Source organism: Melospiza georgiana, chromosome 2 (genome assembly GCF_028018845.1).
Source record: "Melospiza georgiana isolate bMelGeo1 chromosome 2, bMelGeo1.pri, whole genome shotgun sequence".
Taxonomy (NCBI): Eukaryota; Metazoa; Chordata; class Aves; order Passeriformes; family Passerellidae; genus Melospiza; species Melospiza georgiana.
In genome coordinates, this window is record NC_080431.1 from 40,618,104 (window position 1) to 40,690,192 (window position 72,089).

Sequence of the window (72,089 nt, forward strand, 5' to 3'; positions counted from 1 at the left end):
TCAGAACAGGTATCTGAGTCATGCTGTTTGGTTGTGAATTTGTGATATGAAAGTCTCTCAGGGTAATACATTCCTGTCATATTCAGAAGCTTTGAAGCAGGAGAGTTGGAGAAGTCAGAGGATTGCCTTGAGAAGAAATAGTATTCTGTGGCTGTGTCCTCCAGTAAAGTTCAAGTTCTTCTGTGGGGAGATTTCGATAGATGTGGTCAAGGCTTCAGAAAGTATATCAGGTATAACAGGAAGAGATATGCCAGCAGCAGAATTTAATGACAGGGTGATAAAAATATAATAATAATTTGAAAAGAATGAAGTAATCAAAAAACAATAACAAAAAGATCAGGAAAAAGCAAAGAAAGTAGCTGTGGAGAAGAATAAACAATGGAACAGAGATAGAGCTGGATCTTGAAGACTACATTTGTACCCCATGAGAACTAGGGGAAAATGAAGTGTGCACTGATATCCTGCCATAATAGGGTAGAATATCACTTGAAAAAAAAAATGAATGGCAGTAGCAGAAAGTGTCCAGCTTAAAAAAATTATGGAAATATTTTAAGGAGTTAATTTCTGACTGACATTGAGGGGAATCTGATTTCATTGGCCTGGAATCTTAACAGAAAGAGATGCAGGTACACTTCTCTAACAAAACGGAGAAAGGGTCATGAATGAGAGCTTGCAACAAAATGGTACCTAAAGGTCAAGGATGGGAGAGAGCTAAAAACAGGTTAGGGAGAACGTTTCCCTGGAGAAATCAAAATGTATTTTTGAGCAGGAAGTAGCTTTGGAGAGTTCCTCTTGAAACAAGAACACTCCATTTCCTGGAGATAAAAAATAGATTGCTGGTAGGAGCAAAGAAGTCCACTTCTGGGAATGGTGGCTTGGTCTAAGAGCAAATACATGGCCGGGCTTCTAGAGCATCTACAAAATGGTATTGTAGATCCGTGAACTGAGAAATAAGAGAGGCAATGCTCTGTTAAGGGCTGCAAGTGGATTGACTGAGCCACATTCACGTTTGTGCCGGCTCCTCAGCCCAAAACAGATACAGAGCAGCTGGAAAGTCAGCAGCAAAGAGACACAAAAATGATGACCTTCACAAGTCCTTTCCAACATCAGCCCTTATGTGATTCTGATGGTAGTGTCTGTGGCTACCAAACCTACTCAACTGAAGGACCAAAGGCAGCAGGAGAAAATGCCACACAGAACCACAGTAATTTTGAAATCAAAATGGATTCCAGAAAAATAGAACAAAACAACTCCAATGCACATGGGAAAAAAAGGACAGCAAACTAAGAGAAGAGTCCATCATGTAGCAACAGAGTGTTCAGTCTTTTATCGGGACTTTGCGGTTGGAAGTCAATACCTGTAAGGGTTATGTTAAAGGATTATTTTAATAGTGACCATACATCTAAACAAAAGGACCCTCTTAGGTCTTTCAGCCCAGATTCCTCAGTCTGTTAAAATAATGTGACTCACTTTTGTAAAGGAAGGAAAGTTTTTGAACCCAGAAAATCTTGGTGTGACCAATAAAAAGTCAGATGTTGAGGCTTCTTCCAGAAGCCACCTTCTACAAATTAAACAGCATCTAGAGACAGAATTCCTGTATTGCCTTGGCTGACAGCATACAATCTTCTAGCCCTAAATATAGATCTATGTAAAACTGGATATTAACAATTTGAGCCTTTACCATATAAAAGGAGAAGACATTACCCCATTACAACATTTTAAATGCTAGAAGCTAGATTTTGTTGCAAAATGTACAAGGCAACAATAATACATGCCTGTTTTCAATATATTAAGGGCTGTGTTAGTTAACGTCCTGAGAAGACATGCATCTGTAGTAAATACAGAATGTCTACATAGAATAAAATCCTTCCCAAAAGACTATGGAAAATGTAGTTAAAACAGCCATGTCATCAAGCAGCTGCACTGATTTGGAAGAGTGTGGTTCAATTCATTAGATCTGGGCCTCTCAAACACCTCCTGCCAAAAACATGGTTTCCAGCAGAACCAGCAGCGTTAGGAGCTTCCAGAAGATAATAGCCAGCATCAGCCTTTGTGACCTGCAGAAGCCAGTGCTCTGATGGTCTCTGAATTGAGAGCTGATGAGCTACAAAGACATTTCCATGGCCAACACCCAAAACTGAGAAAATGTCCAAGCACTATTTTCATTCTCAAGCCAACATTTGTTTGAAATAAAAGTGAAGAGTTTCTTCAGTAAGGACTTACACATGCGAGATCTTTTTATGTCCTATAAGAGAAAACCTTAGAACCTGAGGTCATGACAGAAATTGTAGAAAAACTTTTCAAGATCTCTGAGCATTTGAGTAGCTTCCAGTCAAGCACATAAACAGTACTTCTGCCTCTTGGACATTTGGAATCTAAACATCATCTCTTGCTTATTTCCCTGAATCTATCAGCGCAGTTTGGTGAAAGTTGCAGAATCATGGGATCACTTAGGTTGGAAAAGACCCTTAAGATCATTAAGTCCCCTCAAGGAAGCAGCTCTCACCTTAGAATAGGAAGTGTCTCCCTCTTCAGTGCAAACAGAGATCCCAGGGACTATTTTAGTTGTTAGGAAGTGCAGCCATGTTACTGCCTGGAAGGAAACCCAATGCCTTTTGGCAAGAACAGCTTCCATCACCACTTAGGGCTGGCCCCACAGTAACAGATTTGATTTTGTAGCTAGGTGGAACCATCCTGTGCAGAGCCAAGCATGAGGTAAACAAGAAGCCTGTGGACAGCCAGCTCTCTGGCACATGAAATCTGAATTTTAATTCACAGCATGGATTTCCTTGTTCTGAGGATTCTTAACTGAATGATTTTATTAGTGTGCAGCTTATCAGTACATTTTAAAGCCAGAATGTGGTGGCAGATTTTCTTTATCCAGATGAACACAGTGTTTGTATTACATGGCCACACTTGCAGAAAAGCATGGATGAGTGAATAACAGCACCTCTTGCTGAAGTCAGGCATTCTGTCTGGAAATGAATTTAATCCAGACTTGAAAAGCTTGCCTGGAATAATCTCTGTACAACATAAACAATGTATGGCCAGTTATCACCTCCCTTGAATAAATGCATACATACATTACACAGCAGATGAAACTTTTTTTTTATCAGTTATTTTTTTAATAACTGATTTTATCTAGGCATCCTGGGCAATTCTGATCCAAACTTATATTACAGCTGAAATTTAAAAGTAAACTTGTTCACCTTTATTCTATTGAAGTATTGTGGGGGAAAAAAAAAACAAATAAGCAAAAAAAGGTTTTAATAATTTCCATAAAATTCAGAAATGCTCTTCTTTCAAACCTGCAGCTACTTCCCCAAGCCCATTTCAGTAACTTTTCCCTTAATACACAATGATTCAGTGTGTTCTATACCTCAGTTTAATTACATGCTGCTATATCCATTTCAGAACTGTAATTTACCTCGTGATTTCCTTTGCTGCTGCTGAATAGAAAGAATGAGGGGAATAAATTTAATAAGTGGCATTTTGGTTTTAATTTTAGAGTTAGATGGGAAGAAAAACTTCAGCTATCAACCAGTCTGACTCAAAGGCTTGAACTTAATTTCATTTTTAAAATCCTCAAAATCTTATTAAAAAGACTATAAAAAACAGACGTTTTCTTCTTAGTACAAATTTTATTGTCTTTCATTGTTTTGATCTTGCAGTCATATACAATGTAATCTACATTAAAACAGGTATCTGCATCCAAACTTCATGTTTCATTGGTGCTATCTACTGGTAAGGTTTTATTGTAACTTTTTATGATAAATTTTTTTTAATTGTTTCAAGAATTAAGTATTATGTCAATACACTGCAATTGACAGCCAACACTATTATTTATGGAAATTGCTCAGCTTTGTAAAAAAAAACAAAGCATAGCTACACATAATGCTAAAAAGAATTCCATCTATTTGCATAAGTTTAGACTAAGAAAGAAAATCAAACAGATAATGTCCAGTACATGAACATATGAACAGTTACAAAAAACTGCAGTATCTTAATATCTTAATTTCTCAAAGTACTTTTTTTCTTTCAAAATTGCCATTGGTAATGTTTCTATAGTAACTTCTGTAACACAGAGGACTATTTTCTGACTTTAATTGAACTCATGCATCTAATGAGTGGCTCACACTGAGACAGCTATTCTTTCTATTCATCCCAGACTTGCCCCAGTTAGTGGGCAAATTTCCACCAGACTCCATAAAAAGAAAAGCAGGCCTGATGGGGCAGAATTCTGAAGCTGCTTTAGCTGCTGAACAACATAAACAGAAAGTTAATGGGATTTGCAAAAGTACCTGCAAAATCATAACAAAATTCTCATTGATTCAATAAAGTATCATACGAATTGAAACATAAAATCCTGCAGCGTGTCTCATAAGCTTATTAATTAAAGGACTTTTTGATGCCATAATTGTGACCACCTCTCATGATTTATCCCACATGTAAAATAATAGTCTTTAAAGTCTTTCAGTTGTTAAAAACCATCCTGATGATGGTTACAAGTTATCCAGCCTTTTTACTTTGTAAGTGGCATTCCAAATAAGAAAAGAAAAAATCCAAACATTATCAGTCATTGATGGAAATGTTACATCTGACTAATAATTAAAACAGTGACTGGCTAATTCATGTAATTGTTGATATCTGTTGGGATGAAATGGAGTGGAAGTGCAGAATACAATAAAATGAGTAATAGGCAGTCTGGAGGATTCATCTTTTCCTGCTTTGTACAAAAGTGAACTTTCCATAGGACAAGGAGTATTTCTGCTACCCAGGAAAAAAAAGGTCAGACACATTAGCAGCAGCTTACATAATCTTATATAATGTATTCCATACAGTTCAGTAAGGAATTTCTTTCATAGCTTAATTAGCAGAGGCCACTTAAAGGGCAGAAGTTTATTATATTTGCAGATGTTTTCTCTTGTTGCAGTCTAAATTAACCTTGGTAGTTGATCTTCATTCAAATTACAGTTAATTTGCCAAGATATCTGATACAGTCTTAGTATTTAATACAGTATTATCTTAATCTTCACATAAATTTATGTGAAAATGTGATTTCCTTTAATTTTCATTAATTAAAGCAGACTTATTCCACAGCATATGCTGGGTTTAATTCCTCAAATATCTGAAAAAATACCAGAAACAAAAAAGGGTGGTAAATTTAGCTAGTTGCAGCCGGAAGCAGCTTAGATTCTTTGTCACATGGACTCATTCTGTGCAATATTAAAGATTAATGTGCTTTGAGTATCAGCATCTGCCCGAAGTTCTGTATATACTGGGTTTGTAAATAGTAACATCAAACATTTCAGAAATTAAATTGCTGTTACTAAAACTTCTGGAGCTGGAGTAAGTGGTGGCAATGGAGATGCCACTAGTACCAAACATCTTATGGAGCTGTTTAAAATGGAGCAAACATATCTCATTGTAGTCACAATATATTTCTTGATCATCTGGATCAGCATAGAATCCTTTGAGACTTATCTGGAACCTTGCAAGCGAAAAAGCATTTTGAGATTAAAGTTAATGCTGTGTTAATTAGCAAGAGTTTCTGAATGAATATTGCATTTAGCAAAACATTGTTCACTTTTGGATTGCTGAATTGGAAATTGAGGAAATGCAAACTTGAAAACTGAAAAGACTGTTTAAATCCCCAGGGCTCAGAATGTAATCTTGAATTCAGTGTTCATGCTTTTATCTTTGGGAGACGAATCAGCCATGGTGTTTAAAAATGAATCATGTTGCACAATACAGTCTGGAAAAGTGTGAACTTGGAAAGAACTTCCAGCTGGAGTGCAATCAGCCTCCAGGTACCCTGGTACAGTTTAGAAGCGACTTTGATGGCTTTATTCCACAAATACTGTAACTTAAAATGGGAAAGAAAATCACTGTGACATAAATGAGGAAACTGACCAAGAATGATTGAATGGGAAAGGTGATTAATGGAGAAGTCTTTTAAACAAAGATGGAGATATGAAAAGGAAGTTAAACGAGGACAAGAAAAGGCTGTCTCCTTCAGTAGTGCAAGGGTATGTTAGCAGGAGATGCTGGAAAGATTAAATAAATCAGATCACCAATTTAGGGAAAAAAATCGTGGGTTTTAGTGTTTTCCCATATGGGTTTGTCAATAATGTAGGTGAGCAGGTTGTTTCGGTAACAAAGCATGTTTATATTCAAGATTTATCATCCAGAATGATTTAAGAAAAAAGAGCATCAGGGAGATGTACGCAGAGATGCTGACAAACAGTTTCAAATTCAACTCTCTTTAGTTAGACATGCAATTGTCTCCAGCCTGCAAAAGCTGTTCTTAGTCTCCACAAAATCCTGCACAAATCTCATTCCTCCTTTCCTTACGCTTCACTGAAGGGTGCAACGACTGGAACGAGTTCGCTGAGATCAGACGCCTTGCTAAGGCTGCCCAAAGCGGCAACCAACCAGACAACCGAACTGCAATTTCAGGCAGCCAAAATACTATTTCTGATGTAAGAAAGGTTTTGTGAAGCGCTTTAAAACGTGGCACTAAACTCGTAGATGTTGTACAGGCGGCTTCCTCAGCCTGCGCGCCCCTCGGGCTGTGCAAGGGGGATTTTGCAGCGGGGAGAATCTCGTACCCAGCTACAGAGAGTGAGCCTCGGACAGGACAGCGGGGCAGCGCCTTCTTCTTCCCAACTGTCCCCCAGCAATGCCCATACCTCTTGTAACAACCCTCCTGAAAAATTGTTTCAAAGCCCGCCAAGTCAGCCTGGTACAAGACAAGGGCGAGTCGCAGGGCACTTTGCCGGCTCGGTGCCGAGGCTGGGAGCCCTTGGGCCGGGGGCAGTCCTGGCAGCGGGGATGGGAGAGGCTGCGCGGGGCCGGCGGGCGGGCGGGGGGGCTGGGCCGGGCTGCGCTGGGGGCGGAGGACGCGGGTGGGGTCTGGCTGTGACTGATGGGCCAGATGCGCTTCAATGTTTTAGAAAAGGGGGGGCCCCGCAACGCCGGCGCGACTTTGGCCACGGCGTCTGGTGCGCGGCTGACGGACACCGGGCTGTGCCCCAGCGCCCGTCCCTGCCACCTTCCCGAGCGGAGCGCCCATCGCCGGCCAGCGGCAGCGATTCCGGGCGGGACGCGCAGCCGGGGCGCGGAGCGCGGCCACAGCCACAGCCAGCGGAGCGCGTCTGCCTTGCCTTGCCTGGCCGGCGGCGGGGAGGATCCGCTCGGCTCCGCTCGCCGAGGTGAGGGGGAGACACCGAGCAGGTCCGGCCGGAGGGGCTGCTGGCCGCGGCCGCCGCCGCGCAGCTTTTCGCCCCGGAGCCGCCCGCACCGCCCGGGACAGGCAGCGCCCCGGCCCCGGCGCTGCGAGCGGCGGGCGCGCTGTCCCGCAGCTGACGCCCTGTCCCCTCTCTCCGCGCAGGTCGGCGCTGACGGCGGCGGGGGGCGATCCGCCGTGCCGCGCAGCCATGCCCGCCCTCCTCCTGCTCCTGCTGCTCCTCAGCTGCCGCGCCGCCGCCGCCGCCGAGGAGGAGGACGGCTCCCTGCTCCGGCCCGGCCCGGGCAGGCAGAGCGCCGCCGCCGCGCCCCCGACGGCCGCCGCCGCCGAGCACAACGCGTCCCGCCCGGCCGCGCTCCCCAAGGGCCCGGGGGCGGCTGCGGGGCGGCCGCGCTCCGCCTCGCCCCCCATGTGCACGGGGCAGACGGAGATCAAGGAGACTTTCAAGTACATCAACACGGTCGTGTCCTGCCTGGTGTTCGTCCTGGGCATCATCGGCAACTCCACGCTGCTGCGGATCATCTACAAGAACAAGTGCATGAGGAACGGCCCCAACATTCTCATCGCCAGCTTGGCCTTGGGCGACCTGCTCCACATCATCATCGACATCCCCATCAATGTCTACAAGGTGAGGAGGGGCCGGGGATGGATTCGGGAGCGGGCGCGGGGCGCGGCGGTCGCCGCTCGGTGCTCCTTGCCGGCCCCCGGCCCCGCCGCGGGGAGACGCGTCCCGTCCTGGCTGGGACACACCTGTGGGCTTCACCTCGCGACAAAACCCGGCCGGAGGGTGGGATTCTGGTCAGATGTGGTGCCTCCGCAGGCGGCACCCTCTCTGTGCCTCAGTCCCATCCCTCTCAGCGTCCAGGCTGGGAATGGGGCAGAATGGAGGTGACCAAGCTCTGAAAATCACCTGGAAACAGGTGCGGTCGTAGGGATAAAAGAATGCAATGGATAAATGTTCAGTGGGCTGGTCGAGGAATGGAGGGGGGACACAGACGACCCTCTCCTGTGGGTACCACTTGGTCCCTTGATTTTACGTGGGTCTGTGCAGTCCCCTTCGGCGCGGGGGCTTTTCTAGGAAGAGCCAAGATCGTTCAACCAAGCGGTTTTGTACATCTCTTGGTTGGGAGGCAGGATGCTTTCCTGAGCTGAGAACCCTTTCACCCCTTGCCAGTGTTGCAGCATGGGCAGCTGAGCGGGAATGAGCCGCACCTGCTCCTCTTGCACCTTCAGTAGTCTGTGCTTTGACTTGATAAGACTTGCCATTGAGGGATGACAACCCCCGCCTTCTCTACCCAGTTTGTGCAATCCTACGGGATTAGTTGGGCAGTTGCATCCAGCCTCTACTTGTAATCTAGCACTCTTTGAAGGTATACTGATAATAATAGAGCTCCTTCTGCTCTTAAAGTTTACAGTCTGGATCCCTGAGCACCCATCAGTGGCTTCATAAAGTGAACAGAATAGCGTTCACCTATCACCTTCTCTTCACTTTGTATGCATGATTGTACACTGGGGGTTGTTACTTGTACTTCCAGAAAGCCACATTGAAGGGACTTAGATTTTGATATATTTTCCTTATAGTTATCCCAGAAGCTGCTGAGAGGAATATCCTCTCTTTATCATTTTAAAGTATTTAAGTATTACAAAGTAGGGAATGTCATCATTGTGTTAAATTCATGATCCAGTTAATTTGGATTACATATTAGTTCTCAGATTTCAAGTTTCAGTAGTTTTTATACTATTTACACTCTCTTAATTCTTGTGAGAGGCATGTGGTCTTTTGAATGACGGTGGAATTTAGAAAACAAAATAACTGCTTTAAAAATGTGTTTTTGCAAAAAAAATATGCTGAACAAAAAGATTCTTTTCAGAAAAATCAAAAAGATTAAATCAATAACAGCTGTTCAGTATGAGACTTTGCAATGTCAGTGATAATTTCAAAATTAATGTTAATATGCAGTAATATACTTCAGTTCTTATCTTGATTGAATGTCACCAAGTGTATACTCATGAGTAGGTTGGAGCAGGAGGAGTAAAGGGTCAGACTGCTAACGAATAAATATTATTCCAGCTGCAATCTGGGATTTTTATTGTGCTATTGATAATGCTAGGAGCTGTGCAATAGCTCTCAGGTGCTAAATCTCCCTCACTACTACTCATCTTACTGAAGAGCCCATAATCTCTTTATATTATCCCTTATAATAATGAGTGAAATATTTGCTATTTTAAAACAGAATTTCTGAATAAATGCAAGTTAAAAAACAAGGAAAAAACACCTCTTAGATACTATGTTTATTTAATCAAACATTTGAGGGCAGTTTGAATTGATAACTTTTTATCAACTCTACATCCCATTTCATTCCAGAGCAACAGGGAGAATACATACAGTAATGCAATAAAAAACTGGCTTTGATCACTCAGCAGTAAAGCAGAGAAGCAAAGGCTCCCTCAGTAAATCAAATGTATTTAGCAATTGTAACTTGCAGTTTGAAACAATTTAAGACTGCATTAAACTGATCCAGATTCAGAATTTGCTGCCACATTGTCAGTAAGGCAGCTGCATGAAACAGTGTGAGAGAATTTCTCATGTTAATAAAATGGAGCAGTTCTTTCCTCTACACTTGCCCTAGAAAGTGTGAAAGTGTCTGTGAATGCTCTCCAGACAGACACATAGGAGACAATCCAAAAGCTGCACTAGAAGAAGTTTATATTAGGTATTAAAATGGAAAACTGCAAAAGATGTCCCCTGTGACTACTTAAGTGAACACATAAGTAGCTGAAAAAGTGCACAAATGAAAATTGACATCTCCTAAACTGAGGGTATCGAAAGAAAAACAGGTGTTACCTGGATAGGGAGGCAAATGCACTCCAATGCATAGGATGCTAATTAGTCCATTGCATTCCTAAATTTGAATATAATGCAATATGTTCAGTGGGAAATGGATAATATCAGAATCTCTCACACAGTCAGGAAACTGGCTATGAAATGAAGGCTTGAAGGGTGTTCAGTTCCAGCATGTAGAACCTGGCAGATCTTTTTGGCATTCTGGGTCCTGGTAAATGGTCTGGCTTTGCCTGGATCTTGAGCTGCAGAATGGGAAGCAAAGTCTGAGACAGTCATTCTGCAGTATGTAATGTTTTGGCAATGTAGAAAATTTGCAAAACTGCTACTAATTGGATGTGCAGGTGATTCTATGCAGCTCCACTAAACGGAGTAAGTCCTTGTTAGTTTGAGGCCACAAACAGCAATTAAGGAGCAGAGGGATAGACTAGGTGGTCAGTGAGATTTTTATGTTCTTGTCTGCACTTGAACTTTGGAGGACAAGACAGTGGCAGCTTGTGCACCTGACAATGCAGGTCTGCAGTTCTGGACAGTTTATGCTGACTTTCCTAAGTAGATAAAGTTGTTAAGTCCCATGTCTAAGACACCAAAACATCAGGACTGGAAATTCCAAACTTTCACTTGCTTTGTCTCTCATAGGCTTAAAATCACCTACTAACGCTTTCTCTTGTGATGCACAAACAACATCTCTCTCTCTCTTATTTTGTAATATTTACTCCTGTATATTAAATCAAATTTATTGTTATATCCCAGCGCTATATTGTTATATCCCAGCGTTTTAACAAGGGGGACAATTTAGGCTGTGTACATTGTTGTGGGGTGTTCTGAACTCTTGACTATCAACAAATGTCTGAAGAAGAATGTCTACCTGGCAATACTGGCATAGGTTCCTTTTTCTTAGAGCTCAATGGAAAAGTGGAGAAAAACATTTCAAGGGAAGGAAAAAATCTAGTCTTCATCCAAGCCACTAATCAAGGGCCAGAGTCAGCTTTGTAGGCACTGATTTATTTTCATTAACTTTATTTAAGGATTACATAAAAATTATGGTTAACATAATATGGCATTATCAAGCACTGGAAATACAAGAAAGACCAGATTAGGGACTCTATATACCATTAAGGCACAAATTGGCTCCTTTTTTAATCCAGCTATTATCTGAAAAAGGCTCTGAAGAAGATTTCTGTGGAAATTTATTTGTGGTGAACTTTTTAACTCTTGTAATGCAAGCACCTGTAGGCCATGCATTATGATAAAGCCAACCTTTTTCTGACTTTCTAATCAAGGTACTTCCATATTAGAACTCTTGGTTGCTGGTTCTTCTGATGTCAAAGATAGTGACCATTTTATTGGAAGAAATGCATTATTTCCTTTCTTTTAAGGTCTGAACCACTTACTTGAAGTCTTGCAAAGCTCATCTCAGAATTTCTTACACAAAGTTTATTGATTTCTAACCGTATTAAGCTAGAAGTCTATTTTGGTTAAGAACCCTTTATGGTGAACAAGTGCAAGTTAAAGGCACTTGAGAAAGATCTGAATTTTCCAGTGGAGGAACCTGTCTGGACTCTGCAGGCAGTGGTAGGGAGAGGTAGCTTTGTTCTGTGTTTAGATGGGAGCAGTCCATTCTGAAGTCAAGTGTACGGAGTAGTGGAAATGTCTGAACGCTGTTAAAAGTACACATACATAGTTTTCATGGTGGATCTCCAAACTGAAGTAAGTTAGATGATGCTAGTATAGATTTGTAAATTGAAAGTAGTTTTTTTCATTAGCTATACATTTGTTGTGTATACATTCACTTGTGTAAAAGATGCACGTGACAAATTTCAGAGCAAGGTTTGACCTGTTTTGGCTTCATCTTCTACCCTGTATTATCCATCCCAATCTGACAGCAGCATGGCTTTCTAAGTGATTACTTTTGATGCAGTCTTTCCACTGGAGTTGTGAAATTGCAGAAATTTTTTACTTCAACAGCACATTACGAGGTTTCTGTCATTTTCAAGGTGACTCTATAAAATTGCTTTATCTTAAGTGGTTTTTTTATTAAGTTTTAGGAGGAGTTATAATAAAGATACAAGAAAATAAAATTATTGCATGGCTCATATTAAGATTTTAAACAGTTTATTGGATGGGTCAGTAAAGCATTCCAAGCTGTGCTTGAAAGCAGTAAATATATTTTCTTGTCTGTAGGGGCGATCGTCACCCTGACATAATTATCACTAAATATTAATAAGTTTGTAATGTTGTCTTACTTATCTAATCATAACCTTAATTTCCTGGGAAAATTTTCTGTTTGAAAAATGGTTGTTCCTGTAAAATATCTGTGTGACCTGCCCATGTCAAAAAAAAAAAAAATCAGGTGAAAATCTACCTGTCATTTCAGAGATACATTGAAAAACTATTGAGTGTGAATTAGATGTAGAGCTGCATGTCTGGTTTCTCTTGTGCCTGCTGTTTAGAATGATGAAAATCAAGTCCGGTGTCCTGTGAGCGAGGTTTGCTGTGAACACACGGCTTGGCGGAAGCGCCAGTTCCTGCTCTGCGTGTCCCGTGGGCATTCCCTGCTCGGGACTGGGACACTGGCGGGAATATTCGCACGTTTTGCTGCTCCTTCCTGCCCCACTGCAGCCCGTGGGTTGGAGCCAGGCATCAGCCTCCTGGCTGGGGACCACAGCAGCTGAGCCCCAGAGCAGCACATGGTGCTCTCTGCCCGGCTCGTTCCAGCAGCAGAGTGAGAACATCTCTCAGCCCTTGCTCAACTAAGGGAAAGCAGAGTGGGAATTGTGATTTGCAGGTGTGTCTGTGAGTCACGGCATCTCTTGGGGCTTCTTCCATAGCTCTGCAGCTTGCACATCAGTTTAGGCTCAGATCTGTCTGGTCTGAGAAAGCCTTGGCTAGGCATGCATCAGATGTATTGGTTCTTTTAAGTATGATTTCACTTCATTCATCACAATGTTTTACTTTTCCTTTTGATCTATTTCATCTTAAACACATCTCTGCTGCTCAGCAATTAAAACTTTGCCTGTGTAAAATAAGTGATTTTAAATCATTGAAAAGGTCACTCGGAATCCAGCCAGTGGTAGAGTACTCTTGGCATCTTACTTATGAAAGCACAACATTATTTTTCTCTTTGCTGCCACTTGGCAGTATCTCCTCTCGTGGCTCCAAGTCATTTGTCATTTGTAAAATGACAATCTTTTTACAGCTACCCTATTGTGACGCATAAGAGAATAATCTTACTCATACAAAATTACAATAAGCTACATCTGTATTTACTAAGAGTTATCATTGTCCATAAAGGAGATGTTCCCAAATACTTTACATTGGATCTTCACTGTACTTCAAGGCTGTATTTGAAGGGGCCATAGCAATACAGAGAACAGACAGAAGCATCAAGGAAACATACTTCAGCAATCAAAACTTTTTTTTTCTTTTACTTTCTTAATGTTTTCAAGCTTTTGATGTAAAGCTTGTATCATTAGCCACTTGCAATACCATGATAGAGAAACTTGTGACTCATCCATTAAAATGCTCAAATTTCACAATACATCAGCTGCAAGACATAAAGCGCATGTTTTTGCAATCCAGTGCAGACAGCTGCATGTCCATTCTGCCCTGATATAAGCTGGCTGAATGAAAGTAATGTTTTTATGTTATGATAAACCACCAAAGCTAATGCACCCTTTCTCTCAGTTGACTGCATTCAGTCATGTGCCACGCCTCTATAATCCCAAACTGGAGCTGGCTCAAATCCAGTCAATTTGGAGCACAGGTGTGACTGTCTGCACCTGAGTGATAAATATTAGTTCAGCAAAATCTACAACATGTGGCTGAACTGCTGTGATTTTAGGAAAGAGAGGCAGGGAGTGTCTACACACCAGCTAGATGTAAATAAAAGTTTTTAACAAGTCCTGCCAATAGAGATTTGACCAAATTTCTGCACTTTACTAACAAATAAAAGAATATTTTACTTCAAAGTGCTTTTTTGATGAGTTCTCTCTAGTCTAGTATAAACTCATGTACAATGTACAGTAGGTGCCATAAATAAGTATACAATGTACTTGCTACCCAATCCTACATTTCTGTGGCAAATAGATGTGAAAGGCTGGAATTTCACTGCCTGATATAAATCAGTTCGGGTGTCATTCAATTCTGTAGGGTGTAAATTTAGAATACATGTAATTATTCACATTACAGTTTTAATAGTAGATTGTTACTGTCACCCCCTTACAGAAATTCAGAAGTTGTTTCAGGGAGAGGCTCTGCTGAAAATACTTTAATTACAGTCTATGCTATTTTCCCACATCACATAAGCAAAAGATACTGTGTGGTTATTACAACCTCATCCCTACTTCCTCTGCTTTATTACTTTCCATAAAATTCTTGAGAAACATTAATCCTTAGAATTAATTTCTCTGCTTCATTTCTGTAGAGGCATTGAGGCATTGTTGTATTTATTGTCTTACTTAAGTAGATCATTGAAGAAATAGAAAGCTGGGCCATGTTGCAGTTTGTCTACTGCTGTTCTTTAAAGATTCCATTGCAGCACAGAGCTAAAGCAGGTATTTGGAGGTATTCTGGTATGGTAAAATAGTGGTGGGCACTTCATAGAGGTTCCCAAAAGCCCACAGCCATAAAATGTTCCTAAATTCGTTTATGTTCAAATAAAATTATATTGGAATTACCTCAGGACTCTTCAAAAAAACTCTCATGGACCTTGTTAGTGTTTATCCTTAGATGGACATATCTGTTTGCATGAGGACTTTGCTGAACCAAACCAATGTGAGCAGGCAACTCTGTGGCTGCCTTCAGCTATAGAATCATGGAATAGTTAAGGTTGGCAAAGATTTCTTAAGATCATCAAGTCTAACCAAAGTCTAACCATCAGGCTTGCCACCACTGTGTTCATCCCTAAACCATTGGTCATGTCCCCAAGAGCCACATGTACATTTTTTTTTGAACTCTTCCCTGAGCAGCCTATTCCAATGCCTGACAGCCAGTGAAATTTTCAGTGAAATTTTTCCAGGTACCCAATCCAAACCTTCCGTGGTGCAACTTGAGGCCATTTCCTCTTGTCCTGTGGTTTCTTACTTGCAGAAGAGGCCAACCCCCACTTTATTACAGTCTCAGGCAGTGGTAGACAACAACAAGGTCTCTTCTTCTCCAGACTAAATCTCAGCTTCCTCAGCTGCTCCTCATGCAACTTATTCTCGAGACCCTTCGCCAGCTTTGTTGCCCTTCTCTGAACAGCCTCCAGCACCTCAACCTCAATGTCTTTCTTGTATGGCAGGGCCCAGAACTAGACACAGCACATGAGGTGTGACCTCACCAGTGCCAAGTACCAGGATAACCACTGTCCTGGTCCTTCTGATACAGGCCAGGATGCCATTGGCCTTCTTGGCCACCGGAGCACACTGATGGCTCATGTTCAGCCAGGTGTTACTAGCGCTCCCAGATCCTTTTCTGACAGATCTTTTCAGCCACTTCCTCATCACTCTTCCAGCCTGTAGCACTGCATGGGGCTGTTGTGACCCAATTCTTGTTGAACCTCATAGACTTGGACTTGGCCCATCAATCCAGCCTGTCCAGAACCCTCCTTAGAGATTTTGTAGCCTTTGTGGTTCCCAGAAACATCCATGCAGTATGATGAGCTATTCTTCTGTTCTTACAAGCTTCTTAAATGAGTTGTTTGAAGAGACCCTTGTTTAAAGCCAAGGGAAAGATTTTCCAGCGTCTTTTGGGTAGTCCTCATTCTTCCTTCTCCTTTTCCATTTTGTAGCCCTGTATCTGCAACAGATTCCAAAGACCTCATTTGAAGAAAGTTATGAAAAACAGAGACGGGCTTAGATAATCTAACTAATTACAGAAACTCCAAAAGTTTACTCTTCTATATAACAATTGCGTCTATTTCTTGGCACAACCCTTGTTGTGGAGAATGTTGTTTTAATGAAAACTGGAAGATTTGGCTGCTGCTCTGGTATATTTGACCATCAAAGAAGCTCACAGCAGAGTTCAAAGGCTAAATGTTGCTAAACTGAGGCTACAGATGTTTGTCTGTTCATAGAATCAGCTGTGAGTAAGGTGCTTTCTGTGTCCAGTAAATCTTTTCCCCTAAATCAGATAAAATGTGCAGCTGGGAATGTGACAATATTTCCATTAAAGTCTATGATTCAAAGTGTAAGTGAACCATCCTAAAGTGCGTTGTGCTGTTTTCTCTATTTTTTAGTACTTAAAAGTATGCTGAATGTGCAAGTAGTCCTTTTGGTATTATTATACAGAATGTTGGTGAACTGATCAATAAAGACCATTAGTGAGGGATTCATCTGACGTTTTTATCTGCTGCAAAACATTTAGATCAAACTATCTGTCTGTGCTCCTTGAGTGTCCTTTCATTAGTCATCAGATGGTCAGCTAAAAACTGGGGGAGGTACATTTCTCTCCAGTGTTGCCTGACTTCTCAGCTGATGGAGCCTAGACACTAAGCTTCAAATAAACCCCACCCCAGATATGCACCTATGGCTTTGTCCCTGTTCTGATCAGCCTCAAGTAATTTTCTGTATTTTTCTGATCAAGAAATATGTTATTTGGAAGGTGTAAGAAAAGTAGTGAATGCTCAAGGCAGATAAAGACAATTCAAACATGAGAAAGATCCTCACCTGCTCTGTAATTTTTTCCCATAAACTGGGGTGATGAAAATGAAGCAAAAGGAGTTGAGTTTGCAGGGCTTAAAGAGGCAGGACTAAGACTTAAGTGACACCCTTGTCGCACCAGGGTGTGACTACACTGCTACTGTCTAGTTTTTAGGACACACATCTCAGGGGCTCCCTCGTGAAAAGGTTCTTCCTGACTAAGTTTTGCACAGAATCCTAAAATGGTTTAACTTGAACGTTAGAGGTTGTCTAGTTCCAACCTCCATGGCATGGCATGGGCAGGGAGACCTTTCAGTGGACCAGGTTGATCAATGCCCTTTCCAACCTGGCCTGGAACACTTCAAGAGGTTGGATTTTCACAATATCTCAGTTTAAAGCCAGTCCCTCTTTGTTCTATGACTAAATGCCCTTGTAAAAAGTCCCACTCCAGCCTTCTTTCAGGCCCCCTTAAGGTACTGAAAAGGTGTCCCCATTACCTTCTCTTCTCCAGTCTAAACAGATCCCATTCAGCCTGTTTTCATAAGACAAGACCTGGTGGAAAAGGAAAACAGTCAAGACAGAACTCCATGTTTCAGCAGTGGGAATGACTTTTTAAAAAATAATTGTTGTTTTCTTTTCACAGCTACTTGCAGAGGACTGGCCCTTTGGTGTTGAAATGTGCAAATTAGTGCCCTTCATTCAAAAGGCATCAGTGGGAATCACAGTGCTGAGTTTGTGTGCCCTCAGTATAGACAGGTGAGACCCATTTGGCATTGAAGTCTCTGATTTGTTTCCTATACAAGCATTGGCTCAAATTCACCTTTTCCTCAGCTGATACAATGCAAATAAAATGAATTTAAGCCTGTTAAACTGGGTGAGTTTTCTTGTGTTTTGAAATTGTGTGTGCTGTCGCTTCAGGTACCGAGCAGTCGCTTCTTGGAGTCGCATTAAAGGAATTGGAGTGCCAAAGTGGACTGCTGTGGAAATTGTCCTCATCTGGGTCATATCAGTGATCCTGGCTGTTCCAGAAGCTATTGCATTTGACATGATTACCATGGAGTACAGAGGAAGGTACCTTAGAATCTGCTTGCTTCACCCCACGCAGAAAACATCCTTTATGATGGTAAGTCACTAACGTGGATAAAATCTCTGGGAGAGTTCCTTGGATCTTGGCAGTGTTGTGTGGATGGTAATGTGCACAGGTGTATGTGACATGAGTATAATGTTCAAATGAAATACTGACATTTCTGAAGCATACTGGTTCAAAGAAGAGCATTCAGAAATATTTGACTTTTTGTGGGCTTTGAACGTACTGCTGTCTTGTCCTGTTTTCTCACCTGTAGTGTACACCTTACAGAAATGCTTTTCAGGACAGGCTGACCAATTAGTTACAGCCCCCTTACAAAATTCTCGGCATTTAATTTCAAACCATGTTTATGCTTTGTTTTTTCTCTACAGTTTTACAAACAAGCTAAAGATTGGTGGCTGTTCAGCTTTTACTTCTGTTTGCCACTGGCTATCACAGCATTTTTCTATACTCTCATGACTTGTGAGATGTTACGAAAGAAAAGTGGGATGCAGATTGCTTTAAATGACCACTTAAAACAGGTAAAAATTTCTCCCTGGCCACTCTGTAACTGCTAACTAATAACTTTATTGATTTTCCTGCCAGATCATTCTGTTCTTGTATCACTTTAGGATTGGAAGCAAAGTGAACTTTCCTGGCAGTGGTGCTGCTGAACTCATACACATATATATAAATCAGAGCCCTCAGGAACCTAAGATTTTAACTGAAAATCAAACAATTGTTTCGTTCTTGTTTCGTTCTAATGTTTCAGTTTTTATAGGTTTTATTCTTTGCTGTAATGAGAGTTGGCTATTTTGTGATGCAAACTGAAGTCATGCTCTAGTCTAGAAGGTGGTCCTATAAAACTGTTAATTATTTTGAAGAAAGTTCTTGCTGAACCCTAGCGAGGTTAGTAGTATATGTTAGCAGAACATGTTCCAGCAGACATTCTGAGGTACTAGTGCCCCAGACACAAACATCAGACATCACTAGAATTAAGCTATGATTGTTCTATAATGTGTATTTGTACTCCTTTCCTCTTACCTGGTTAGAGCTGTAATTGGAATCTCTTGGGGCATTTAAAATAAGATGTGAGATCAAAGCATAAGGAAATGCAATAGAAAACAAGCTGGTATTTGAAAGTGATCTAGAAGACAAATATGTTCTTAATTTTAATTTAAATTATTGCTTAAACTAGTGTTTTCATAACCTCTATTTTTCATATTATTACTCATACTTCTTGAAATAAGAGATATATCAAATCAGTGCAAGACATCTAGAACAATAGAAAAGATCAAGCACATATTCCAAGAAAATAAGCTATTTGATGTTTTCCTAACTCCTATTGTGATAGGCTTTTTTATCTTGTTTATTAAACTTTTGGATATTTGAAGACAACAACAATCCAGAGGGGGAGAGAGGAACTGTAACACTGTTCTGTCCAATTTTCTTTCTCAGAGACGTGAGGTGGCCAAAACTGTGTTCTGTCTGGTACTTGTTTTTGCCTTGTGTTGGCTCCCACTTCACTTAAGCAGAATCTTGAAACTCACTATTTATGATCAGAAGGACCCCAACAGATGTGAACTTCTAAGGTGAGAATGCAGAAATAAAAAGTCTGTATGTTGTGGGAATTCTCAATAAGCATGTTTGGATTTCCTATTGAACTAGCTTACTCTATGTAGTCAGTTGTCCCTGCTTCTTCATCCAGGACCCTCTGCTTTCACTCCAGTAGCAGAGAAAGAAAATTGTGAGGAATTCCCTTGCTTTTCCCCACCTTCCTCTTGACCCTTTTTGGGACTGTTCTTCTGTCATGTGGTGCTATGAGAATAGAAAGGGGATTTCTGTCCCTGTTTTCCCTTTCAACAGAGTGACTAGGATTCAATTTGTGCAAAAAGACTTTGTGAACATCTTCCAAAAGTTAAGATGGTTAGATCTCCCAAAACTACTTTCACGAGAATGGTCTTCAGACCATTCAGACTTTATTGTTGAGTATAACTGTTACCTGCTTGAGTTAATCCTGTTGATTTAAGCCCCATTACTATTCCATTTAATAGCTAGTCTTGATTAGTGAAACCAAGTCTAATGTCTATAGTTGTAAACCTCTACTAAGCCTTTTTAAAGCAAATGAGAAATGTCTCACTTTAATTTCCACACAGCTTTTTTCTTGTGATGGACTATATTGGTATTAACATGGCTTCACTGAACTCCTGCATCAATCCAATAGCTCTGTACTTGGTGAGCAAAAGATTCCAAAACTGCTTTAAGGTAAGTGGCTGCTGGGAGTTGCTCCTCTGGTTGAAAAATGATGACAGTAGTAGAATTCATTCCTTAAAATGCACAAAGTGTTTTAAACAGTCATAAAATTTTACTTTAAATTTTACTTGGGTTATGGTAAATGTTCACTCCCTCTCCTGCTGAAGCTCTGTAGGAAGGAACTGAAGTTTGAAGGTAACAAAAAGAGAAAGCAAAAGAGCAGAGTGTACAATGAACCCTCTGGGGACCATGCTAATCAGTGCTACATCACTTCCTGACTGAAGCTGGCACCCAGTACTTCCAGAGCCCTGACAAAGCAGACTCAGTGTGTGCTGCAGAGGTTCACGTAGCCATATCCTCTGCATCCTGCCAGGGAGGGTGCTGACCTTCATCCTGACTGAGCACCTCAATCAGTCATGTGAGGCACAGGGTGCAAATCTGTCCTTGTCCCTTTCCAGTGCCAACATTTTATGAGCCAGACCTGTTTGTAGTCCTGGCTTGGTCTGAGAGAATAGAGCTGGACATTAAATTCTCCACACAGGCTCTGGATTGTATGTGGCTGGCAGCCCATCAGTCCTTCAGCCTTTGTGTCTGCTTGGAAAATATGAAGAGTTGGGCTTTTTTTGTGAACCCTTACTATCTTTACACACTATATTGAAGTCCTTACATTGCTTATGGCAATTTTTTAGATTTTTCTTTTCTTGCCAAGCATTTAACTACTGGCCACAGCTAGGGTTATTGCCTGGCTGTTTAAATTCCTTACTAGCAAGATGGAAGCATCTTTCAGTCCGTAGCCAGTCAGCTCTACTTCTAGTAGTATTAATGTATTTCCCACATAACTGTGACAGCACAGGCTGCAGAGGTTTTAGTGTTGGTCTTGTCTTCCCTGTCTATGCTGCTGGCTCCCTGAAAGAGTCACTGGAGCTGAAAGCACATAAGAGATCTCCAGCATCCTGAGCATGGAAGTAAGTGGGTGTGAGGAAGGCACTTCCAGCACCCAAAGGCCAGACAGGACCATGAGAAAAAGGACTGCAGTAGATCTAGTAAATGTATGAATTATATGTAGGTTTTCAACTTTCTACCTTCTCTTTTTTCCATCTCAGAACAATGAGCTAAATAGCAGCATCTTGCTTAAAAAGCATAGATAAGAATGCTTTTCTTTTCCCAAGAAAGATTATCAGAGAAAGGAAAACAAGCAGTCATAATTTTATTTTCAGATGCATTTAGAATTGCAGACCAGATTTGATGGGGCATGTGTGTGTATGTCTGTTGCTGTATATAACTACTCAGTATAACTCTTCCTGTACTCCAGCAGTAAGGTTGTTAATGAGCAGTTCAGAGTTGAACCCCATTTCTGTGCTTTGTGCTCTAATCCCAGAGCAGCATCTTGCACATTTGCCATTTCCTACTCTACCCCTGAGAAAGGGCAGCTTTTCAGTGCATTTTGCCACGTGTGCAAAAACAGAGTGATGTAAAACGTTTATTTCTTTTATTTTAACAGTCATGCTTGTGTTGCTGGTGCCAATCCAAAGATCTGTTGTCCCTGGAGGAAAGGCAGTCCTGTTTAAAGTTCAAAGCTAATGATCACGGATATGATAATTTCCGCTCCAGTAACAAGTACAGCTCTTCATAAAACAAGCATAAAAGGTATATTCTCTTACATTAATGCTGGTGCCTTTTTAAGTAAAAGTGGCAATTACTTTTGACAAGATGGCAACATCCAGAAAAGTCTAGTTTTGAATTTGCACAAAAAAAGAACATTAAAAAAATTGTCCTAAAACTGTGTCACATTGAAAACCATGGACGTTTATGAAATCATCATTTATGGAACATGAAGAGAAGCATAGAAAGAACAAGTCATTGTTAGCACTTGAATACTTCTGAATCAGCACTTCCAAATGATCTCCACTTCCTGTACATGAAGTTTGTATTCTCTGTAACACTTGTAGGAACTGAAGTCACAGTAATTATTAAGCAGCATAATATCAAGTTAATTGGATCAAAGCCATTATTATATATAACTCAATGTATTATCTTTTATAAAGCAAATTAACCACCATCACTATTGTGATTTTTTTTTTAAATAAAACACTAAATACTTTGTAATAGAAGTCTAAATGTTAAAAAGTAGAATTTTTATGAGGTATATTATAGAGGTAGCTACTGAAAATATTAAAGGATGCAGTAAAGCCAAAAGTGCATTTTACTTTGATGATTGTTTTTACCTATTATTGTCAGAAGGAACCTCCCAAAGGCTCTATAAATTCCTTTCTGTAGCCACTGTGTGTCTTAGTGCATTTGCCAGCACTTTGGGTATGAGTATTTGCGTCTACTGATAGCAGAGAGGAGAAAAACACACCAGAAGCAAAAAATTAACACTAGTAGAAACATACAGAGAACAGGTATTATGTCAGCTGTTGTTTCATTTCTTGTTGAAAACAAATGGATGGTATCCTGTGTAAAAAGTGGGCATTCCAGAGCCTGATGGTTCTTTACTGGAGATACTTTTGTGACAATTTAAAACTGCTTTTGCAATCCAAATACTATCTTGGGGCAATTTTTTTTAGAAATAGTGTGTGGAAAAAAATTATAACCAAGGTAAAAAGAGAGAATTTGAACTTCTATCTCCATTTAGATTTAAATCTTCATAAAGAAAATAATTAATGAACTGTACTTTTAGAGAAGAGTACTATGTAGCATACTTATCTTCATACTGTTTTAAAATATATTCTACTTCTGTAGTTCCATATTTATGGGCCTAAGAAGATGTGTGATTAGTTTCTGCTTCTGTAAATAGTAGTGAAATGTAATTAATTGTAAAGTATTAAGATGTGGGCAGGACCCTGCAAGAACAGAAAAAGATAAAGATGCCTGTAGTAAACATGATGTGTGTTGCCAGGAGCAATGCATATTTTGGATGTACATGACAGGTCATTCTTTGACTTTGCATTTCCTGTTAATTTGTTGCAGATGTCCCCAAAGACTTATTAACATATTTCATGCACTAAGGCATGAGTTTATCAAGAAAAATTGTCATATAACATGCTTTTATAAAAGACATGTTTTCAATAGGCTTGGTATTTTATTATAATAAAATTATTTATCAAAACTCAGGAATTTTTTTATTTTAAATTTCCAGATCTCAAATGCAAGGATTTTTATATTTTTTTCCAGTCTTGATTAACTTCATTTTTTTTTACTAAAGTGCCTTAAAGGTGCTCAGGATGAAAACAGCTTCCATTAAAATGTTCAGCTGATGTTACCTTAGATGCGTTTCTGACTTTAGGTAGCTACAGCTACCTTGCAGACAGCTAAAAACGGGGTGGTGAGCCCCATTCCTGGTGTTGCCCCCAGCAAAAGCTGGTAAATGAATGCTTGTATAATCAAGCTGAGGAGGACCCCCTGCACATGCATTTGGGCATGGGCACGTGTGTGTTTGTGTGAGAGTGTGTGCAAGCGTGTGTGGTGTGTACCATAGAGTTGCTGTTTCCATCTTGCTGCAGCACATCCACTCAGCTGCTATAATGCTGAACTTTTATACATATAAATCTATTTTAGGTTTCCTTCTTTACATTTTTACCTTAATTTTCATGGTAACTTTCTCACAGTAAGCCATGGATATCACTTCACATCACCATACCTGCATCTATTTCTGTGAAATGCGTTTTATCTGTTAAGGATGGATAATAAGTGAAATCTTAGATTTGATACTGGTCAGTGTTATTTTCATCAAGTCATATCATTACAGTATTGTACATGTATATTGTTATTTTTATTTAAAATATAGCTGTTGTATTGGCAACTTGTAACATACTTTTCATTTTTTCCTGGACTAATTCTTTGTTAAGTCCTGCTAAGTCAGATATTTAGGTTTTGCAAATAAAGACCATATATACTGCCCCTTTTTTGGGTTCATATATAAATATTAGTACACACTTTATCAATTTTTCAGTATTATTCACAGCAGTGTTTTTATTGAAGCTTTCATTTCCTGTAATAAACATTTTCAAAACTTCTATTCTTATACAGTTTTAAGATTAAATCTCCTAATACTCCACACAGGTGTTTTCTGAAATCCTCAGTACAGGTTTGTTCCTTCGTTCACTGAAATCAGTAAACATTTAACCATTCAATTCAGTTTGAGCAGAATTAGGGCCCAACATAGCTCTTTTTAAAACCCATCTGACACTTGCCACTTTGAACAAAAAAGGAGAAAAAGCTAAATACTTTTTTTTTAAGGAGTTGATTAGAAAACATAGAAAAAGAGGGTGAAATCAGCTCGTGGGGTAAGACTTCCAGGCCAATGCTCTCTAAGCCTCAGGTGGAGTCACAGGTAGCAGAACAATTGCAGAGAGACACAGGAGTTGGATGTGCTTGCCCCGAGCCGTGCCACAGAGTGAGAGTCATCTGTCCCAGTGGTCTGAAGAGTTCACACAGAATGGCTCAAGGCAGAAAAAACAAGAGACTGCATCACAACTCTGTGTTTTGGCCTTCAGATAGCAGTTAGATTTTAATTCCCAGCTGTTCAGAATTCTGCCTAAACTGAACTGAAACACTGGTACTACACCTCAGAGAATCAAATGCAAAAGTTGATGGTTGTGGAGCATCTGCTGTGAGCTGTGACATTTCAGTGTCCCAAACAGCTCATAATCAAGACACAGCTGGCTTGGCAAGAGAATGTTGTATGTACTGAAATTATGTTTAAAGGATTTTTAAAAATTGTTCTGTATAGCTGTGTAAAATAATTCTATATTTCATTTTCTGTGATCACTTAAAATAGCAACTTCTGTAGATCAAGCAGTGCAAACATTCTAAATTACCAATAAAATATTTGTAATTTTGATTCTTTACAAAAAGGTGTCTGACCTTTTTTCTCCTAGGGGGTCCCATTTAATTGCTAAACAGTGACAGTGATGTAAAAAGAAGTAAGCAATCCTAATCTAAATATCAAAGCTTTTGGCTGGGATGGTTTTATATAGCTGTTTGAAAATTGGAGAGAGTTCAGACTTGCATGTGTTGCAAAATTGTCTGATGTTTATTGGAACAATCGTGCCTATCTTTGCTCTGCTTGTTTTTGCTCAGAATGTCAGTCGCAATCTGTTCTCTACACACCCTTATATAGTCACAAATCCTCTCGTGTTTGAGACAACACAAATAAAAGGCAAGAAGCTTTTAGTTCGTTAATTTAGAAGTTTATGCACTTAATGCTGGAATATCCACATGAAAACCATCATCCCTTTATATGCTGACAGTGTAATTTTGTGTATATCTTAATTTACCTTTCTTGAAAAAGTGGGAAACTGTATCAGACTGAATATGCTGTAAATGCTCAAATATATAACTTTATTTGCTCGTGGTAACTGTACATCCCAAAATATGTTTGACGCTACTGCTGTTTTGTTGCAAATAGTTAAGTTTCCTTCTGTTTACTTGGTGGCCTGTTGCATCCATGAAGATTTGTCTTTTTTCATGGTCCCAGGACCTTTAGCATATAGTTTCAAGTTTCTTGTGCCTGGAACAGAAGCGCCTGTGGAGATGAGATCCCTTGTAAGCAAATGTTCTACTTAGTATCTCTCATGGCCTCTTCATTGCTTTTCCCTTTACCTTGTGCTGTGGTCCAAGGTCTTCACCAACCACTCATTATGAGGAAGCACTTTTTGCACTTTTTTTTTAAGATCCTACAGCCTTCTACAGGCTGTAGGCCAAAACTGCAGCTTGTTGTGAGTTTTCTAGACATGCTAGAACTTTCCCAGCAATGTGCATGTACAGGTATCTTACACTCTTCAAACACTGCCTTACTCTGACCACTCTTGAGCAGGGCAGATTTGGCACTCTGGTGTGGGTGGGCCAGGATGGCCCAGCTGGTAACCTGTGGCTGGGTCTGGTCCACAGAGTGATTCACATTTTATGGCACTGTCCTGTAGCCTGCTGCTCTGACCACCACATTCTTGTACTCTGCTCAGGAAGGCAACAGAGTTCTCCAGGTACATGATGTGCTCTTGGATTCAAGTTTCTAAGCCAAGTTGCTGAACACTTCAGAAGACCAAGGCAGACAAAAAAGACTTAAAAGTGCTGTCATTTAATAAAACCATGACATCTCTTTGGACTTGTCAGCCCTCCTATGTGCTGTCATTTAGCTGTGCAGGCAGTGAAAAGGCACCACACACCTCTCCCCTTTTCTTACTATCCGTAAGAAAAATCTACCATAATGAAAAGTAAAACCTTCAGAAATTACTGTTTTACCTTAGTGTTCAGTATCCTAAACCTTCATGAAATCATTGTGACAATCCAAGAATGTCCTGATTGTGGGAGGTAGTATCTGGAAGGAATTTTAAAGTACAATGTGGGAAGTAGCCAGACACATCAATATATGATACCCATTAGTAGATATCTTCACCTTCAGTGTTGCTATAAAACTTTGCATCTTGTGTAGCCACCCTAGCGGAGTGCTTTGGAAAAAAATGGGAGTCAAATCCTAAAACCCAGTAAAACCTGAAAGGACACACTGACGAGGAATTAGGGTAACCAGACCTTCTTCAGAAATCACGTCCTCCAGAAGTTGCTTATACTATTTTTGCTCTTGGGTGAGTGGGATGAGGGCAAGCATTTGTTGCCCTTTTGCCTTTTCATGATCTTCATTTCCCAAAGTTTGTGTAACTCATACACCAGATTGCCTTGAAGAAACACATCGATGGTGAAACCAAGGGAGTCAGAAAATGGCTCTCATTTGAAGATATCAGGGAAAAGAATAATGACAAATCCCCAGAAAGCTCACATTTTTCCCACATAAATGGGTTCAACAACAGGAGAGAAACATGTCAAGTTCGCAAAACCAAAACTGGTGGATTTGGTAAGTTTTAGTTGGAGCTGCGAGTGAAATGGCAAAGCAATTCAAGCAAACTGGAAATTTTTTTTCTTATTTAAACTGTAATAAGTATCATAATTGCTAACAGGTGTTCACAGGACCAGAGTGGATCTTGCCAAAGATGCAGGAAGCTTCTTCCTGGAAAGCAGGTACAGCAGGTAGCACATCCTACAAATGTGGCCCCACTGATCTTGAGGAACTAGCATAGATACAGCATGAAAGGTTTATATCTGCTGTAGTCAAATAATCAACACATGCAGTAACCAGGTACATACATTTTTGATGTGTATTTTATATGATTACATAGATACAAATATATATGTATTTATATATTTATACCTGTGCACATGCAAATAAAATAGATTTCATATTATGTAGTATAAATTGTGTGGCATACAGAAAGCTTTTCATTAGTTTTATCTGAAAAATTTTCAATGAAATAAAGAATTTTTGAAAAAACCATATCACTGAACAAAATATGACCCACTGTCTAAAAAATTACAAAGACACCATTTGTAATGTGTTTTATCACTTCAATCTCATATTTTTGAATTTTAAGGGATTTTTAATATGTTTGGAGACAATTTACATTTGTTCATGCCATAATATGAGTAATGTAAGCTATGTGTATCACCCATGCAAACTATGAATGTCTGCCTAACCACTTGACTTGTCTATTGCATTTTAAAACTTTATATTCATTAGCATGAATAATAAAGATTGCTGAGCACTGATGGAAATGTTTTTATTGTTTTCTGATGTGGATATCAGTTTATATTTATAAAAGTTTGAAATGTTGACAAATCATGCACTACTCACACTGAATGGCTAAACTATGAAATGTAATGAAAATATGTATAAACATTTATTAAGTGGTATTCATAAATTCAAGAAAGAATTGGTTAGGAATATTTTTATAATTTTGTCTTTTTAATAATTTATAATTTAAATAATTCATAGTATCTAATTTTGTAACTTTTTTTGTGATTAAATGACAACAAAAAATATATTTTTCCAAAAAATTCAGAACTTAATGTTTTTATAGGAGATGGAAACAGATTGTGAAATGACCCATGACATTAATGCTCTGCATTGAGCTCCTCCACATAGGTTATAATGATACTTCCTGTCAAACTAACTACTAAAATTCTCTTGTTAAGTTTGTTTGCCCAAATTTTATGTTAAAGAACAAGTAGACATAGACTAGTGCAAGCTTCTTGATATTATCAACTCATTATTTAGTATCTTGGAAGCATTTGATCTTTATGACAGTGTGCATACTGAAGTTGAAATATATCACTTACAAATGTCTTCAGAGGAAAAACAATATGTCACAAATAGGTGAGGCCATTTAATATTTGTTTACATATGCACTCAGTTTCTGAAAGAATTCAACAAATGATTTTTAGTTGACTGAAAAAAAGAATAAATTGAATATTGTAATAATGTGCAAGTCAAATGCCTTTAAATTACTCTATTAACATATTCATGCATATATGTATTTTTACTTCTGTGTGTGTGTAAATACCTACACAAATACACATAAATTACATAAGTTACAATACAAAAGAGGCTGAAAAAACTAGAGAAGGTATAGCTGGGGGTAAAAATACCAGAAATATACAGCATGTGTGATTTGCTGAGACTTCTACCGTTCATTTGCCTGAACTGAAGAGCTTACAGCTTCCAGCCAGAAGTAACCAAATTTTCCAGTTCTTCAAGGTTTGATCATCCTTACTCCAGACTTCCCAATGAGTTGCAAAACCTGCAGTAGAATGACATTTCATGGCACTCTTACAACAGAGCAGGAATGCCAGCCATGGTGTCTTGGCCAAATGCCAAATTAAATAATTACAGTCTGTTTCCTCTGTTCCTCTCACTTCCTGCCAATTGCAGCTTGGGTTAGCAGAGCATCCTGCCCCACTCCTCAGTTTCACACTCTGCATGGAGGCATCTGTTCTGTCGTGTGCTGGAGGTGACCACATTTCCATGCTAGAAAGTGGGAGCCTCCCAAATCTGTTGACAGTTTGTAGAGTATTAGGGAGTGTTTCAGAATGAAAAGTGAAATTTAAATGTAAAATCAGTATCTAAGAGTTTCTTTAAGCACATGTCAACTCAAGGTTAAGTGGATCAAAATCACCTCTTTTTTTACTGACGTTGTTAAGTTTTATAAACATATCTTAAAAAGGCTTTTAAAACTTTTTGTATCATCTATTTGAATAGTTGGAGATGTTTATTATTATCTGGAATTCCTTAAATAGTGCTCAAATATTTGAAAAGGCATTAAGGATGTCCACAAGGCTGAGTGTAGAAAGCCAAGAGCTGCAGAGATCAGCGTTCTCCAGGCTCAGACTTGAAGAAGTTGCAGTACTTCCAGAGCAAACCAGAACAACTTCTGTTCAACTCAGATCTTAGCTAGACTGAGCTGGTGTCAGTCTGCTGTCGAGCAGGTGGATCCCAAGTGAGGGTAAACAAATTAAAAAGGCAAGACTAAGTGTTTGAACCATTAGACTGTAAAGGTATAACAAGTTTATCATCATTTATTGCCTGTATTTAAAAAAAAATAGTTGCTTGCTTATACTCAGAAATTTCATAGACTGGTTTGGGTTGGAAGGACACAGTACTAGGAAAGAACAGCAACTACTAGACCTGGTTGCTCAAAGCCCCATCCAGCCTGGCCTAGAACTCTTTGAGGGATGGAACATCCACAATTTCTCTCAGCAAACTGTTCCAGTGCCTCACCAGCCTCACTGTAAAGGAATTTCTTGCTAATATCCAGCCTAAACATGTAGTTTCAGTTTAAAGCTGCACCCCCTGCTTCTATCACTATGTGCCCTTGTAAATAGTCCCTCTCCAGGGCCTCTCCAATATATTTGATTGCATTTGTTGGAAACAATCACAAAGAACTGGCAATATTTGCTTTAAGGTATCCAATTACTTAAATGCACTTTTGGAGGATTTGACAGATAAGAGGTTGAGAGAAATGGGACTCCATGCCCTGGAGGAAAGAGGGCTCAGGAGGATATAGCTGATGTGTATAAATGCCTGCAGTCTTCAGTGAATGTTTGGAAAGATTCTCTTATAACACACCAAAACTGACTTCAATGTTGAGAGAGCTGGACAATTGAAATCAATGGACATTTGGAAGACAAAGATGTGTTGAACTTTAGTTTAGTTTAGTTTAGTTCAGTTCAGTGTGGACAAATGCATATCAGGTGTAGTGCTAACACTAGGCAAGTATGTTTACTTTTTAGTTTAAATATTCAAAGTCTACATATCTTCTTTTTGTGGACAATCTGGGGTTTGTCTACACTTTTATATTCTTCAACAGGGGTTAAGTTATGATGGTGCCTCTCACTGCATTATTATTTCATTGTATAGGAAATACAAAGCCCTGATCTCTCAAGAATTTGTTTTTCTGAAGAGATTTTTTTCTATAACTTGATTAAATAAGATGGACCTACTTCATCTTTTGGATGAGAAGCAAAGGCATATGTTATTTGTAAGGTGACACTGGTGATAGTGTATACGCTCTCCTCCATTTTGTCCCATAAACAATTGTATGCATTTCAAGTGATGTTGAAGTAGGAATTCTGTTGTCCAGAAACCTTTGATTTTGTTGCACTTCTTGAAAAGCAGGAAGGAAGTTGTGAAACACATATCACATAAATACAGATGTCAAGTACAGTTAATGAAGAGAAGCAGATGCATTCCTTAATAGCAATTAAACAGGATGAGAGAACACACTGTCTGCTTTGATTAGGAATTTTCTCTTCAAGGCTCCTTTCTTGACAAGGATTGCCAGCTCCTTCACCTAATTTTTATTAATATATTTTTACATTACTCCTGAAAATATACAACACATTAATAAACCCCACCAGACTTCTATGTAAGACAGGATTATAGATTTGCAGCTTCATCAATAGGGTAAGTACTTAAAACGGTTACATTTTGCTGTAACAGGCACATGATAGACACTGACAAACTGCTGCACAATATTTAAAAGATATTAAAATAGAAGTTATCTCACAAAATACTTATCATACATATGATTCTCCTTTCAGCATGTTCCAAAATGAGATTTTGGAAGACTGACTTGGTGAATCAGAGACCACTAAGGCAAACTGCCTTAGCGTTCTCTGATTCATCAAGTCAGTTTTGAATTCTAGTACCATCTCCCAGATTGCTTCCAGAGCCTATTTCATACTCAATTTCTTAAGTGTACACTGTGTATAAACAGCCCAAACCTGCAAAAGTGCTGAAGAGAATCACGTGCACAAATGATCCGTGCAAAGTCTTGCTTGAAATGATCCACTTGCTTGACAGAGATAGCTCCTACTTGAGAATGTTTTTAGAACATTATGAGTTCAGAACAACCTTAGAGTGATTACCTTTTAGATAAATCTTGTTCAGGGTGTTCACGAGGATATTACATGAGACAAGGTCAAGGAAAGTTGAAGTCCAGCCTCTAAACTAGTCCTTATTTCTGTCTCGTGTGAATCAAACACATCATGGCTTGAACCACCATTGAATACACAGATCTCTTTAGCAGACCCTTCTTTCTGTTCCTGTTCATTCTGTATCCAAGTGATTCTGTGGTGCCTTCTGCTGAAGCTACCTTCCCACTCTGAGTTTAGACAACGTGGATTGTGAGACACAGTAAGAAAGGACTAGAAACAACCCTATGGCCACTGTGACTATCCCAGCAAGACCCCTCTTTTAATGTAGGGGACAGAATGTAATCTTACCCCCTAAAGAGTTGCAGCTGAGCTAATTACTAAGGATTAGGAGCAGGCCTGATGTTAACAGGCCACACCTGTAGCCAATCAGAAGAGTGTTATAAATGAGTGGATTGGTTGGCTGCAGGGGACCTGGAGTCAGTTGGCCGCTGTGAGGACAAGGAAGAGTTGGTGCCTAGAGGAGCTGTCTACGAGAAACATCAGGGAGGTACAGAACTCTAGCAGTATGGAACCTTTGTAATATAGTGACAGCATTTTAAAGAGCTATTTTCTGGGATATCCCTTTTTCTGAAGCAGAAGTCAAGGGAAATTGGTGTCCCTGTCATGGCTACTACTTTGAGCACAGCTAGAGATCTCAGCTAGAGGTTCTGAGCCTGAAGAAATGTTTGTGTGTAAGGGGGCAGGATTCTCAGTGCTGAACTGAACAGTATTCAGAGGAGCTGTGGGAAGGGAACTCAAAAATCTATTTTCAGGTCTGCCACATGAGCAGCTCACTCAGTTCGTGAAACTATATCTGAAATACCTTCTTGACCAAAAAAGACAGAAACAGAGGGAATGCTTTCTGGTGCAGCTTGGTGCTCTGTAGATTATATTCTGTAGTCATAGTCCTCAGGTTTTAAAAAGCACAATCATGGCATGTGATCCTTCAAATAGCACAAAACCTAGTCTGGGATGATGCAGGTTTTCTCAGCAGCCTTGTACTGTCACATGTCTGTCAGATATGCACTGGCTGTGACATGGATTCCATAGGTTCACACATCAATATCCCCATCAGATACTGCACGCTTAAAAAAGGAGATAGATTTTGTTTCTTGCAAAACTAATCTACTTTGAAACCACTGAAACGCCCTAAGGACCAAACCAAATCCCAACAAGTGACGGGCTTATTCACAAACTACTGTAGACAGGAGACAGAAGCATTTACTTTAGGAGGTATAATTCAGGAGACATCTAAAATTTGAATGCAGATTATTTCCTTGATCTACCATGATTTAACCTACTTATGTGTTCACTACTTTTACACCCATCCTCAGCCTTCTCACCTAATTTTTGTGTAATTCCTATTTATTTTTCAACTTAATAAAGTGTTTCTGTGCTTGCATTTAGTGAGAAGGCTGTAATTTTAATTTTGAGCTTTCATCATATATTTGTGTATGGGCATTGCTTAGGGAAACCATTTTAGAAAGGTTTCTAAAACGTAGGAAACCCTTGTTAAAGCAAAGTATATAATATACACCTCTAGCCCACAAAGGTATCGTGGAATTGGAGAGCATCTCTGGAAAATTCCAAGGATGAGACCCAGTAATACAAATAATTACTTGCATGTTCCAAATGTTTATCTGGAGTAAATAAAGAGTAAGAGAGGTTCTGGTGCAATGACTCACCTACTGACTGATATGATAAACAATTGCAAACAACTGTGAAAAGGTCTCAATTTGATTTTTGTCATTTCAGTTTTTCACAGAAGAGTTATTCATTTCCTCATCATCTATTTCCTCTTCTAAGTATGAATAATGTCACAATAAATCCTCTGTTCTATGTTTCTCATTAAATGATGCAAGTAGGAACATCAGAGCCAAAAAAGCAGCAAAGAAAACCAGGAATAATGTGTCATAATGTGGCTAATATACAGAGAGAACCAGACACCCCGTCATGTTTCAGCTATATCTAGAGACATAAAAGAATTTAAAATACCACAATACAAGTTACAGTAATGACTCTACCTTCATTAAAGAGACAAGCACTTTATTGTGACCATTTTTTTTAGTACATTAAAACCTTGCTTAGGGTCTATATTGAACTATACATATATCAAAGAGCTGCACAGCCCTGGACTGTGTAGAGCCAGCTCCACCAAGGGAAGCAGCAGAGTCACATTATCACAGATGATTGACTGGCCCTTGTACTGACAAGGTTAATTAGCCAGAGCTCATCACCAGAATAGCACTGCTGTGCTGCTTATCAGATCTCAGGTAGCATCATCCCCATGTCATGACATACAGATAAACAGCTCTCTCAGAGCACATGTCCATACAACCACAGATAAAGAGCAGCAGGGCTCAAATGCCCCATCTGATCCCATCAATGACAGAGTCCACAGAGTCTCACAGGGTTATTTTTGCTTCAGGATAAGTAAACTTGCCTTTTGAGACATGCCCAATCTAGATTTAAAAACTGCCAGTGATACCACACTTCTTCAGTGAGTGAATATAGCCATTAATTTAATGGATTGCTAAGGAAAAAAAGTGCCATATTTTGTGTTGAAGTTTTAACTTCACCTTTTTGACAGAGCTTGTCAGACCTCTGATTGCTGGACTGAGCAGCTCTTTGCTATTTGTCCTGTTTTGTGTACCATGACCAGTTATCCTTAAGTCATCACGTTGATAAACTGAGTAGATTGCACTGCTGGAGACTTTCCAGGTCCTTAATATTCCCATGGCTTTCTGTTGACCCTTCTCCAAATTATTCACATCCATCATGAGTTCTGAGCACTAGAACTGGACGCTCTATTCCAGTAGCAATTGCTTCTCTGCCAAGTGTGGCAACCCTGTAACCTTCCATTTCTGTCTGGATATACCTCAGGATAGTATTAGCTAACTTTTTTCCATGTGGTCTAAATAACATGTCCTCTTCATAATCTCTATTTCACAGGAAATTCCTCTCTTGTTTTTATGGCTTACTTTTCTATTCCTAAATGATATACCCTCTATTTGGCTGTACAGAACTGTCTCTTTTTTTTTTTTCCTGTTCTTACTTACAGTGTCCCTGAGTACTCTTTGTTCCTGATCCATCTTTTCTTAATTTTTCACTCCTGTTATCCTGTGTCATCACAAATTTTTTCCAGACAAAATGTGATGTCCTTTTGCTTAGTTATTGGTAAAAATGCTCAATTACATAGAGCAAAAATTGTCCCCCTGAGACCTCTTGGAATACAGAGTTAACCAAACAAGATACAAATACACTAATATTTACAATTATATTTGGAGATAAACAGTTTTGCATCAGTGTAATGTGTGTGCTGCATTGACCTGTTTTTCTGTGGTATATTAGTGAAAATCTCACACAGTACCAAATCAAACCTCTACCAGAAGTTTCTCAGTTCTCCAACCAAACTTGGGTCTCCATTCAAAATATTCAGTACCTCTGCCAAGATATATTTCTCTCAATTTAATTGACTGAAATTAATTATATTAAAATATATTAATATTTTTAATCTGTGTATGTATACTGCTCCATTATTTGTCCTAATACTGTGCTCTGACTGCCAGACATGCATTATTCAGGTCTGGGCTTTTATCCATTTTCTGTTTTAAAATAATGGCACAGTGTTATCTTCTCTGCAATCCTCTGGAAATTCCAAGACTTCTTGAAAAGCAACCAGAGGTTCTTTACATTGATCTCAACATTAATCTTGACGAAGGTTTGGTTGCATGGTTATTGGAAATACTAACTTAAAATCATGTGATGCCTTGCACCTGCTAGCTGTGCTTAGTGCCACTGAAGAATATCAGCATCATCCAACAGGAAGACATAATTTATTTTTCTCCCCAGTCCATAATAAAGAGCTGAAGCACTTAGGGAATGCTTCTGCCTTCTCTATGGCAGACATTGCAATTCTATTAGGGTCATCCTGCTTTTATTATTAGTAGTATTGGTTTTGTTTGGATCTACTCAGAAAATACTTTATCTTTAACCGAGATCATTACTCTTCCATTCCATAATATTTTTTCATTAATTTTCTTTATTTGCTGGCTTTTATGCTGTTCACTGACACCACTCATAAATATATCTCTAATATCACTCATAAATATGTCTTCTTTTTTATTATTTGTTCTGCTCTGGTTTCTCGTACATCAGAACTGCTTATTTTCTTAGATACAGCACTGTTTTCTTTGGGATACTGTAGCTTTTTCAACCTCTAGTAACATATTTAGAAGCAAGTGCTAGTAATTCACATTTCTTTTCACTTTTTTTCTTCTAACTGGATATGTATGTCATATTGAGTGATAAGGATTAGTTCTGTGCATACAACTGAGAGATGCAGACTGAATTGCAAAGGCTGCCACTCCCAGACTAATCAGGCATCCTGCCACTTCAGCTGTCTGGCAATGGACCAGCACAGGTTTAGCAAGAGAAAATAGCCTCAGAAGGATCTAGTTACCATTGCTTTCTGCAGAAAGCAGTATGAGTCTCCCCATCACCACACAGCAGTACCACCTTCATGTCAGCAGAAAAAGACATATAAGAAAGCTTTGCTGACAGCTGACACTAAAGAATTAAACTTGTGTAGCATTCAACAGCTACATCTTTGGAACAGCACATACAAGACCAGTGTCAGATATGGAAAAGAAAAAAGAAATATATTAAAGGTTTGTTGCAGTCCTTGCTAGTCTTTTTAAGAATATATACTATTTGTGCATGCTTAAAATGTGTTTTTTGGGGGTTTTTTTAATATTTATTTCCTACTTAGAGGCAATTAGAGGAAACCACAAAATAAAAAGATAAATCCCTCATCCTACTGGTTTGGTTTTTTCTCTGGCTGTGTTAAGTAGAAGCTTTAGTGTGCGTGTTACAACTTAGCCTGTTGTCTGATCCCAGGAAAGGGCAGAGTATCATTCCATTCTTTTTCTTGGCTCCACACATCTAGGCTGCCAGCACGAACACTTCCTGTAGCACCTCTGCAAAAATGAATCCAACGGTTACAAATCCCAGCTGTTCTTTTGATGTGTGGCTCTGCTGTTTTTCCCGTTAGCCTTCCATGCCAACTTGCTTTCTCAGCACCAGCTTCATGGCAGAGCAGCATGGTGACAGAGGCCAGGTGGAAATAATCTCCCCTAACCCAAAACCACAGCTTTTGTTAAACATGAAATGTTTTATTTTGGCAAAAAGGATGTGCCTATACAGAAACTCCGAGATCCTTAGAACAGAATACCTCCTGTGAAAACTGCTACTGTCTACTATGATGCTTTGGCAATCAGCTGGTAAGAAAATTAAGAAACTGAAACATGAGCACTTACTTATCACTAAATAATAAATTTAGTGAACTAAAGCCCTTCATGTTTTCTCAGAGATTAAATATGTCAATTAAATTATTTCATGTATTTAAAAAATAAAAAGCAATGTTTCAGACAAGTTATGTAATATATTGTCCTTTACCTTTTTATAAGTCTCCTGTCTACGTGCCAGTACCCCCAGAGATCCCTTCCACTTTTTCAGCATTCAGACACCCACTGCTTTCCCTTTGTCAACACATCCAGCCATTCTATTATAGAAGGCAATCAGATTTAGTTGGATATGATTTACCCTTGGTAAATTGCATTCTTTTCCTCTGTGTGCCTGGAAATGGTCTCCAGGAGGATTTGCTCTATAACTTCTCCACAGAGTGAACTGAAACTGACTGGCCTGTACTCTCCCAGGTCCTCTTCCTTGCACTTTCTGAAGCTGTACATCGCATTTGTCTTTCTCACATCTTCAAGAACCTCCTGCACTCTCTACTTCTCAAAGACCATGCTGAAGAGTATCCCAATGCCATAAACCAGCTCCCTCAGCAATCTTCAAGTCATTCTGTCCAGCCCCATGCACAGAATTCGCATGTCCAATTTGTTTAAGCAGTCTCTAATTCTAACCCACCCTACCACAGGTAACAGTTCTCTCCCCCCAGACTCCGCCACAGAGATTTGGGAACCTGCAAAACAGACCTAGCCAGTAAGAACCAAGTCACTCTGTCAGTGTCTTTATCCTTCATCATTAAGTCATCCATCCTATTTAGTGGTGGATTTGTATTTTTGTTGGTTTTCCTTTTGCTCCCAGTGTACCTGTAGAAGTCCTTCTCATTGCCTTTCCTATCACTCACCAGTTTAAACTCCAGCCCAACCTGTGTTTTCATGACTTCACCCCTTCAAGCTCAAGCTACAATTCCCATACACCTTAGCTGATCCCCACTTCCATTTTCTGAGTATTCCCATTTTGTGTTTGAGCTCAGCCAGGAGCTCGAGTTCCCTGTTCAGCCGAGCTGGCTGCCTGCCACACCTGCTGTTTCCTGCACCTCCGGATGGTCCCTCTTGTGCTTTGAGGAGTTGTCCCTGGAGATCACTGCCCTGCCCTGCTCCTTTGAGAGAGGTCTTGCTACGGAAGTCACTGCCAAAGAGTTCAGGTTTTCTACAATTCTGCCAGAAGAACAGTTTATATTAGGGTTTCCTAATCCACTTCAGACAAAGCAAACCAGGTAAACTGCTTAAACTAATGAAATTAACCCAATCAATTTTTCCCAAAATGAGTTCACAAATTGCTTTAGGGCTGGATATAGGGCAGTAAATGGCATAGAAGTGGTAACAAACAGCTAGCAGGAGGGAAACAGACCACTGGAACTTGGTGTGTCTATATCTTCAGCCCAGGAAATACTTAGAGCAAATTCAAATAGGCAATACTTGGAGTAAAACTAGGAAAGGTTGATCGGGCCCCAATCAAATGAATGTTTTTAAAGTTAGGTGGCAGAACTCCCACCTCCCAGCACATAACTTTATACTCATATATATATAATATATGTGTATATATATATATATATATATATATATATGCAATTGTTAAACAAATTATTTTAAATTCATTTTGATATTTTAAATACCTTATATACCTCTAGATAACTGGGATATTTTGACACTTTCTTTCATTGTCTTACTAACACTGTTTCATTTTCTCTTAAATACTTCAATTATTCACATGTGAGAATGAAAGGTTCTTATAATATTCCAAACATGGGGTTTCAGCCAGATGAGTGGTGAGAGTCAAGACCATCTCAGAAAAGGGAACTATGTTGAAGCTGCAGCTTCATGATGTAGATTATGGGAGAAACCCTTAATTTTCAGGGGAAAAAAAATGTAGAAGCACTTTTAAATTTTTTTTAATGGATAAAGCCCTGAAAACATCTGAAAAATAAAAACTACTCTTGTAGCTACTAGCTGCTCTTGAACTAGTTGTATCCCTTCCTTGCAGTCCCACTGGATATCTGTACTCCTGGAGCCAAGTGCACAAACACTCCATCAGTGATTGTGGTGATTTCTGGTTGTCCTCACCTTGCCAGCAGACTTGGAAAGGCTGAAGAATTGTAGAGCTGGAAGAAACTCTCCACATGGGCATTGTCACTGTGCAAAATCACAGCTCCTGGCCTTTAATGTGCCACTGCCCTGTTGCTACAAATGCTTTGTTGAATGGTGTGTCCAACTGATCACAGACACCAATTTTGTGGTTGATATTCCCTTGGGAAATGGTTTCTCCCACACTCCCAGCAGCCACAATATAGAGCCTTTGCTAAGCCCTTGCTGTGCACCTCCATCAGGGCTCTCATTTTGTTGGGACCATGAGGGCTAGCACAGCAAGCAGAATTTGGGGAGGCTTAATGACTGGTCCCCTGGTTGTGGGATACACCAGAGGCCACCTCAGCACACGGCTCCTTTGTGATACCTCTGCCAAAATCTCAAGAGATGGACAGTGTCCATCCATCTGTTCCCAACTAAACAACCAAATTTTGCTAGTTGCAAATATAGGTTGAATTTACATGTACATTTACATTTACATTTCAATCACATTGCTGGCAAATTACCAAACTAATAGGAGAAAATATTATTCAGGTCCTGCCTTATATTTATTGCAACATTTTTATAAAAATTCAGTCACAAATAAATTTAAAACATCAGTGCTTAGGAAAACCAAAAAATCGGCAATTTTCCTCCTTTTTTTCAAATACATACACCTTTTTTCCCAGTTATTTCCTGGCTAAAAATTCTAGCGTTCCCTCCACCACTTGTTTTTTTTCATAATGATTTTGCCATTGTTAAATCTCCTCCCCTTTACTGGAAATAACATTTCATTTAACCCTCCCTTCAAACATCCTACTCTGCAGATGAGCAGGATACAGAAAAAGGCACACCTACTTACTGAATCTAAACATGCCTGAGTTATCATGACATCTTCAAAGTGCTCCTCTTCCTTCCACTCTTCCCCCCACCCTTGTTGCCACATACATATTACAATTGCTTTTGATGTCAATGTGTCTGGATTCCTGGTTCTAGTGACAACCATCATTTAGGATACTTAAAAGAAAAATTGAAAGAGGAAGAACGAGTCAGACTAGGTCTACGTATTGTCGCAGGAAGCCTTCAAAACATAACTCATTTTAGACACAGGAATAATTGGATTAAAATCAGGGGGATTTAACCCATTTGCTTTAAGAAGCTGTGGAAATATGTTGCAAGCCCAAGGTCTAAGGGCCAAAGCTAGATCCATGGTTTTGTAACCATAGCATAACTTGGTACATTGAGGCATGCTAGGAACCAGGAGCCCAAGAGCAGATTAATGGTGTCAGCCATGCTAAGGCCCCAGCAGAGGTCTTCAGTTTCCTAAACACCAGTGGCCAGAACAGCTGGAGATGTCCTGCCTGCTCTCCCCAGTGTCCTTTTGTGTGGCATAGTTGATGTTCTCAGCGTAATGCATGGTGAGACACCTTCTTGAGGTCTCTGGGTCATCTCCCACAGATCCCCTCCCCACCCACCCTTCCTCCCCCGCAGTTACTGACCCAAAAATCAGCTTTATAGTTGGGCAGTGACGTTTTGGATACAGTCCCACATCTACACCAGTGAATGTCCTGTTACAGCCTGCATCTAAGCAAGCACAAGATTTCTCCTATTTTGGCACAACTGAGAAGCTTAGTGTATATCTCATGTTTACACATAATTGGGATTTTAAATTATGCCTGTTTTCCAAGAAACCCAGTCTGGCAGGTAGACTCTGTGCACACATAACACACTTCTAAGACATAAATTCCATGAAGAATACACCAGTCATGACCACCTTCCTTCTAAAATTCAAAACCATGGCATTTGCTATGCAAAAAATGGTATTTATTATTCAAAAAAAAAAAAAAAGTTATTCACTGCCTTATTTTTTCTCAACCCTTTGTAAAGCAACTCAAGAGACAGTACCTTCTAAAGAGCAGTGGTTGACAACACTGTTTTCAAATATCAGTTTGCCTTTCCTCGCCTCCAAAACATGAAAACATGTACTAAACATCAGGCTGCAGGCCTGTTATGTCAAGAAGCAAAGCTTATCTGTCCCTGATGTTCATCTGTGCTACCGTACACAAATCAAAAGTGCAGCCAAGATTGATTAGTCTGGAAAACAGCAGAAAGCTGATTACTCTTCTCCAGCAATTAGGACACTCACTCACAAATATGGGCTTCTCATTCCTACTCCAATGTCTGCATTTGACACGAAACAGTCACTAGCTAGCACGAGCACTGAGTGTATTCATGATTTTCTTTTCTTGCTAAATTTTGCAAAGCCCTGAATGTAAAGAAAAAAGCCGATGAAGTCTTTCTTCACCAGAAAGAATACCTCATCAATACATTTCAAAAGTCATCACAAAAAAGCTGGATTTGCTGTCTGAGACTAAATAGGACCTATTCAAGTCTCTATTTAGAACAAGGACAGTAAGGTCATGGCAAGTCAGTCAGCAGAAGTATTTAATTCAGAAATCAAATTATTTTGGATCACTCTTTGTATTTCTTGTTATGTGTAAAAAAAGAAGAAACCCATTACGCTGCAACTTGTGAGACATGCTAGGTAATAGTTCTAAATACAGCTTTTTTTTAAGATGGCATAGATAGCAAAGATACATCAGTGTTAACATTGACACAGTTGCACACGAATCTAAATTCTAGATGCACACGAATCGAATTCCATTGCTGATGGAAAACGTCTTATACTTTTCTTAACACAAACTGTAAATAAGACAGAGTCTACCTAAATGTCATGCAAAACATTGCTTTGTAAATCTGGGATTTCTGTCAATGTAATTATGCTTTTTTTTTTTCTGCACTTAGAAGATCTTCTAAAATGTGTCGAGGGGGAGCGTGTGTGCAATATTTTGGGCACATAGAAAACTGTTTAAATTCAGTTTCATTTCCAGTACCAGATATTATCTCTAAAGCAAAACAAACAATGAAACATGTCTAAAATATCAAACCTAGAACTGTACATGCGGGTTCTTTTTCTTTAAATCATTTTATTTAACATTTTAAATTTTAACAAGATCAGTGGAGAACATTATGACTTCTTGGTATACAGGTTCTTTGGGCTCTTTTAAATAGATTAATTAACTTAATTTGAGAGTATAATGGATGTTTTCAGTCCCAGATTCTAAATGTAGCCAATCTATATGTGTGCACATTTCTGCAGAACATCACACAAAACGTCTGGGAAAATCCAGCCTCAGCAACCAAGGGAAACAACACTCTTATCACCTCTAAAACCAGCAAAGCCCTATCTGTGTTGGCATCTGGTCTTTCACTAAGGTCACAGAGAGCAGACCACAGGCAAGCAGACAACATTCCCACTCCAGGACAGAGAACCATCCCTTCCCAGGCTATCCATTGCACTCAGCTTTTGCCTGGTCCAGGCAGCCAACAGAGAAGTGTGCAGGATTTTTACTGTTCCTCAGAACTCCTAAAAATACACACAGTTGTCAATGGCCATATTTCTTCACACAGCTTCATTTTCTGCCTGGAAAGTTAATTTAGATAGATTAAAATGTATCTGTTAGGTAGATTTAAGAGAATTTTTGATAGCTATCTAAGATTCAGTGTGGAAATCCTGAACAATATCCTGATCTCCTGTCTACATAAACTGGATTTGTTTGCAGCATGACTAGAGGTCAGCTGCACAGGAGGTTCACTGAGAACATGTCCTATTTGCAGCATGTTTCATGTTTACTTTCACAGCTCAGACTGAAAGAGGGTAGATTTAGATTAGATATTGGGTTTACTCTGAGCATGGTGAGGCACTGGAAGATGTTGCTTGAAGTTGTGGATGTGCCCCTCCACCCCTTCTCCATTCCTGGGAAACAAAGAACACTCACATTCCTGGGACATTCCCTAGATCAGGGATGCAAATGCTCCCCAGAGGAATTTGAGTTATGATGCATGCATCAAGCTTTGCTGTAATCCCTTTATTTAAAAAAAGTGGTTGAGCAGTCCCAGCAGAACTGAGCTGAAGCCAGGATGCCCTTCTTCCCCAAATTTCTCTTCTCCCAAGGATTCAGAAGCAGTGACCTGGCTGACATCCCCATTTCCTCGCAGACACTGCCATTCATCACAGAATCACAGAACAATTAAATTTGGAAGGGACCCTGGTGGTCATCTGGTCCACCACCTCTGCTCAAGCAGAACCACCTAAAGTTGGTGGCCCAGGACCATGTCCAGACAGCTTTTCCAGTGGGGAAAAGCTATTTTTCTCATAGCCACTATGAGAAGCCTGCTCCAGTGCTCAGTCTTCCTCACAACAAGAGTAGTGTTTCCTGATGTTTGAGTTTGTGCCTGTGGACTCATACATTCATCCCTGCACAGAGATTCAGCTTTAACAGCAAATGAGGACCATCCCTGCATTTTTACTCCGGCAGTGATTATATAAAATAGCAACTAAGGATTCAAAGCTCTTTGCAGAAAAAATGACTCAGAAAACAAAGCTCCCATTTCCTATTTCGTGAGTTCCATGTCCTGTCTATGTTCACACAGTGAAGCTGGGCAAGTGTTTTCCATGTGCTCAGTGGAGCACAGGCATCTATCAACTGCAGAGGGCTTTATCCTCATTTTATCTTCATTTCGTGCTGGTAGCTAAGGACTTGCCAGATATAGAAAGGCTTCCAGTCCACAGGAATCACAGGTACCTCAACTGGTAGGCTTAATGTAGCCCTACATGTTCTCATTGGCCTGTAAATGGATCAAGTAATGCATCAATACAAGACAGAGATTCCTTGACATGTCAGATGGCAAAAGCCATTACATAAAATGAATTGTTAGTAGTATTTAGCGAACACATCATGTCTTACACACTATCTTACTTTATTAGAATGTAACAAAGATTGGAAGACATGAAGACAAGTAGCAATTACGTTAATAATTTTGTTTATTGCTTGCTGAGTCACTTGAGTCATTCTGAAAGAGACTGAATTACTAGTTTGGCAAGTCTCTCTGAAGAGCAGGTACTTAACATTTAACAGAAGCATTATTAGTTTGCCCTTTAATACCCCCTGTACTTCAAACCTGACAGCAGTTCAGCATTCAGCCTCCTCTGCCCTCAATCTAAATCCCATTAAAGTCAATGCAAGTCTCTCCCATTTTAATGGGATTTAAATCAAGCCTTTAATCCTCAGTGTCTCTGTCCTTTGTGTCATTCACAGACAAAAAATTATGAATGCGTGTTCCTGAGGTAGATATTGCTGCAATGGGAGGTGAATGATAGCAATCAGTGCAACTTACTGTGAAAAATATACCTGTGTCTCTTTCCTATTGAGAGCAGAGTATCTTTTATACTTTTAGAAAAGTTAAAGAAAATATTTAAGATGTAAAATCTTGGAGCCCTTCTCTGAAGGGATTCATCTGCATTAATGAACTTGCCTAAATATTGGAATCTACTCCTTCAAGTTCCCTTTACAGTGTAAAAGAGTCACCTCCAGAGGGCAATTCATCTGATCTCTCTTACATGTGTGTTTTCAGCTGAGATGGACAGCTTTCTTCTGATGCTTATGTCTTGCCATTGATCATACTGGTTTAATGGATAACTCAACTACCTCATGTTTAGGTGTCTATAATTAAGGCAGATATATCTCACCCCTTACAGAGGAGGTTTTAAAACTATAAGAGCCTGGAAAGTAGGCAATCCACCTGTAGTGTGATGGTGTTCAGTTACATTTCTAAGGCTAGACACAAGAGCACAACATGATGGTTTCGAAAACGAATTTTTTCTTTAAACTCAAAAATACCTATTTCAGGGAAAAGCAACTGGTTTTATACACATATTTTGAATTACAGAGATATAATCACGTCTTGTTAGGTTGTTGTTATGATTAATTTTCCTTATTACTAAACATATTATTCCAATTCCAGCTCTGGTAGAACTTCATCATTTCTTTAGTATTTGATGCAATCCTCTCTAATAATTTGGTGTCCATACATGTAAGGATTGCACTTACCCTTTTAAAAACAGGAGTACGTGAGGCACACATAGATAATTTGTTCACTGAAACTCTGTAGTGCTTTTAGGCATGTTGCTTTTTAAGGCATATAACTTTGAATAGTAATATGATCTCTATGCACTTTTCCTGCAGTGAATGCTTCATAATTAGCTGTACTGTAAACCTGTTTCTCTCCACTGAAGAGGCTCTGTGAATTTGCTCTGCTAGCAGAGCTATTTCAGCAAAACAAAATACTGAAAGTGTTTTTCCACCAGTATGTCCACCACGCCTACTTTAATGATGCTCACTAAGCCAAGATTAGAGCTGCACATTGTGTGGACAGATAAATGAGTTTAGGGTGTGTGATTTCCCCCCCATCCCCAGCTCAGCTGAGACATCACACTGACAGAAAAACTTTCTATCATCCATATCCATATCTAAAATTTTGCTCACAGATCTTTACTAACAAAATTATTCTAAGGGAAAAAAAGCAACCAAACAAAAAGAAATCTTAATGTACACACAGCTTTCAGTATTTACACCAGTATAAAAATATTGCCTCATTTCTAAGTATTTCATTGGTACAGAAGTTCCTCCCCAAAAATCTGTTCCTTGATGTCATCACAGTGCTGAAAAAAGTGTGGGACACCTGTTTGAGTCTAGCATGCAACATGAGCTGCAGGAATGATCTTTCCTCCTCACAATTTAACTGTTAATTCTCTGTGTTATTGACAATATATAACTGCTATGAAGACTTATTATGAGAGTAAGTTATACATGATGACATGATGTAATTATCGAATCATGAATTTTTTTGGTTTTTTCCTGCCTTGTATTTGAGGGAAAAAACAAAATACTAGTTAGAATTGAATAGAGGGAGGTAATATTTTTGCTGAATTTTCTAAAAGTATTAAAAATATCTGGTTAGGACTAAATTGCCTCTTATAAACTAGACACTGGAATACGTGTTAAAACACAGGAAAAGTTATTATCCTTTGGGTCACATAAAAGATGTATAGCTATGAGCAAGAATGTTCTTCAAGTCACAAGTAATTTTTACATGTAGCACGTATATTAACGGGTATGTTTTCAGCTGAGGGGAGAGTTATGGTGACACAGAAATGTAAGGATCTTGAACAAGTGAACAACTTAATAGGAAAAAGTCTTTTATAAAACTCAAAGACTTGTATGTGTTTGAAAGTCTCTAACATTTTTCTGATAAAATCATTATCAACGAAGATACCCTTGAGAGGAAAAAAAAAAGAAAAGAAACAAGTAGGAAGAGTGAAGTGAGTAAAGAAAATTGAGAAGCGGGAGTTAGTTTTTAATTTGTGGGACTACTTGAGAGCTTACAGCTCTCAGCTACTGGCAGATGCAACCCTAGCACTCGCAGTAGGTTGCTTGTGCCTTGTCTTCACAATGCTTCCTTTTGTGGGATGCCTGCAAATGTTTGACAGTCATTAGAAAGTCATCCAAGGAAATACTTCCTTTCCATGTACAAGATCCTTTTCGTGGATTTTTAACACTGAGCATTCTCAGTAATTCAGCTATCATTAGCAAAAGAATAGTTTCTTACAGCCTGCCTCTGCCCTTAAGGGTCTTTTATAAAGAGGACAGAAGCTCTTTGTTGTCACTCCTTCACACGTTATTAACAGAGGTTTAACAGAAAGAAGAGGGGCTTGTTACATGCCCACTGCAATTTGTTCTTTTTTGGGTTCATTCAGATTTCATGATGTCCACCAGAAGATGGATTAACCCAGATCCAGGGAGACTGTTTCCATACTGAATAGAAAATGAATTCAAACAAGGCAGACAGAATAATCTCTCCTTGCAAAGAATCAAATAATCTAACGAGATGGTGAATATTCCTGCATGCCAGACAACACTTTTGTAAAACAAACTGTTGTTTGACAAAGGAAAGTAAACGCCAGTAAGATATATTATCTTGATAATTTGATATGATCATCATTTTGCCATCGTTTTTACTTTTTTGTCTCTGCTGCCTAATTCTTTCCATGCTACCTATGCACATCCGTTGCTGATCCTCCCGATTGTTCTGCACAAAGCAGTAATTTACGGTGATTGCTTCCAATCCTGTCGCATTTGGGTCTGCAAGCTGATAGCTGTGATGGGGCTGTCAGATGGTGTAAAATGGGAATGCTCTACTGATGACAGCTGACTCAACACTAGCTGAGCCACAGCTTCCTCAGTTCAGCCTTTGGCAGGGTCCAGGCCCCCATAATGACTTGCCACTTTTAGAATTCTAGCAATATTTTCAACGAATTTGGGACCATGTCCAGTATGAATCATACACAACTCTCCAGCACTGCTGCTCAGGGCAGGAAGTTGTAGACTTTTCCATCGTGGCCCAATGAGTCATTTAGGTTTCTGTGAAAATTTCTGTTGGTTCAGAACTTCATAAAGGGATGATGAAAACTAAAGACACACAAATATGAAAAGGGAGATCACAACAACTGTCAAGCCAGTGCTGCACGTCATGCTGATATACTAAAAACTCTACTAAAAAACTTCTCGACAGTCAAAAGGTCTCAACCTTAGCTATTTAAGAATATCTGAATGCTGAAGCTTAAGACAAGACTGCTCATGTGCAGCTTATCCAGGAAAAGGTATCTAACCTATCTTTTTCTTAGAGCCTCTAAATCTTCCATATCAAGAACAGTGCAGTGCACGTCTACCGGTTTAGTTCACAGTAATTAGAGGACACTCCTTCCCTGCAAGTAAAGTTCTTCCAGCTATTGGATGGGTCCTCAATTCAAGGAAGGTAACAGTCTCAGAGCCAGCCAGATTTGGTTATGTGTGTGCAATGCAAGATGTTTTCTAAACAGCCTGGCAAAGAGAGCCAACAGTGCCCTGGTGGAGCCTGTGGGTGATACTGAGTCGTTCAAGGTAGTGAAAGAAAAGAGAAGTGTCCTGAGCGACTAAGCAGTAAAATCACAGTTGGAATTCAATGCAGATAAATGTGAAGTCATGAGGAAAACCATCTGGAAAAACAGACCTGGTATCACATGTAAAAAATTGTACTACATGAGTTCATGTATTCTGCAGAAAGATTCTGCAGAAAGGAAAAGCTTAGGCTAGGTAGCACTGTGAAAGCAGCAACTTAGTGTTCAAAAACCAAGTAGAATATCATAAAACATTAGGAAAGCATAACCAGACATAAGAGGAAAATCTTTATGTCTTTGTTTAAATCCACCATTCAGTTACAACTTGAATAAATATTGTGTACTGCTTTGATGCCTTAGTCATAGAAGGGGTATTAGGAACTGACAAAATTTTGCCCAATTTTTCCTTCCTTTCATGTCCAGACATGGGCATGGACATTGGTAGGGCAGGGTACTGTGCTGGACAGACTCTTTGTCTGAACCATTCCCACGCCCTAATGTGAAGATTATTTTGTGACTGAGAGGTACAGCTTATAGTTCTGAAAAATGAGTGTTGGCAGCCAGTTCCAGCTGAAAAATGCAATTTGGCAATGGTTTACCTGTTGTGTACTCAACATCATGCTTCCATCTGGGGATAGAGGGGAAGAAGACTCAATTACAAAAAGAGCATTTGAAGCACTAAACATATGAGATCATCTCAAGTATAATCAGCAATCAGGGTAAACAACTTGTTATGCCACCTGTACAGATGTAAAGTTGAATGCTTGTGCACATGGAAGTAATGCTATAGAATGTAATAACTGCTCAGTACTGTGATCAGGATTAAAATACAGCTCAAAATCTTCACTGTCTGAGATCAAGCCATGACAGGTATAGACACATATTACAATCATCTAAAGCAATGCTCTAACAGGGTTATAAAATAACCAAAGGCTGCTGCACAGACAGGGCTTTTGATGCCATTTTCCCATGTCCAGTTCAAGCCCTCCCCATCATTCCCACAGCTGCATACAAGGCACTACCAATGCTGGAAATCTCACAGGCAGATTTATGTGAATTCTCTATTAATGGTTGCAAATCCCACAAGAAGCTGATTATTCCCCTCTTTGTATCAGCAATATTTGTGATGTGGGAAAGTACAAGCAATTCAACGGATAAATTTCTGCTGCTATGCCAAAATAAAATGTCATTTTCACATCTCTGAAAATATCACAGACTCTGGTAACACAACAGTACCCCATTGTTGGTGGCAGTCGTGAGTAACACACACCCCATTCACTTGGCTGCTCAGACACTAAGGGAGGTATTCTCTTCTTCATTCTGCTTCCCCTCCACTCAGCTGCTAAAATGACAAAAGGAGGCCAGCTGAACACAGTGGGCATTTTTATGCAGTAGAGAGCTAATGCCTTCACACGGTCTTAGGAAAACAGTAGTGCAGACACACTCAGCTGCTCCAGAGAGACCGAGCAATATGGAGATACAAGCTGGACTAAGAGATCAGCATCAACTCACATCAGCACTGTGTCTATGCTGCTTGCTGACCATGAAAAAAATGGAGCTGAAAACCTAGATAGATATTGCTGACAGTCTCTTCCTCAAATTTTATTTGGGTTAGGGCTCACAAGCAGTTTGAGTGGCTAGTCACCCCTAGTACTGGTATTTCAGGTATCAGCTGGGAAAAACGGGCTCAAGATTAAGCAAAACCTTGATCAAAGCAGTGGTGAGTTCTGGTGTAAGAAGGTCTAGCTGGTCTAACTGGTGGAAGCAGGGAGAACAGCTTTTCTGAAATGGGACTTGTGTACAGTATTTGTTTCAGAAACAAGGAGAATATACAACAATCACTGTGGCAGTAACAATGAAATACACCCTTTAATAACACCCTTAAGTGTTTTTAAAAAATATGGCCCACTGTAAATTAAAAGCAACATCCATAGTGCAACAGGTGTCAAAAATGAAGGATCTAGAATAAGAGTAGAAAAGATAAGGACAGTTAGCTCTGTGATGCCATTCACTATTCAGTGAATCCTAGAAAATCTGACAGCCTGGACAGTATGCATGCAGCTAATGAGAAAGCTGCAGTTCTTTTCAATACTGGTGTTTAACCCAGGATTGCACAGTGAAGAGAGAGGAAGCCACCAAAAGCATAAGAAGCTGGAAGTAGTGACAGTAACAGAGGACCCAAATCCCAAAGATATCTTCACCTCAAATAGTCTTTATGCAGGGCCACCACCTTCTTTGTGTGTTGTCAAGTGAAATTAGTGCTCCCCAGGTGTGTTAAGCAGCCTGATCATGGTAAATCAGCCTCCTGGAGCTCAGGTTCCCACAGGTCTAGATTGGGAAACTTTTGAAGTTATGTGGGATCCTGAGATTTCAGTTTTTAGGGAACCCTGCACTGCAAGTCTAATAGAATTAGAGATTTGCAAGGCCCATCAGCTGTCTGTTGCATCCTTAATTTTGCTTTTGAATCTTGGCATTAAAACTCAACCTGAATCCAGGTGAATGCATCTCAAATCTCAGTGTGAACATTGTAATGCAACATTGTGTGCCTTTCTGCACCTAAGCACAATACCAAACTATACCAGTTCTCAAAATGTATTTAACAAAATTGCACAAATGTGTTGCTATTGCAGAAAAGGTGGTACACATAAAACTTCAGACATGCTCACCTGGTGCTTTTCTGTCTTCAACATGGTAGGGCTTAGAGAAACCCTTCCTTAAATTATGTGATTCGACTGGATAACTGAATTTATGTGAAATAAACCCAGAACATATGGCCTGGACAAAAGGATGTTCACAGTGAACAATATCTAGCAGAAAGGCCACTTAAGTATCTCTTTATTACTCAGTGAAGTCAACTGGGTAATTATTATACTATAATTGCACTATTCACGTACAATATGTATGTGAGAACAAGAAATACTTTCTACAGAAGAACATTTGCTGCACTTCTTCAAAAAGTCAAAGCAGACTGTCTTACCAGGCGGTGTTCAAGTTTGAACTCAGAAGGGAAAGCAGGAAAAAGAAGGAAAAACAACAGCAATAACCTCCATCTTATACTTTAGGAAATACTTGTTTGGAAGAGTTGCATGAGAACATACAGAATTAATGTTTTTGGTTTCTTATCAGGCTGGACCAAGCTCAAACCAATGACCTCAAGGTTAAAAGTCCTACATGCATTTTCATGTTTCTAAACAATCTAACCCTTCCTGCTAATAAAATACCTTATTTGGAAGTCCATATGGCTGAATTACATACAGCTTGTAAAAACAACTAAGTCTAGATAAGGATGCTATGAGGTTATGCAGGCAAAAGATTTTAATTTTTTTTTTTAGCCTAACTAGAACTTAATGCTGTCACTGCCATAAAAGACAATTTAAAAGGTTTCTATAAATAGGTGAGCAAAAGAGGAGAATCTTCATCCTTTATTGGATGGATATTCTGGCTTGCTGGATGAGCTCAGATGATTGTGGTAAATGACATTAAATCCAGCTGGTAGTTGATCACAAATGGGTGAACTCCAGGGTTCAGTTCTAGGGCCTGTTTAATATGTTTATTGGTGATCTGAATGAGGGGATTGAGAGCACTTTCAGTAGGTTCACAAATGACACCAAGCTGGGTGGGAATGTTCATCTGCTGGAAAGCAGGAAGGCTCTGCAGAGGAATCTGAACAGGCTGGATTGAGGGGCCAAGGCCACTTGTACGGGGTTAAAAAAGGCCAAGTACCAGAACTTTCACTTGGGTCACAAATCCCTTGCAGAGCTACAGGCTCAGGGCAGAGTGGCAGGAAAGGTGTCTGGCAGAAAAGGACTTGGGAATGCCAGTTGACAGTAGCTGATCATCAGCTGGCAGTGTGCCCAGGAGGCCAAGAAGGCCAGTGGCATCCATGGCATCCTGGCCTGCCTCAGAAACTGAGTGACCAGCAGGACCAAGGCAGAGCATTTTGGGTGACCTCAGTGCCCATGGGCATGTCTGAGATCTGTGTGAGCAGGAATTGCTTTGCCAAGAGCACGTGGGTGCATATAAATGTATGTATGAGCCTGTGTGAGCAGAACTAGGCCAAATTCCCTCCTGGGGATGTGTAGTGGGCATAACTGGCAACAACCTTCTGGGTTGGCAGAAGGCTACAGGAGTGACTTGAATGGGAAAAGGCCGTGAACTATCCTGTGCCACCACAGCCAGCTCAACAATCAATCCAAGCTAAAACCTCAGCTGGTCAGAGGAACACACAGTGCCTCTGCTCTGACGAAAGGGAAAGGGAAAGGGAAAGGGACAGGGAAAGGGAAAGGGAAAGGGAAAGGGAAAGGGAAAGGGAAAGGGAAAGGGAAAGGGAAAGGGAAAGGGAAAGGGAAAGGAGCGGAGCTGCCAGATGCCCAAAGTGCATATAAGAAGACCCAAAAGGAGGCACAGGGGGGACGTGTGAAGATACAGGAGGAGGGACAGAGAAGGGGACATTGTGAAGGGCACAGGGGGAGATGCATTCAAAGAAGGCACTACTTGCCAGAGGACTGGAGCCCATGGATAAAACTGTGCCAGGGTGGACATGCCCATGAAGGACACTGCCCTCAGACAGTGGTCTGTGGAGGACCCCACACCAGGGCAGAGCAATTAGAGCAAGTAAATGTTTAGGAAAAACCTGGCCTGGGTCAGTTTTTGGTGTTTCATTGAAGTCCCAAGTGCGACCCAGACAGATGAGCAGTCTGTTCTCAGTAGGTGTAATTTAGGCAAGGAGTATAAAGAGGCAAGTTACAATTGTCCACAGTAAATCACAACTTACTCCGTCTGGATGAGTCCAAAAGGTTCAACTTCATCAACATCAAAGAATAAGTTCACCTCATAACAACTTAGGCATTTCAGAGATAGGCACTTTAAAACGGTTAAAAGATATATTGTCATTTATGACTCTTTTCCATGTAGCCACACAAAAAAGCCAGACTATTTTGTTATGTTAATTAGCTTGACAACTCAACTAGGTAAATTATGAAAGTAGTCTTTGCATCACATTCTGAATACCTGGATTCCTATAATAGAGTTGCTGATTAAAGCATATACTGTGTCTGAAAATTTCAATTTTTTCAGTTTAATGAAATTTTTGTTTTACTAATTCAGTTCTCTATGTTTGGCTGTAAACACTGCATATATTAGTATTGAATATAGTTTAAATCAAAACACTGTTTAATTACCTAAAGTTTTACTTTATTACAAAGAAAGGTAGTTAGTTCAATATATAGGAAAATGAATGTGTAATTACTATGATGTTACAAAGATGAATGAGTTGAGGGCATTACAATAATATTATGAGGACACATTCCAAAAGACACTAGTTGAAAGAACTTTGTGTCATTAACTTTATTGGGAGTCCTTCCAAGAGACTCAAGTTGAAAGAACTCATGCCATTAATATATTTGGGAGTCATTCCAAAAAACAGTAGTTGGAAAATGTTTTTGTAGGTTGATTTATTTGTTGGTTGAAGCAGTTAACACTTTTTGGTATTAGATGCTGGATTTTGACAGAAATTCATTCTACTACTGGCTTTTGTTAAGGGAGGTAGGATTTCCTAGACTAATGCTTGTTAAATGTTGAGGTTAACCACTTGAAATCAGGTAACTTAACTTTTGTCTTCTCCAAGCCACTTTAAATAATTTTTTTTATAGCATGAGCACAAACATTTATTTTCTTAATTCTTCACAGCTCAGCTTTTCTATATTCTCTCTGTCTTGTATTTATCACTGACATGTGTTGCTACTATTACTTTTTCATTTGAAGCATGCTTTTTCTGCCATAACAAATCATGTTCCTGCAGAGAAACTCTCAAAATTTTTAATTGACTGGTCAGTGCTTCTGTATTGATAAGAGGTTGAAATGCTTACTTGTTTTCTTCCACTTCATGACTGCCTGAAAAAAGGATATTCTCTGTAGTACATAGGCTGAATCCAGTACTGGGAAATTTTCTGCAGTCTCTTACATAATCAAGGAGATAGCTCGCATATTAAGCTGGATGATATGTCACAGCTTATTTTCCACCTTATTTTCATATCTATCATAGGATAGATACTCCTATCTCAGTTACTTTCTCAGGTAATTTTGGGACAGGACTTGTGTTTTCTGTCCTTTTGGAAGAGCACTGAATATGGAGGAGTCCTGGCCACTGCTTAATTCCAAATAGTGTCCTATTTTTGTAGCAATGGGGAGCAAAGTCTCCCACATATCTTTATTGTCATGTTGCTGTATCCCATGTTTCACATTCCAGTCTCAGTCTATTGATCTTCCTGGCCATATGCATGCCGTTTATCATCCAGTATTCCATGTGGGGTTGTGTTGGAAGGGCTGAAGCCTAAAGAGTTTACTTGTGAAAAAAAAAGTGCAAGCATGAACTGGAAAACAGTGAACGCCAGAGTTTTGTTCCTATATAAAACATAAAAATAAACCCTGGCAGATCTGGTTTCTTCAGCCTGTAGGCTTCATGGCCTTGTATGCCCTTCCTGATTCTCATGCTATACACCAAAACGACATGCCTCAACCTTGGCAACGTGCTACAATACATTCCTGTGTTAGATTGTGAGGCATTTGTCTTGTTTGTGTCCATTGCTGAACAAAATGGTGCCAAACAGCATTTAAAGATGTGGCAGCTGGAGCCAAGACGAGATCAGCACTCATGGTTTCACCACGTCAAATTCAGAAAACATCATCTGAAGCCAGCAAAAAGCTGGAATTTGAGGGAAGTTTCAGTATTTCCGAAATATGCACAACATCTTGGATAGAGAATTAGCTATGGAACATGCCTATGCCTCAGGCCACACCCTACACAGAGAGAGGTGCTAGAGTCCAAGAGACAGGTCTGTGTCCCAGCATCTCCAGACTGTGCAACATCCCACAGGATTAGCCTCCAGATGGTGGTAACCATGGGATTAACTGGACAAGCACATGGTCGTGACATTCATGAATCTCATTGATCATCAATGCTCTGCAGGATCAGGAAGTGATGCCTCTACTGATTCACACAGTTTTAGCTCTTAAAACAGGGAAATCTGAGGGAAAGTGTCTCTTTAGTGTCATATAGGCACAATAGGAAGGTGTACTTATTGCTTCAGGAAAGCCAAGAGCCCAAAACAGGGTGGACAGGAGAAGGGTCTTGCCTTACCTTCCCTCTGAGTCAGCTGAGTTAACTTTCTCCAAACTGCTGTGGGGTGGACAGCACCCCAGGGCCATTTCCTATCCATGAGAGAAAGGTTCTGATGATGCCATGTTGCTGCTGCAGGGCATGAATGAACTCCCCCCTAAGAACTTCTTATGTTCCCATTCCTAACTTCAAGTTTTGGAGGCGCTTTGAGCATCCCAAGTCTAAAATATAATGCTGCCAATGGATGTTGCCATCCCTCTCATCAACAACAAAGTCTGTGGCTGCCCTCCTGACAAAGTGAGACAAAGAGTTGTGTTACCATCAAAACAGCCTTGTCTGAGAGCATTGGACAAGAGGGGTCCATCTTGCCAAGGTCTGCTCATCCTCTGCTAGACATCTTTCCTCCAGAAAAGGGGTGTGAACGAACCTGAAATATTTTTCCGAGTCACAACACTGTCAATGAGAAATCAGGAGCCACACCAATGGACAAATTATTTAACAGGTCCAAATTAGAGGCTAAGTGCCTGTCTCTGTCATACAGAGAACTGGAGATATTTAAAACCCACGTGGACAAGATCCTGAGCAACATGATCTAAGGTGACACTGCTTCAAGCAGAGTGATATATCAAAGAAAATCAAGAGGTCTCTTGCAGCTTAAATTACTCTTTGATTCAGTGATGCTAGCATATATCTATGTTAGCATATCATTATAGTCATGTGTAGGAGAAAAACTAATCACCTAACTTAGAAGACCAATGTGCAGTCAAAATGAAATCATTGCTAGTGATTGTGATACTACAATATAAAACTTGCAAGTTCTTCAGAGGCTGAACATACCACCTCTCTCTGCCTCCACTATGTTGGTGAAAAATAGAATGCATATAATAAATAGCATGGAGTAATTTTCAAATTACTTTTTATGTACAGCATTTTTCTTTGCAGTAAATCATTCACTATACAAGACACAATATGACAAATAATATGTGTAATATGAGACCACAATTTTAAAATGACAGTCTACATCTTGGACTCAATTTCAAAGGAGAATGCAATTATCTGTAGACTTAAACATGAAACCCTGCTCTGTAGTCTGTCTTTCAAGACTAAATAGTGTAACAATGTGTATCTAAACACAAGAACACATATCAAAAAAACAACTTTGTCTCATCCAACACAGAGCAAAATTCTGCTTCCCTTTGTCATCACAGTCTCTGACTCTTCATTCTCTCCCTCAAAGTTTGATTTTTCAAATGCATTGATTTTGAAATTTAGTATGCATATACTGTGCAGACCTAATAGAAGCTCATACTGTGCCTTAAGAACCACTAAGAAACATTTGATTTACCACACTTGTATAAATATACAATCAGAGAAAATATCAGGACCACAAAACTTAGAGCATACACAAGTCAGACAAAGGGCAGAGGAAAGGATGAACATACAAGCACAGCAAACAACGTGGTAGTGGCAAATATTATCAATTAGCATTGCTATTAATATAGCAATTAGCATTTCTATTATAGTAATAGCAATTAGCATTGCTATTGTTTGCTTTATTTGTTGCTTAAATCTCTCCAATGGAGTTCTGAGAGGAATTAGATAGGTGGGAAAAAAAAAAGATAGGAGTAAGTCTGTAAGAGCAAATGGCAGATCTGCATGGACAACAGGCTACATGGAATTAAGACAGCAAAAATAAGCTTTTAAAGTCATCACAGTCTTCAGCTTCCACAGTTTGTGCATTGACTCTGTCAGCTTTACTGTTTGGCTGGCTCAGGTCTGCTGCTTCTTTTGTAGATTTTAAAACCTGTATGGTGAAGAAAGGAAACATTTAAGCTGTGTCCAATTTACCATCAGTGATGTAGTCCCAGATGTCCACATGATGGTCTGTTTAAGCAGAGTAACTTCTGCCCAGTCTTCATTCCCAGCTTTCACTGTAAGCCAGGAAAGCTGTGCCTCTCCATCACCCCAGTTGTAGATGCACTTCTAATCCTGATCATCTAGACATAGCCTTAGTGATTCCTAGTCCATACTTCTCAGTTTGGAAAGTTACACAGATTTACAGAAATCTTTAAGCATCACTTGCCTATGTAGAATATATAGCAAGGCTGAGTACTAGCTGAGGATAAAGCTTTTAAAAAATAACAAATGCAGTTAGCAGAGGGTGGTCTTACCAATACTGTAGGAGGGAATTTCAGACTCAGATGGAATTTTGGACATAAAAAGGAACATTTTTGCACTCCTGCTTTTATAAAACACCAAACAGGTTATTTAAGGACTGAAAAAAACTAAGAGACCCAGAAATGCTTTATATTGGCTCAGCTGAACAGAGATATTGAGCAAACTTTCAAGATGTGCTGTATATGCCAGAAGAATAAGCCAAGTCAAGCAAAAGAGCCCCTATTGGTGGCACAGGAAAAATTGTTTCCTTGGAGCAACATGGGCTTAGATTTGTTTAGATTGGCCAAGACAATAAATGCACTTTTTTTTCCTGGACTAAGTTTACTAAGAAGCTGTATTTTGTAAGTTTAGGTATAGACAAGTTACTGCTAGTATGCCCTTGGTCGTAATCCACGTAACTTTTGAAAAATTTACTACAAATAAATTAGAGGATATGACAACTAAATACAGGTTGTCACCTGTAGGCATTTGTTTTAGTAGATAGGGAGAATTCCAACACTTTTGCTGATTGTAGAAGTCAATGTCAGAGTTTTGTGGAAGTATAAATACAGCTTTACGCAATATGATCAATCACCTGACTCAAAGCACTGTTTATGCACATGATGGAAATTAGTGGGCAGAACAGTAAGGAGATGGAGGAGCACAAAGTCCAAGAAAAGTGCCTTATGCCATGCACTCTATTCATATGATGATGACCAAATTTCCCCAATTTCCCACCTTTTCCTACTTACACCGGGGCTAGACAGAGATGGACTACGATACTGCTGTTCCACATGCTTATGAAAATGACATCAGTAGACAGATGCTGCAGCCTCCAGTTTCAGGAGAGGATGCAAGAATCATCAAGTGCTTTTTCTTTTTTTTCTTTTCTAGTCATGCTTGGGTGGAAGTTACAGCAGATAAGACATCTAAACCCCAGGTTCTTAATACTATCTAAATAAACAACTTACATTTTCCAATTAGCAACAGTTATCATATTTCCAGAGAGAGCTGTCATCTCAGAGACTAGTCAAAAATACCTCAGCACATGAAAACCTGTTTATGTAGTATGTTCATTGCAAATATTTGGAAGCAAGCTCCATACACGTAGCTTAAGGATTAAGTGGTTTGGTCAGGATGTTGAGCAAAGAAGATCACACTCTGCATGCCTGGAACACCTCTTAGATTATGCCTCTTTGCTGGCACAGAGGAGAAAGTAAGGAAGCTGGAGGAAAGAACAAAAAGGTATGTTTTATGTTCATTTCTTGTTGTATAACCATCTAAAAATTCATACTAAACACAAAAATATTATGCGACTGCAACTCCAGTGAAAAGCCTCCTAATCCTTCATCCTAAACTGGGAGATATTTGGCCTTGACGCCTGGATGGTTCTACAGTGACTGAGATACAACCAAAAGTAAGGATCAAGTAACCAGAGCTCTGCAGTTCTTGAACTCAAACTAGAAGTTGTGCACTTCAGGGAAGAAGGCATACATTGCTTCTGATTATTTGCTTCCCCTCGTCCCCTTCCTCCTTCCCTCCTTTCTGCACTCTCTAGCACTGTTTAATTTATTAATTTGTTTGGTTCATCACAAATATCTGGAGAACTATTTTTCCAGACAAAATATGTTTATTTTCCAAAGTTTCCAGGTGAATATTCAAATCTCTTTTAGAAAAGAAACTTCTAGCAGCTTTTGTTTTGTTTTGCTGCTGTTAAGGCCTGAGAAAAAGACTTACTGTTGTTAGGTTTTAGCTTGGAAAATAAACTGTGATGTTTGAAATCTTACCTTTAAGGAGTTCATCTTGGAAAGTGCGTCACTGATCAAAAAGGGCATATGCATAATCACAAACCCGGAGGTTACCTGGTTTGCCTGTTGACCACAAACTGCACAACAAAGCATCCCACTTTGGCTGGCACCAGCATGCTCACCTTAAACTGGCCTAGGACTAACCTCCTAGAAACTTGTCTGGGAGATACCTGGTTGAAACAGTCCAAAAGAAAGACAGGGAATGAACTAGGAATTAAACTATGTAGACCATGTTTGGTGTAGTCCCTGAACTTCTTCCTCAGCTTTCTTCTTTTCAGCAGCAATAAGTCTCTCAACCAGGACAGAACAGAGGAGGTATCTCTGCTAACTGTTTGAGGATTGCTCCTCAGAAAGCTTTGGTTATTCCAAGATATTATGTGGTGTGGCTGTGCTATTATGTGGCTGTCACACCAGCCTTGCACCAGTTTACTCCTCTGCATGCAGAGTGTTGCACCATTCACAAGACATACAATAAAGTCACAGGGAATCTCCTGCAAATAGTTTCCAGAAGCTGACACATATATAAGAGTTCCTGAGTCTAGCTGTTAGCAGGGATGGTGCTGACAGATCTTTGGAAGGGCCTGATGATAAGGGATCTCAAGATGTCAGCCACCCTGCCCAGAGGTGGTTTGGAACCATCCCATTGCATTTCTTTCCAGATCCCCTTTCAGATGGATGGTTTGTTTATCCAGAAAATGTCTCTTTAAGAGTCACCCCTCTTTAAGAGTCTCTGTCTCTTCTGCCAAGGCAAGGAAGGGACTGAGCTGTCACCTCAAACCCTGTGCTATACTCATGCTCTTTAGCTTTAATGCAGATTTTAAAAATGTTCCAGCAACTATAGAACATCCAAAGGACTTCTAGCCTGTGACAAAGCATATTCCTGGACCAGAGCTGCTAGAGGCATTATGTTACATGAGTGGTCAGCTGTCAGTTTGTATCCAGTTATATTTTCTTTTGGACATGGGAACATAGCCATTTAAAAATAAAACCCAAACCACTCTACCGTGCTAGTCATATTTCTTACAGATGTTATTAACTGCCCTCTGTGACAGAAAAATAATTTTGCACATGTAAAAGTCTCTTACAAACATGATCTACAGATGAGTTTAAATAATTTTTTATCACTCCTTCAGGCATTACCTTTCTACAACATTTTAGCACATATGAGGTGTCATATGTTTCATTTAGCACATGTCATATGTGCTAGAATGTTGTAGAAAGGTAATGCCTGTTACATTGTGTCATATCACAGAATACCATATGATTAGCTGTAGAAACAAATTGATGTATGCTACTACATAACTTAATATAAACATCCTAAAATGTATAAACATGTACACCTTAAAACCTACCACATTAAATTCAAACAAATGAGAATGAAATGAGCATGAAAAAAGGGCTTATGAGCTAAATAAACCCCATGTCACTGTTACTTAGTTTTAACATAGTCTCATTTATCTAACTGGTGCTGAATCAATTACTTTCACACAAGGCAACTGTACACCGATTGGAAAAGCTCTCTTAATAAATAATTCCACTGCTCTCAACTAAAATCCCAACTTATGCCTACAAGTAGAAAAATTTGGCTTCTACAAGTCAGATCAAAACCCATTATAATCAGCAATCTATTTTTCTGAAAAATTTCTATTAAATTCTATACAATGTCTAGCTCTCCAGACTACTCTGAGAGTAGTAATTAAGTGTGCTTTGATTATAAGGGGAGCTTAGACATGAATTCATTTGCAAGCATTACATTCAAGCATCTACAGTCTGGTACTAAATTCCTCTCCTAAATAGTTTAAGTGGTGAAAACTTGAGATTATAGCTTGATTCAAAAGCTTAACTAGAACAGGGCATCAGGCTGGGCCTCCTGCCTTCTATCAGGGAAGAGCACAGGCCTCCCACAAATTCTGGTACTTTATCTATCAGTCTCATGTGTATGGCTCAAGGTACCTTGTGGAGCAGGCAAGTGTGTTTAGAAAACTGAATTGGCTCCCACATTTCAGTTTCTAGATATCATGAACAAATGCCTGCTTCTCTCTATTGAGTATAAAGAAAGAATATTAGCAGTAGCTGGAGAATGAATTCTTCCCATTTGAAAAATCCTGAAGTTCAGTATATAAAGTTCAGCCCAGTCTTTGTGCATATCCAGAGACAGATAAACTATCTTAAAAATGCATTGAGGATATCATCTTGAAGAGAAAACAAGGAAATTAACAATGTCATTTCTTATCTGTGGCTCACCTTGGAGAGAAAAAACTCCTTTTAATACCAAGCTTACAGTTTCCAGCTAAATTTCAGTGCTTCCATGTGTCAGTAGTGATTGATTACCAACTCACAAAAGCTCCTGTAGTGCTGTTTACCCTTCATCTTTTCCTCAGCCTTACAGCATGACTGGTGCAGGTTCTCTCCAGGTATAATCTCACCCCGAAGAACCTGGTCTTGGGCCAGGGCAAGATGGAACCTGCAGCTTCCAAAGCTCGAATCTATCAATAAAGATTATGTGTTTCAGAAGGAAATTCATTTTCTGGGAAATTAATGTTAGGACACACCCAAAAACTCCACAACAAACAGCAAGATGTGTCATAAGAAATTTCATGTAAAGGAATCGTTCTTACTAAGATGGGTTTTGTGATGTGTTATATCAGAAAGGAAAGGTAAACAAGGATGGGGAAATTATGTATGTTGGTATACACTGAAAGAACCTCTAAGCTTCTTCACCTTCATGGAAAAACACTATGAAAACCAAAGTAAATGGATGGGAAAATTGGGGGTTACACAGTAAAGATCACAGTTTTATTTAAAAAATCAGAGCAAATACCACTCTTCCAGTGGATAATTAACATGTTGTTTTAATCCTCAGGAAAGACAGTATTAGACCTTTCTTTTGCATCTTGACACCTTTTCCAGGCTAAGTTTTTTTTTAATTTCCTTTACCTAAGTGCCAAGAGTTTCCATTATCTATAGCCAGTCTCCCCAGTCTCCTAGAGAAGAGCTAAAATTTCAGCACCATCTTTGCTCTAAAAATCACAGTCCTCATTCTTTCCTACCATTCAGAAAAATCTACTGTTTTTAATTACTCCCAGTCAAATCTCAAGGGCCATTCTCCCACCTTGGAGCTATATTTGGACAGATAATTTGTTTTGATTTTACTTCTCCGCTTCCTAAAAAATTATTGTGTGATCCTCAGAGTCTTTGGCTTTTTCCTCTGCAGCAACATTATAGATAATGCAGAGTATTCTGCAAGCTGTCTCTTTCTCAAATCCTACCTGCTATTGGCTGCATTGAATTCTCTGAGTTTTCAAAGCATATGATAACTGCTACACATTCCATTTCCCCTTCTGGCCATCCTGTGTCTGCATTAGATCCAGCACTTTTTCAGAAGTCATCATTTAACATAAAATCTGAATGTACTACAATAGAGCCACGATTAATTCCCTGTAATTATTAATATTTTAGTGAGGAACTGAGACAAAAGAGCAAATATCTGATGCTGCAGTCAATGGAGAGAAGTAAGCATTGCAGAAAGACTGAATTACCTTCCTGCTAAGTACTTCCCTCTATTGACCAAATAGGAAATGAAATTGATATTTAAGATACAGTAGTTAGATCCCTGATTTTCATGAGAACACTTTCAAGAAAAAACGATAGAAATTATACTTCTAATATAAAGTAAAATTGTGAAGTTAAAGCCAGGAGTCTCTTGTGGATGTACCTCTACCTATTTTGCATATAATACAGTAAAAAAATATTAATGTACAGCTATCAGGCTGAGGTACCTAGCTTGATTACTGTCAAGCCTTGAATTTCAAGGTAACATCTTAAAATCCTTGAAAAAGCTCCCTCTAGTAAATACCAGAATATTAAACAGTGTAATTTCCTAGTATATTACTAACTTCAATACAAAATTTACACCTCTTTATTGTTGTGGCTCTCCCCCAACAAAATCAAAATTCTGAAATAGGTAATAGCTTTTTTTTAGTGGAATCTAGTAAAAAGAAAACTCAGTTTCCAGAAAACTTTTTTTCTTTTGTTTTTTTGTAATAAAGAAAAAAGGAACCTGATTTTCTTCTCAGTTATCTGGTAAGAGACTACTGCTTCTTGTATGTAGCTGTTACTTTGCAAAGCCACAACACATCAGCATGAGATGATTTATTCAACATTTACATCTGTTTAGGAATGCACTAAATATGAATGACTCCAACTACCAGGGAAAAAAGTGGTTCCTATAACTCCAGGAATCAGAAGTAAACAATTTGTGAGCAGAAACCACAGAGAAGCATACTTGTGTAGGGGATGAGAACAGGTGTAAGTGATGACAAATTGACATTTAAAGATAAGAAACATAATAGAGAGAAGGTAAGAAAGTGATGAGATAAAAAAAACTCAGGAGAAATGTCTTATTCCTACATAATTAGTGTGATGGGTGCCTCCCCTGTTGCCCATCAGCACCTTATTTCTGCACAAACTCCAGTGGTTACTGGAGCAGTTACTGTTCATCATATTTGCTTTAATGTCTAGAGTAACTTAGCAATCAGAATGCTTCAGACAAAAAAAACCCAAACTTGTTTACTATGCAAGTGGTACAAACATTGTATGTGAGTACCTGCACAAAGAAGAAAGTTCATTTCTAGCACCATTTAAGTATTTCTGAAATTTCTCATGGGCACATATCATATGACAACAAATCACTTATTTTAAATGTGCAAACACACCCTCACAAGCTGTCACTGAGAAGAGAAGCAGCGTTTGGAAGAAATGAATCTTGGTTTTGACAATGAAAGAGTCTTTTAATTCATTCAGTATCAATCCTAACGTTCCACTGGCAGGAATCTTGAAAGCATGGGCAACACTCTTTGCATCCCAGAGGCTCTAGGACATGACAGGGATGTGTTAGACTGGGGAAAGGATTCCTCTCATCACAGAGTGTGATCTAGTTCTTAGATCCTCTCTGGTCCTCTCAGCTTTAATGAAGAGGCTCTGACACTTCCATGGAGAAGCCGACCTGAATAAATGTCTTGGTGAAGGAAAAATTGCTCCAAAGAGAATCTTATCTTTCTCTGTTGAATATGGGGAAATCCTGTATGGGACAGCTTGAAGGAAATACCTAACTTTGGGATGACTCAATTTTATTTAATACCTCCTTTCAGAAATTATATTTTTTGCTATATATATTTAAATTTCAGGAACAAAGAAGAACAGATGACAGAGCAACATCGAAACACCTGCAATGGCACTGAAGGAGGGGGCAAGGCAGTGGGCCCAGCAGGAGCAAATGGTGTGTACAACAGGGTTGTTCTCTATCAGTTGCCCCATTTGGCAGTTTTTATCTCCACTTAGATTAATAAATCAAATAACAAAACCGCCTTTCTTGTTTTATTACTTGTTTGTACTGTTTTATGCGTTTACTGGTGCTGAACTGTGAATACATGAAAGCAACGAAAAAGCAGGCATATACAGTGGGCAAACACACAAATCAAACAAAAGAGAAAGGCCCCTTTTGTATTCGAAGCAGCAAATTTCATTTTCAGGCAGCCAGATCAGCTGCTGGAAGCTCTGTCTCATACTGACTGGAGAGATTGTGCCCTTGTGCCATTCAGATGTTACTGCTGGCAACTGCTAACGCGGGTTTGCATTTCCACCAGCAAGCTGATCATATTGACAGATTTAGGTCAAAGCACTGAGGAAGCAATTCACACCTGGTCTGAAGATCTGGACAGGCCAATATATACTGATGAAAACCTTCACTGTATTTAGACTTAGAGTCTAGTTTTTTCAGTGCTGCTGCAGTTTGCTCACTATATTAGCAGTCATGTACAGACAAGCTAACTTCTAAAAGCTGGAAGGGTATTCCTTCCTGCACTTTGTGTTTTAAAACTGGCCAATTGCCTTTGTTCGCTTTGGAGTTTCTTTTGTATAATTTAGCTACTGTTTCATGCAAAAACCTTAAAACTAATGAAAACAAATAGTACCCAAGAAACCTTAGAAGACGTGGAAGCAATGATAATAAGCACCAAGTTATCTCCACCAATGAATTTCCTCTCTTCCTGTTCTTCTCATGCACTCTAGGCTATTCACATTCAATAGTAATGTATATAGAAAGCATTGCAAATGCTGAATACATGGCTTGTGTTAAACCAAAAATCATCATCATTATGTTATAGGAGACCTACGAGTCCTGATCTTGTTTCTATTACAGTCACAAGACACAGATCTCTTAGTGAGTTCCCTTGTCCAAAGCCTCTGTCCAGAACAGGTACAGCTGCTCAAGCATTTTGAACAGTGCCCACTGTGAGCAGGCAGCAGGCCATCCAAAAGGCATCCCAGACACCAATGGGCACTTTATTGTAAAGTACTTTCTTCTTCACTTCCAACGAAACTTGAAAGAACCGAGATGTGTGAGCGCTGTGTTAGGTCTTCCTTAGAGGATCCTTGCTCAGCAAACTGAGCAGCTGTGTTTTGCCCTAGCTGAGTTTCCCAGGTGGCCTTTTCAGTGCAACCCTACCTAGAGAGAGCTTTCCAATGCCACGACTCAGCAGAATAAAAAAGGACATTGCTGTGGCTAGACCATTGCCCCAAAATTAGGCACACAAGCAATCCATTGAAATCAGAGTAGCTCCTTTGATTTTGTGGGCTGAATACATTCAGATTAGACCTGAGGCATAAAAGTCAAAAATATTTCCACAACAATTTACCATTGTTTCAGAGATTTTCAAGGGCAGTGAGACCAAATAAAACTCTTAATAAGCCAGTGCAAATAATGACTTTTTAATTTTAAGAACTTTTTCCAGCTGACAGTGTTGTCTTTCTTGATCAACAAGCAACACACCCATCCATACCTGAATTCAGGATTGCACCTGAATAGAGATTTCCTTAACTTGAAATCCAGTAGTCTGTACAGAGGAATGCTTGTCAGGAAGAGACATAAGCAGAAGCAGCATGAACACAGGGATACAATTATTTAATGTTCAGGAGAGATGCCATGGAAAGAGAGACAGTGGAAGAGCCCCACTGCATGGGATAGAAATGTTGACAGAATTTGGGAAAGAGGAACACAGACATGACACAGGCACCTGCAGTCCTTCTGCCTGCACTGTGCTACAACTTCCCTCCAGCCTTGGAAGAACAGTGCTCAGCTGTTCCAAATCTAAGTCACTTGCACAAGACAAGAGGGAAGAAAAGCAGGATTAAGAAGAAAAGAGAAATCCGTAAGTCATTTTCTCAGTAAAACTCTTTCTTAAAGAAATGGAAGAGAGTGCACTGAATGTGCTAGTGTACTGTTCTGCAGTAAAGCAAAAATGTAAGGATGCAAGGGAATTTGTATAAAAACAATTCTAGAGTAAATGAAAAATTCTTTTCATAGACAATAAGTGGGGAAATATAGATAGACAATAAGTGGGGAAAATATATTTGAAATTAAAAAGAAAATTAGTTCCCTTCAATATAGTAAAGAAAAAACTTCCAAAATAATGAGTAAGCAAGAGGGCAGACAAGCTTTATTAAAATTTAAACAAAAATGAGAAACCAAAGCAAGTCTTTTCTTTTTTTTTTTAATAAGAGTGCTTCTTGAGCTGGAATTGAGGAACCACACACCAGAGTGTTTCTGATTTTTGAGTGTGCCTTAGTGGCACACAGTATTGAGAATCATTCCTTAGGTGCCTTAAAATCCATGTATGCTTTGGCTGTTACTGCTCAGGACTGTGTTTCATTAGAGCCACTTGGGTATCATTTGGGTATCCATAATTGTGGGTCAATACAGTTCATTCTGCTCAGATGTTTGACGAGATACTCCCTGTCCTAAAAGAAATGCGACCAATTCACCAAGTATGAAAGATCTGCAGACATGCATTGAGGCAAATTTCACCATCTGCAAAATCACTGAGGTAATGGGAATACCACAGCCCTACAAACCCTATAGTTTTTATTTTCCCTGCATCAGGAATTTACCTGTTCAGAGGGGAAGGAGATATATATTTTACATGTTAGGTGGTAAAAAAAAAATAAATCCTATTATCACAGAATAAAAGCTTTCAAACTTGAGAATTCTTACTCTCCCTCCTGTCCTCTGGGCAGAAAAGATGCAGTGCAGTTTACCAGTGCTCTGGGGGTGTGTCACTCACAAAACTTTAAAAGTTCCTGTTTATTCTGAGTAGACATTTGAGATCCTGGGACACAGATCATAAAACTAGGCCTTTTTTCTTTTATACTTTGCCAGCAGCAGACTGTTCACTCTTCTGTGGTAGCATACATACATATGTAACAGCTTTTGGATCATCTGAACTAAGCCACATAAATGCAAGCTATAAGGAAGGTAGTGAAACTTGAGATTCATGTGTAGCTTGTCAGACTGGGAATTATGACAGCCATCTACCTTAAGAGTGAGACTATAAAGATCTCTTATGAGGAAATCCATTCTAATTAAATCATCCACAGAGAGCTTTTCATATTTTTTTAAATACTATTACCCTGCAGCACTAGCAGTCCTAGTTCTAGTAAAAAAAAGTCAAAAAAACCCAAACAAAAACAAAACAAACAACAAAGCTGTGCAGTATTACTGAGTCATATGTTAGTGTGACAACTCCTGTTTATCTTAACTTTCTGCAGCTTTAAACATGAAATCTAAGAGGGAGGAAGCAGGAAGACAATTTAGTGGTCAAGAATAGCTGGTGTGAAAGGAAGGGAGGGAGCTTTCCCCTTGGGCTGTGAAAAGATAACATGCTAAGTCTTGCTGTTTCTTCCAAAATCCATTTAAAATTGAGTATGGTGATTTACTGAATATACAGGTTCTGATACTTATTAGAAATAATTTATGCATATTTTTTTTTTTTTTTCAGAAATACAATAATCTGCTTTTGGTCCAAAATATTTTTTTAGAAAGAAATAGGTTCCATAAAATGAACAAGAAGATTTTAGGTGACCTTGTGTGTGCATATTATTTTGTGGTGTTTCTTAAAAACATAAACTGGCTTGGGCTGGAAGGGACCTCAAAGATCATCTATTTCCCACCCCTTTTCCATGGGCAGAGACACCTTCCATTAGAACAGATTGCTCACAACCCCATCCAACCTTGTCTTTTTTCCTTTATTTTCTATAATGATTTTGAAATCTAATTTCTATAGCTTACAACGGGAGAAAAACAAAACAAAACAAAAAACAAACAAACAAACAAAAAAAAAACCCCACAAACACAAACAAAAAAACCCAAACAAAAAACCCCCAAAATGAAAAAACCCTGGTAAGTTCAAGCAAGTTCTTGTCATTCAAGTTAAAAAAAGTTTTGTTTCCAGTTCTGGGTTTTAAAATGGTTTTAGAATGTCTCTTTTGAGGCACTTAAATTTCCTTCAGGGAAGGAGGAAGATATTCCAGTATTTTAGACAGCTGTGCAAATGTCCCCATTTAGGGGTTTCTGCATTCAGCCATTGTAACGAGGAGGAGCAAAACTGACTCAGCAGTGCTGCCTTGTACACTCACAGGGATGGATTTTCTCCTCACTCACAGGGAGTTTCTCTCCCAAAAACGAGCAACAAATATGGTACAAAGTAAAGCTCTGGACAGCAACAAACAAGGGGTTCTACAGCTCTTCACATGCCTGCCTGATTTTGAGGAGCTAGCCTGTATAAATCTGCAATCTTGCCACCAAGTGGAATGGAGATTTAGAGCCGTGCATATTCACAAACTCAGAAGCCACAGGAGCTGCTGCCCATAGCATCCCTTCTTCCACTGTGATAATTCAGTTACACTGTTGTAGCACTTCCACTCCATAATTCATTTCCATACCTTAAAATGAAGCTATCTGATTAAGCAAACTGCTATCTGTAAAAGAAAATTTGAGAACTATAGAAAAAAGCTCAATTATTTTTAGTGATGAGAAAGCCAGAGATGCAAGAGACAACTGAACATATCTTAAACATAGGTTTTTTATTTACATAGAGGCTCTCAGGTGGACACTGTGACTGTCTGGTGGTGACTCTGATGTGAATGCTGCTTTTCCAGAAGGCAGAGCACTTGGCACAAACCCAAAAGTCATGAGACTTGCATGAGACACAGACATTACCATCTGTACCTTCGACCTCTTTTGTAAAATGCTAAGAACTGCCACTGTTCTCCCTTGAATGGCTTCTAAAAAGCCTAACTAATCACTGTTAATAAAGTACACTGAGGCTTTCTCACAGCACAGTATTTGATTCCCTGGGACAGAAGAAAATGGGACAAAAGAATAAAAAGAGCTATCAATGCAGAGTTCCAATTCCATCTTAGAAAATGAAATTTTCTTTTAGGAGTACTAAGACACACAGAATGAGATCTTCAGAATGGCAGCTTTATTGAAGCCTGCTGAACTTATTGGATGTAGCTCAGTAAAATATATGGACCTGTGTTTTTAAAAAGTAGCATTTTAAAAATGTTTGAGAACTGGAAATGATTGCATGAGTGCTTTGGCTCTTCAGATTCAGAAGAGCCCATACAGAGTTTGCAATTAAGTTTATTATATGTACATTGCAATTAATGTTAGGCACCTATTTTCATGCTTTCTTGAATAGGAGCAATACCAGTGTTGTTTAAGAGCTTTCTCAGTCAGTTTCTTCTAGCTGCAGTTATTAAAACAATCAGATAGATAGGGCTGTTTCTGAACCTTCAATACAGAACTCCATGTCCCCTGTGTGTAGTGAAACAATATCTATTTAATGTTCATTTCACAGAATACAAGCTCTCTAAACTATTTTTCCTGTATGTTCACAGTGTTCATTTCCCTGGTATCTGGAGAGGTTAAAGAGCCTTGCTCATCTACAGCAAAAGCAATAATGTTTCTGCCAATACCTGGAATGAAAGCTGAAACAGCACTCAAAATACATCTTGAATAAATGTTCAAAAACATATCCTTAGGGTAGTTTCCCTTGTTACTGGCAAATCCAGTTTGCGTGTGTCTGATAAAATGGTTTGAACTAGGGAAGTTTAATACTGCAAAGAATGTTTGATGATGTTAGGACATGCCACATGACAAGCTCAGAGCAACTCACGATTCTCCTGGTGCTTCTAAAAAAAAAATCCATTAGATGTGTTAAGCTGGACATTCACTTTCTTCATCTTTCTAGCATTTTACAGTTAATTCCTAAAGTTTTACCCCCTACTATTTTTTGGTAAGCCTGAGAATTTGTAGTAACTTGTCTTTGTTGCAGCACATGACATGAAACTTCCTGAACTATTTTTCCTAAATGATCAAAACGATAGTCAATGACTTTTACATTACTCAAGTGAGAAACAAGGCACATATTTTTGCCAGTGAGGAGGACAATTAGCAAAAGAAAACTTTAAGAGGGAAAAATTCTTGTCTTTTTCTCTCTCCTGAGCACTTCAAATCATCACTAGGTAACTTCCCAGAGATTCAGGTAAATACGGAGGTCAGTGGCGAGATAAGAGGATAAACTTGTAGAGAATAGGAAAGATTTTAATCAACATAGAGTCATAAAAGCAAAGCATACTAAGACGAGCCAAATGGGGAAAAAAAAAAAAAAGGCAAGAGTAGTACTGCATTAAATAAGCTTAAACCTTTTATTGAATTCTAACAATCGAATTGGAGGACTTTACTGGGCAGAGATGCTCTTCCACAACCACCTTTGTAACTGCCACCTCAGCAATGTTTTATGTTCACCCCACTATGTAAAGTTCCACCCACAAGTGAGGAGAGCAAGCCAGTTATGAAAGAAACCCCAGACACCAGAGGCTCTAGGATGGTGGGAAATATGGATCCAGTTTCTATTTATTTAATCAAATAGGGGCCCCTAGAAACTGAGGAATTATATTGCACAATACTATTTTCAGTGGCAACTTTAATTCCATTTTCTTCTACTTGTGAAATTTCTACTTTTCAGAAACAAGAAGTTTCCCAATATCCTATCAGTGCTTGTGGTGGTGTCAGAACCATGGAGAACAAAAAAGAAAACTTTTCAGTTCTCTATTGGTTTTTAGCCATTGAAATATTCAACTAGTATTTTGGCTGACACAGAGCTCTGGTCAAAAGAGAGAACTGGGATCATGCTAGAAACAAACCAGTGCTCAGCAACAGCTTGACTGCATTAGGCTTGATTTGGTGGTGACTCCGCACCATTTTAGGTTGCAAAATGTTCCTTGATTTCTTCCAGGACATACAAACTGCAAATATTTTTTTTCTGGAAAGTTTTCAAAACCAATGCACATTGAAAGCCTCTGAAAACTGAGCACAACCTTTTTAAAGGGGTACTCCATAAAGGTATTTGCAAAGTATTTGTGGATGGATACATTTGCCTTTGGCTATTATGTTCCAATTTGCATCTGCAGAGCAATAAAAAAAAAAGTGTGTTTGTTTGGCTTATGGCTTTAAGTATAGCAACTAAACACTGAGGCAATTAATAATCATATTACTAGGATTTTAAGACTGCTAATTTCCCCCACCATGATCTCCCCTCTTCTGGCCACATTTTGAAATAATAACTGTTGTAAGCCATGGCCACGAATAAAACCCAAAGGGGCAGAAACCACAGGTTCTGTCTGCTGATACTAGTTACTACCACTTGCACAGAGGTTTGCAATGTTGAGTACATCTAACAGCTGCAGCCTCTTCCAGAAAAAAGCAGTGAAAAAGGCTCTATTACAACAGATGCTTTTCAGATTCTCCTGCTGAACACAGTCCTTTCTGTGATAATATACACAGCTTGCATCTACATCTTGTACCTACAATTGCCATGACTGCTTTGCAGAAACCTCTTTGGGGATTTTCCAAGCTTTTTTTTTTTTTAAAGAAATAGAACAAATAAAAGGAACTGTAGGCATTTAAACTGCATAGTAATTCCTGTATTTAAGACTTGTTTAATCTACAGAAATAGTTGCAGGAGAAAAGCAACAAATCAAACCAAACCCAACCAACACAGTGTTTTCTTTCCCTTAACTATTAGCATTCAAAGTTATGCAGAGTTATTCTCTCTCTCTGGCCTGAAGTTTCCAGTAGTCTTTTCTGTCCAGTTTAAGAGGAGAGGTTGAGGGAACTTAATGGCAGTGGCACTCCTTTGGAACCTATAAAATAGGTCTACCACTTCTTCAGGAAACCTTACAACCACTGATGGCTGCATAGAGGGCTGTTGTCTTGGAGAATCTTTTTTAAGGCTGGTAGTTCTTTTCAGGTCTCACAAGGCACATCTTTACTGCTAAATATGAGACAGAATTTGGGTTAAGCAGCAGGCCCACATATAATGCACAATATTTAAATGTTAGTTCACACTCCGGTTCCTTTTCAGGCTGGTTCAGGTGACTCTCTCCATGATAAATTTAGTTCCAGAAGAAGCCTCAGCTGTGCAGCCATGAGCCAGTTTGTGCCATTCGGCTTTGAGGCCGGGGGTTGGCTCATGGCCCCTTTTTAATTAGCAGCATAAACGTCTCTTCAAAGAACATATGTGGGTGTCAACCCTCATTAGAGGATTTGTGGTTGTGAAT

General features: G+C 39.3%; 1 protein-coding gene across 1 annotated transcript; it reads left to right on the forward strand.

The window, feature by feature from the left end:
* The first annotated feature begins 7,172 nt into the window (after positions 1 to 7,172).
* On the forward strand, positions 7,173 to 23,146 carry EDNRB (endothelin receptor type B). Its single transcript, XM_058045356.1, has 8 exons — positions 7,173 to 7,214; positions 7,394 to 7,877; positions 17,358 to 17,470; positions 17,633 to 17,837; positions 18,173 to 18,322; positions 19,239 to 19,372; positions 19,937 to 20,045; positions 21,535 to 23,146. Exons 2-8 carry the CDS (start codon positions 7,440 to 7,442, stop codon positions 21,664 to 21,666), a joined length of 1,281 nt encoding a protein of 426 aa, XP_057901339.1. The 5' UTR covers positions 7,173 to 7,214; positions 7,394 to 7,439; the 3' UTR covers positions 21,667 to 23,146.
* Positions 23,147 to 72,089: the final 48,943 nt, after the last annotated feature.

Excerpts from the sequence above, each read along its gene's own strand:
- EDNRB (XM_058045356.1), top strand. The coding sequence starts at position 7,440 with ATGCCCGCCCTCCTCCTGCTCCTGCTGCTCCTCAGCTGCCGCGCCGCC. Across the intron at positions 17,838-18,172 it reads AGAAAACATCCTTTATGATG|TTTTACAAACAAGCTAAAGA; the intron begins GTAAGTCACTAA and ends TTTTCTCTACAG. Across the intron at positions 20,046-21,534 it reads GATTCCAAAACTGCTTTAAG|TCATGCTTGTGTTGCTGGTG; the intron begins GTAAGTGGCTGC and ends TTATTTTAACAG.